Source organism: Heteronotia binoei, chromosome 1 (genome assembly GCF_032191835.1).
Source record: "Heteronotia binoei isolate CCM8104 ecotype False Entrance Well chromosome 1, APGP_CSIRO_Hbin_v1, whole genome shotgun sequence".
Classification (NCBI taxonomy): Eukaryota; Metazoa; Chordata; class Lepidosauria; order Squamata; family Gekkonidae; genus Heteronotia; species Heteronotia binoei.
The window spans coordinates 888,212-944,065 of NC_083223.1; the positions used below are offsets into that span (position 1 = coordinate 888,212).

Below are 55,854 nucleotides of genomic sequence, written 5' to 3' on the forward strand. Positions count from 1 at the left end.
AGCACTTATAAGGGCAAATCTCTACAGGCCTATGGTTCACATGCAAATCTATCGAGCAACACAAAATTCGGTTGTAGTAGTCACTGCTGAATTAACATTCCAAAAGGGTTGAGATATTTCACACACACACACCCCGCCCTGTATGGCAAACACATCAACATATTCTTACAACACTTGGATTTCAAATTGGAAGATGCCCACTCAGCAGCCGGACTTCTTGAGCCAGGGTTTGACCATCTCCAAAGCAGGACGATTGTAACGAAGACCAAGGCTACACCGGGGGAAATCAGAACAGCTGAACATGAAGAAATGTCCATATTGCTATTTAACACAAATCTGTAACTTTTTTGGGGGGGCGTGAGGATGCATGTCATGCTGGAAACAGTGATAAACAACTGAATCTCAAGAGCTTTGAGCCATGGGAGGGTGCTTCCAGGTGTGGAATTCTCGCAGGAGCTCCTTTGCATATTAGGCCACACCCTCCTGATGTAGCCAATCCTCCAGGAGCTTACAAAAAAGAGCCTCATCAGCTCTTGGAGGATTGGCTACATCAGGGGTGTGTGGCCTAATATGCAAAGGAGCTCCTGCTAGAATTCCACCTCTTTATGCTCTTATTACTTTTTTGCAGAAACGTCATTATCTTCTGCGCCATCTGACCCATTAATCATGTTTTTGCAGTCCACAATAGACAGTGAACATAGGATTGTGGAAACCTGGCATGTCTGGAGGATTTTAGTTTCCCGGGGCAATGCGCATGGTCGATCCTAAAGGGAGTGGCATAGAGTGGTGGCACATCTGCAGAATCACCCAAGTGCTGCCACTGACAGCAATATTGAGGGCGACCGCATACCAGCAGAGGTGGGAGCCAGGCCTGGCTTCAGGTTGCAGGGCCTTGAGCTGGGGTGGGATTCTAGCAGGAGCTCCTTTGCATATTAGGCCACACACCCCGATGTAGCCCATCCTCCAAGAGCTTACCAGGCTCTGTTTTGTAAGCTCTTAGAGGTTTGGCGACCTCAGAGGGTTGTGGCCTAATATGCAAAGGAGCTCCTGCTAGAATCCCACCCCTGGCCTTGGGGAAGATGCCCTCTTCCTCCCCTCCCCACCACTAAGCAAGGCTAAAAAGGGCACAAAAGGATTCTGCTCTGCTCCCTTAAGGGCACTTCTCCCTGCATGAAACGGCAGAAGCCACTTACAACCACACAGCTGCCCATTCTTGGTGTGAATATATAGACTGTGGTAGTTAGCAGGCTGTTGGCATCAGGTTTTTAAGCAGAGGCTGGATGGCCATCTGACAGCAATGAAGGTCCTGTGAATTTAGGGGGAGGGGTTTGTGAGTTTCCTGCATTGTGCAGGGGGTTGGACTAGATGACCCTAGAGGTCCCTTCCAACTCTATGATTGCCTCACCAAGTCAACTGTTGCCGCAATCCCTGGTGGAGGCTACTGCCAAAACTAGATGGCAACCATGCGCTCCTTTCTGCTCCTTCCGTTGCAGCTGATTTCTGTGGCCCTTCTTGCAAGCCAATGGCCACCCAAGAACTGCAATCAGAACGTGATCAGCCTCTCACTAGGACTCCGCCCTTCATGTTTTGCAAGGTCTAAAGCTCTTTGGAACAATACTGAAATGCTTAAATGTTATTTTAGGGAGAGTGAAAGCATGCCTTGCAATTCAAACTTTTGCAAAATGAAGATGTACGCTCGACTGGGGAGGTGGGGGGGAAAGGACCCCGTCAGCAGTCTGAGCCGCTGAAGGGGTTTCTCAAGTCCCTTTCTCTTCAAAAGACATACAAAAGTAGGAAAAGGTCTCACTCAAACGCTCGCTAAGTTTACACCCATGACCTCTACTAGCACGACCGTTAGGACATCAAAGTACTGTAAATTATCAAAAGTAATGTACAGAAAAATTACAAATTCGTTTCAAAATACATCACACTGCTACAACTGAGATAAAAAGGTGCTGCTTCTTTTTTTTCTTGTCAGAAAAAGTGTACATCTGAAGTAGAAATGCCGTTTCACAGATTCTAAATAACATCCAGGTGTTCTGTCTGTTGTGCTACGAGCCAGTCCCCATTTCCAAGTAGGGTCACGTCCTTCTGCTGAGGCTAAGACACCACCAGACTGTGGAGAAGGCCTCCCACATCAGAGTATCGGCTGCAACGTCCAGGCTGCAAGTGAAGAAACCCCTTCGTCATTCTAGGCTGGCCTCTTTCCTAGTGTTGGGCTCGAGTGGTCGATCACCTCTGCTGTTCTGCTCATGAGTGCCTTCTGCTCAGCATCCAGTTTCCTGTGGATTTCTGTGCCACAGAGAGAGCAAGAGAGAGTGAGAGACAGAGACCTCAGCGGTGCCTGTACTGCCTCATGAGGGGCACGATGCAGGAGGGAGGGCTGGCCAGTTTTAGGAAGGGGTGCCTCAACAGTTCTTGAGCCGTTCCTCTCTGAGAAGGTTCTCTCACCAGCATCACATCAAGAAAGCCACGGAGGACTGAGGAAACCTGGGGAAAGGCAAGGACAATCCAGTAAAATGACATCAGACCCTGAAATCGTTTGACAACGATGATGCTTGAAGAAGAAGAAGAAGATATTGGATTTATATCCCGCCCTCCACTCCAAAGAGTCTCAGAGCAGCTCACAATCTCCTTTACCTCCCCCCACCACAACAGACACCCTGTGAGGTAGAAGAAGATATTGGATTTATATCCCGCCCTCCACTCCAAAGAGTCTCAGAGCAGCTCACAATCTCCTTTACCTCCCCCCACCACAACAGACACCCTGTGAGGTAGAAGAAGATATTGGATTTATATCCCGCCCTCCACTCCAAAGAGTCTCAGAGCAGCTCACAATCTCCTTTACCTCCCCCCACCACAACAGACACCCTGTGAGGTAGATGAAGATATTGGATTTATATCCCGCCCTCCACTCCAAAGAGTCTCAGAGCAGCTCACAATCTCCTTTACCTCCCCCCACCACAACAGACACCCTGTGAGGTAGATGAAGATATTGGATTTATATCCCGCCCTCCACTCCAAAGAGTCTCAGACCAGCTCACAATCTCCTTTACCTCCCCCCACCACAACAGACACCCTGTGAGGTAGATGAAAACATTGGATTTATATCCCGCCCTCCACTCCGAAGAGTCTCAGAGCGGCTCACAATCTCCTTTCCCTTCTTCCCCCACAACAGACACCCTGTGAGGTGGGTGGGGCTGGAGAGGGCTCTCCCAGCAGCTGCCCTTTCAAGGAGAACTCATGCGAAAGCCATGGCTGACCCAAGGCCATTCCAGCAGCTGCAAGTGGAGGAGTGGGGAATCAAACCCTGTGAGGTGGGTGGGGCTGAGAGAGTTCTCCCAGAAGCTGCCCTTTCAAGGACAAGTCCTGCAATAGCTATGGCTGACCCAAGGCCATTCCAGCAGCTGCAAGCAGAGGAGTGGGGAATCAAACCCGGTTCTCCCAGATAAGCGTCTGCACACTTCACCACTACACCAAACTGGCTCTCAAGAAGACGCTTCCTGTCACCTCTCACTGAACATGATTTCCCATGCAACCCTTCTCTGCAAGGAGGCGGTATTTGAAGAAGGGCAGATATGTGTGCGGGTGTGCACCTACACTGAGAAGTCAGTTCATCCATTGTGTCTGGGATAGCGATTTGTGTTGTTTAGAGGTATGGGTTTTATGCATGTATCCGCACAGCTGTGTGCCGATGTATCACTAGGAAAAATGTGAGTGTAGAAACTGGCACCACACTAGACCTTTAATCCTGGTTTAGCCCTGTCCCCAAAAAACTGACATTCTACACTAGAACCATAGAATCAGCTTTAGGACTCTATGATTTTATTTATTTATTTTCAGTTTATAGCCCACCCTTTCCCAAATGGGCTCTGAGCAGGTAACAGCAGGTTAAAATCAGATATATAAATAATAAAACAATATACAATTTAAGAACAATGTAGCAGTCTAAAAATAAACTCCAGTTGTAGAGCATGTGCTTGGTAAGCAGAAGGTCCCAGATTCAACCCCCGGCATCTCCAACTAAAAAAGTGTCCAGGCAAATAGGCATGAAAAACCTCACCTGGAGACCCTGGAGAGCCGCTGCCAGTCTGAATGGACAATACTGACTTTGATGGACCGAGGGTCTGATTCAGTAGAAGGCAGCTTCACATGTTCATATATATGGGACGGATGGTGGCTCAGTGGCAAAGCATCTGATTGGTAAGCAGAAGGTCCCAGGTTCAATCCCTGGCATCTCCAAAAAAGGGTCCAGGCAAAGAGGTGTGAAAAACCTCAGCTTGAGACCCTGGAGAGCCGCTGCCAGTCTGAGTAGACAAGACTGACTTTGATGGACCCACGGTCTGATTTGGTATAAGGCAGCTTCATATGTCCATATATGTCCTTTGGTGGTATGCTTCTATGATTTCAGCGTAAATGCCAGCTTGGGGACAGGACTAAACCAGGATTAAAAGTCTAGTGTGGAATTGGTCTGAGAGAGAGCCTTATCCTAGCTTGTGACTGAAACAGAGAGAGACCCCATATTTAGGATCTATTTGCTCAGGAATACGCTGGAGATGCTGAGGGAGTGCAGGCCACAGAAACATGGGCAGTCTCACCTTGTGCAGATCCTTCACTCTTGGCGGCAAGTTGTCTCGGATCCTGCGCATTGCCTGGAGAGGTGGCTCATTGAAATACGGTGGCTCTCCGTCGATCATTTCCATGACCATGATTCCAAGGGACCAGATATCCACCTGCAAAGACAGCCAGTGAGCACAGAAGTGAAAGAGCTGGAGAGCTCAGCCTTTTACAGACACTTAACCACAAGAGCCTTTGGTCCTTTTGGAAGAACATAAGAGAAGCCAAGTTGGATCAGGCCAATGGCCCATCCAGTCCAACACTCTGTGTCACACAGTGGCCAAAAAAACCCTCCAGGTGCCACCAGGAGGTCCATCAGTGGGGCCAGAACTCCTGAAGCCCTCCTCCCTCTTGCCCCACAAGCACCAAGAAGATGGAGCATCCCTGCCCCAGACAGAGAGTTCCAACAATATGCTGTGGCTAATAGCCACTGATGGACCTCTGCTCCATATGTTGATCCAATCCCCTCTTGAAGCCGCCTATGCTTGTAGCCAGCAACACCTCCTGTGGCAGTGAATTCCATGTGTTAATCACCCTTTGGATGAAGAAGGACTCCCTTTTATCAATTCTAACCTGACTGCTCAGCAATTTCATTGAATCTCAACAAGTTCTCGTGGAGAAGGGAGAAATGTACTTCCTTCTCTACCCTCTATCCCATGCATAATCTTGTCAACCTCTATCATGTCACCCCTCAGTCGACGTTTCTCCAAGCTAAAGAGCCCCAAGCATTTTAACCTTTCTTCATAGGGAAAGTGTTCCAACCCTTTAATCATTCTAGTTGCCCTTTTCTGCACTTTTTTCAATGTTATAATATCCTTTTTGAGGTGCAGTGACCAGAATTGCACACAGTATTCCAAATGAGACCGCACCATCGATTTATACAGGGGCATTATGATACTGGCTGATATGTTTTCGTTCCCTTCCTAATAATTCCCAGCATAGCGTTGGCCTTTTTTGTTGCATTATTGTTGCATTTTTATTGCATTTATTGCATTTTGTAAGCATTATTGCTGCTTGTAGCAAGTTCCCAGTTCTTTCTTACTTCTGTCCCATAAGGCAGCCTAGAGATAACTTCCGGGGCCATCCAGTACGGGGTTCCAACAAGCGATTTCCTCTTGGGAACATCTTTTGAAACTTGGGCACAGAACCCAAAGTCGGATAGTTTTATCTGAAAAACAAACTGTGCATCAGAAAAACAACAGGCTTGGAGTAGCTTTCATACCTACATAGTGAGCAGAGATTTATAATTCTACTCATTGCAATATCGATAACTCTCTCTGTAAAATCCTGCAAGGTTATTCTTGGTGATATTTTTGTGAAACATTTGCCCTGTCCTCCAGGGCGGTCTGAGTGGCATCTATGGTGTCCTCATGACCAGAGCTTTTTCTGTAGCAGGAACACCTTTGCATATTAGGCCACACACCCCTGATATAGCCAATCCTCTTGGAACTTACAGTAGGCCCTGTTGTAAGAGCCCTGTAAGCTCTTGGAGGATTGGCTACATCAGGGGTGTGTGGCCTAATATGCAAAGGAGTTCCTGCTACCAAAACAGCCCTGCTCACAACCGCCCTGTGAGACAGTTTACGCTGAGAGTCCACCCAGGAAACATCATGGCTGAAGGAACACTTGAACTTTCGTCTCCCCAGTCCCAGCATAACCTAAGAACATAAGAGAAGCCATGTTGGATCAGGCCAGTGGCCCATCCAGTCCAACACTCTGTGTCACATAAGAACATAAGAGAAGCCCTGTTGGATCAGGCCAGTGGCCAATCCAGTCCAACATTCTGTGTCACATAAGAACATAAGAGAAGCCATGTTGGATCAGACCAATGGCCCATCCAGTCCAACACTCTGTCACATAAGAACATAAGAGAAGCCATGTTGGATCAGGCCAGTGGCCCATTCAGTCCAACACTCTGTGTCACATAAGAACATAAGAGAAGCCATGTTGGATCAGGGCAGTGGCCCATCCAGTCCAACACTCTGTGTCACATAAGAATATAAGAGAAGCCATGTTGGATCAGGCCAGTGGCCCCTCCAGTCCAACACTCTGTGTCACATAAGAACATAAGAGAAGCCATGTTGGATCAGGGCAGTGGCCCATCCAGTCCAACACTCTGTGTCACATAAGAACATAAGAGAAGCCATCTTGGATCAGGCCAATGGCCCATCCAGTCCAACACTCTGTGTCAAATAAGAACATAAGAGAAGCCATGTTGGATCAGGGCAGTGGCCCATCCAGTCCAACACTCTGTGTCACATAAGAACATAAGAGAAGCCATGTTGGATCAGGGCAGTGGCCCATCCAGTCCAACACTCTGTGTCACATAAGAACATAAGGGAAGCCATCTTGGATCAGGCCAATGGCCCATCCAGTCCAACACTCTGTGTCAAATAAGAACATAAGAGAAGCCATGTTGGATCAGGGCAGTGGCCCATCCAGTCCAACACTCTGTGTCACAGAAGAACATAAGAGAAGCCATGTTGGATCAGGGCAGTGGCCCCTCCAGTCCAGCACTCTGTGTCAAATAAGAACATAAGAACATAAGAGAAGCCATGTTGGATCAGGCCAACAGCCCATCAAGTCCAACACTCTGTGTCACACAGTGGCAAAAAATTTTATATACACACATACACTGTGGCTAATAGCCACCGATGGACCTGTGCTCCATATTTCTATCTAAACCCCTCTTGAAGGTGGCCATACTTGTGGCCGCCACCACCTCCTGTGGCAGTGAATTCCACATGTTAATCACCCTTTGGGTGAAGAAGTACTTCCTTTTATCCGTTTTAACCTGTCTGCTCAGCAATTTCATCGAATGCCCACGAGTTCTTGTATTGTGAGAAAGGGAGAAAAGTACTTCTTTCTCTACTTTCTCCATCCCATGCATTATCTTGTAAACCTCTATCATGTCACCCCGCAGTCGACGTTTCTCCAAGCTAAAGAGTCCCAAGCGTTTCAACCTTTCTTCATAGGGAAAGTGCTCCAGCCCTTTAATCATTCTAGTTGCCCTTCTCTGGACTTTCTCCAATGCTATAATATCCTTTTTGAGGTGCGGCGACCAGAACTGCACACAGTACTCCAAATGAGACCGCACCATCGATTTATACAGGGGCATTATGATACTGGCTGATTTGTTTTCAATTCCCTTCCTAATAATTCCCAGCATGGCGTTGGCCTTTTTTATTGCAAATGCACACTGTCTTGACATTTTCAGTGAGTTATCTACCACGACCCCAAGATCTCTCTCTTGGTCAGTCTCTGCCAGTTCACACCCCATCAACTTGTATTTGTAGCTGGGATTCTTGGCCCCAATGTGCATTACTTTGCACTTGGCCACATTGAACCGCATCTGCCACGTTGACGCCCACTCACCCAGCCTCAACAGATCCCTTTGGAGTTCCTCACAATCCTCTCTGGTTCTCACCACCCTGAACAATTTAGTGTCATCCGCAAACTTGGCCACTTCACTGCTCACTCCCAACTCTAAATCATTTATGAACAAGTTAAAGAGCATGGGACCCAGTACCGAGCCCTGCGGCACCCCACTGCTTACCGTCCTCCACTGCGAAGACTGCCCATTTATACTCACTCTCTGCTTCCTATTACTCAGCCAGTTTTTGATCCACAAGAGGACCTGTCCTTTTACTCCATGACTCTCAAGCTTTCTAAGGAGCCTTTGATGAGGAACTTTATCAAAAGCTTTCTGGAAGTCAAGGTAAACAACATCTATTGGGTCTCCTTTGTCCACATGTTTGTTCACCCCCTCAAAGAAATGTAACAGGTTAGTGAGGCAAGATCTTCCCTTGCAGAACCCATTCTGAGTCTTCCTCAATAACCCGTGTTCATCAATGTGCCTACTCATTCTGTCCTTGATAATAGTTTCTACCAACTTTCCCGGTATTGAAGTCAGACTGACGTCAACATAAGAGAAGCCATCTTGGATCAGGCCAATGACTCATCCAGTCCAACACTCTGTGTCACATAAGAACATAAGAGAAGCCATGTTGGATCAGGCCAATGCCCATCCAGTCCAACACTCTGTGTCACATAAGAACATAAGAGAAGCCCTGTTGGATCAGGCCAACGGCCCCTCCAGTCCAACACTCTGTGTCACATAAGAACATAAGAGAAGCCATGTTGGATCAGGCCAATGGCCCATCCAGTCCAACACTCTGTGTCACATAAGAACATAAGAGAAGCCCTGTTGGATCAGCCCAATGGCCCATCCAGTCCAACACTCTGTCACATAAGAAGATAAGAGAAGCCCTGTTGGATCAGGCCAATGGCCCATCAAGTCCAACACTCTGTATCACATAAGAAGATAAGAGAAGCCTGTTGGATCAGGCCAATGGCCCATCCAGTCCAACACTCTGTGTCACATAAGGAGATAAGAGAAGCCCTGTTGGATCAGGCCAATGACTCATCCAGTCCAACACTCTGTGTCACATAAGAACATAAGAGAAGCCATGTTGGATCAGGGCAGTGGCCCATCCAGTCCAACACTCTGTGTCACATAAGAACATAAGAGAAGCCATGTTGGATCAGGCCAATGACTCATCCAGTCTAACACTCTGTGTCACATAAGAACATAAGAGAAGGCATGTTGGATCAGGGCAGTGGCCCATCCAGTCCAACACTCTGTGTCACACAGTGGCCAACCTCCCCCCCAGGTGCCATCAGGTGGTCCACCAGGGGGGCCACAACATGAACCATTATGTCACACCATAGAATTGTACCATTCCAAATTGGTCACAGAGAAGAAGAATGTTTATGCTTCTCCGGCTGATGGACTAGGCAGAAAAAGTGGGTTTTAGTTCCAGTCTGTCTCTATTTTGATCCCACCCCTTTTTCAGGCCAGGTAAAGGCCAGTGTTAATTCAGCAGGTGTTCCATCGCTGGCTGATACTGCCCACCAATGAAAGTGATTCCTTTTCAAGCCCTACATAAACCAATGGGCCAAAGGTCACAACATTCTTCCTAGACGGGGCTCTTACGTTGTTCCCTCTACCCTGAATTGCAGTGGATAAAATAAGGGCTCAGTTCAAACATAACAACATGATTTAAACTCAACTAACTATCGATAGAGTGTGTGGCTGAGTCCACACTAACCTTGTTCCACACCAGGCTTCCGTTTCTCTCTGGAGCAAGTTAGCGATTTCGCACCAGCTGCCCCGTGCCACCATTTTGTGGGGGAAACCCACGATTTGCTGCATCGCATTGTAAACCTGAAAAACAGGTTTACGCTGTGGTGTGGCAAATCGTGGGTTTCCCCTGCACAAAATGATGGCACGGAGCAGCTGGTGTGAAACGGAGAGAAACCTGGCGTGGAGTAAGGTTAGTGTGGAATCAGTCTCTGTCTAAACGCAGGCCATTTCATTTCACTAGGATTCATCAAACCAGGATCTCCAACCATGGTTTGGTTTATTAACAGACGAAGTCTGAAGATGGTTTTTCAACCATCAGACACAGAAAAAAAGGTTCAGAAACAGAACAGATGCTTATGTGGGGGCACAAAGGGAATACTGATTCACCCCCCCAGGAGGTGAGAATCCCCCTCTGCCAGGCCTCGCCCCCACTGATCAGCTAGCCAATAGAGAGGACTTACAGTAAAAAAAAAAAAGGGACTGTAGCATGATCCGGAAGTGACTTAGGGCCCGTGGGGAGATGGTCTGGTTTTGAGGCAAAAACTCTATGGTAGAATTGGCTTCTGCCCCAAAGCTTTGGCTCAGATAACTGGGCTCTGCCCTACATGTCTACATAACTTCTGGGACATGTTAGAAGTCATGTGGGCCCTTTGCTGAAACACTGGATGTGGCCACAAAGGTGGGGAAGAGGAGGGGAAAGGAAAGGAAAGGTCCCCTGTGCAAGCACCAGTCGTTTCTGACTCTGGGGTGACGTTGCTTTCACAATGTTTCCATGGCAGACTTTTACCGGGTGGTTTGCCATTGCCTTCCCCAGTCCTCTACACTTTCCCCCCAGCAAGCTGGGGACTCATTTTACCAACCTCGGAAGGATGGAAGGCTGAGAACCTGGAGCCGGATACCTGAACCAGCTTCCGCCGGGATCGAACTCAGGTCGTGAGCAGAGGGCTGCGACTGCAGTACTGCAGCTTTACCACTCTGCGCCACGGGGCTCTTGATAGAGGAGAGGAACTGACTTCAAAAATGGTAGTTTAAGTGGCTCAAGGATTGCACAGCACATCTGATTTTGGGCCCAGCTGTTCTCACCGTCAGTGAAAAAACACACAAGGCAGACTTTGTGCTTTTTGTTCTTGGCTCTCAGGTACTCTGACTACAACAGCTACTGCGTGGGTAGACGACGTGGTGAATAACTGCGCGCTTTAAGCATATTAAGGAAACATTCTCTTTATCTGCAGCAAAATCAGTTCTGCAGAAGGCGGCTGCACATCGTGACAGCTGAGGGGCTGATGGTGGAGCACCGGCTTGGAGTTTAATGTCAGAAATGGATGCTGCAACCTCTTCGACAGACAGCCCATTTGTCATGTCAGGCCCACAGTTTGGGATCTGGAAGGAGAAGCTGCAGGAAGAGCTAGGAAGGACGCATCACAAATTACCGCATTGTGGAGACCAGGGATTTTATTATCGGCCTTGTCAATCTTGCTTTGGCACGGGTGCAGGGGTACTTTTAATCAAGGGCTTCTCACTCCCTTCTCCCACCACTCAACTCCAACATCAGGGGAACAAAAAATTAGGAAGAATAGCTGCTATTTATAAAACCAAGACAGCCTCAGCCAAGGCTTATTTTGGGGGGTGAAAGAATAGACAGCGCGATGCCTGTCTGGTGCCAGAACCACTTGCGGGGGGGGGGGGGGGGGGAGAATGCGAGAGGCTTCTGTGTATCTCATTTCCCTCCAACAAACGAGATCCGTGTCTCAGAAAAGGGAAACTAATTTGATTATGCAGCCTCTCCGCGACAAAGGTGTGCGTGGCGCATAACAAGCACAAGAGGCTTAAGGAGACTTTGCGCGTGCATCTGCAACGCAGAGACCAGATCACAGCTTTTTAGCGGCATGACTATTGAACACTCATTGGGCTAGGATCCTCTGTTCAGATATATTCAGCTGTATATCAACAAAGGTTTTTTAAAGCTCCATAGCATCTTAGACTGGGTCAGAATATTTCTACAGAAATGTTAACAAGTGTGAGTGTAGGCAGAGAAAAAAGAATCTGAGCAGACAGGTTAAAACGGATAAAAGGAAGTACTTCTTCACCCAAAGGGTGATTAACATGTGGAATTCACTGCCACAGGAGGTGGTGGCGGCCACAAGTATTGTCACCTTCAAGAGGGGTTTAGATAAAAATATGGAGCAGAGGTCCATCAGTGGCTATTAGCCACAGTGTGTGTGTGTGTGTGTGTGTGTATAAAAACATTTTGGCCACTGTGTGACACAGAGTGTTGGACTGGATGGGCCATTGGCCTGATCCAACAGGGCTTCTCTTATGTTCTTATGTGACACAGAGTGTTGGACTGGATGGGCCATTGGTCTGCTCCAACATGGCTTCTCTTATGTGACCCAGAGTGTTGGACTGGATGGGCCATTGGCCTGATCCAACATGGCTTCTCTTATGTTCTTATGTGACACAGAGTGTTGGACTGGAGCGGCCAGTGGCCTGATCCAACATGGCTTCTCTTATGTGACACAGAGTGTTGGACTGGATGGGCCATTGGCCTGATCCAACATGGCTTCTCTTATGTTCTTATGTTCTTAATCTGGAAAAGGAGGGAGGATGGGGGAGCATCATGATATCATTAAGTTGGGATAATACTCTAGCATTTGTCTGCGACTCTAGAGCATTTTTCCCAAACTCTATGGTTCTTTTCTAGGATTTGCCCCAAACTCTTTGCCAAAGGCTTCTCATCTTTACAGAGGACCAGGGGGCAATGTTCCCTCTAAGCTGTGAGCAAAAATTCTACTTTGTGAGCTACTGGCATGCAAGTTGTGAGCTACTGTGCTCTGGGGTCCTCCTTCCTGAGCTAGGACAAAAATGTGTGATCTGGAGGCTAAAAATCTGTGAGCTAGCTCACGCTAACTCGGCCTAGAGGGAACACTGCCGGGAGGTTGTGTGGACCCTTATTGCATCCTGGCCTAGGTCTTCTAGGATTCCTTTCCACACAGCTCGTTAGACCCGTGTTCATATCCCTCCTAGCACAGTCCCTTTCTGTCCCCACCACCACCACCAGCAGAAGAAGCAATGGATACTCACCCGCCCATCACTTGTAAGGAGTATAGAGTCGCTCTTTATATCCCGGTGGATGACCCCTTGGTTGTGCAAGTAGGAGAGGGCTCTTAAGACAGACAGGCAAACGGTGGCAATCTGCTCTTCATTCATTCTGGAATGGGGAGGGAGGGAGAGAGAGACAGAGACAGAGAGAGAAAATGTGAAAATTTCTTCCAAAGTACCAGAGCCAGTTTGGTGTAGTGGTTAAGTGTGTGGACTCTTATCTGGGAGAACCGGGTTTGATTCCTCACTCCTCCACTTGCAGCTGCTGGAAAGGCCTTGGGTCAGCCATAGCTCTTGCAGAGTTGTCCTTGAAAGGGCAGCTGCTGTGAGAGCCCTCTCCAGCCCCACCCACCTCACAGGGTGTCTGTTTTGGTGGAGGATGGGAAAGGAGATTGTAAGTCGCTCTGAGACTCTTCGGAGTGGAGGGTGGGATATAAATCCAATATCTTCATCTACCTCACAGGGTGTCTGTTGTGGGGGAGGAAGGGAAAGGAGATTGTGAGCCGCTCTGAGACTCTTCAGAGTGGAGGGCGGGATATAAATCCAATATCTTCATCTACCTCTCAGGGTGTCTGTTGTGGGGGAGGAAGGGAAAGGAGATTGTGAGCCGCTCTGAGACTCTTTGGAGTGGAGGGCGGGATATAAATCCAATATCTTCATCTACCTCACAGGGTGTCTGTTGTGGGGGAGGAAGGTAAAGGAGATTGTGAGCCGCTCTGAGACTCTTTGGAGTGGAGGGCGGGATATAAATCCAATATCTTCATCTACCGCACAGGGTGTCTGTTGTGGGGGAGGAAGGTAAAGGAGATTGTGAGCCGCTCTGAGACTCTTCGGAGTGGAGGGCGGGATATAAATCCAATAACTTCATCTACCTCACAGGGTGTCTGTTGTGGGGGAGGAAGGGAAAGGAGATTGTGAGCCGCTCTGAGACTCTTTGGAGTGGAGGGCAGGATATACATCCAATATCTTAATCTACCTCACAGGGTGTCTGTTGTGGGGGAGGAAGGGAAAGGAGATTGTGAGCCGCTCTGAGACTCTTTGGAGTGGAGGGCGGGATATAAATCCAATATCTTCATCTACCTCACAGGGTGTCTGTTGTGGGGGAGGAAGGGAAAGGAGATTGTGAGCCGCTCTGAGACTCTTTGGAGTGGAGGGCGGGATATAAATCCAATATCTTCATCTACCTCACAGGGTGTCTGTTGTGGGGGAGGAAGGGAAAGGAGATTGTGAGCCGCTCTGAGACTCTTTGGAGTGGAGGGCGGGATATAAATCCAATATCTTCATCTACCTCACAGGGTGTCTGTTGTGGTGGGGGGAGGTAAAGGAGATTGTGAGCCGCTCTGAGACTCTTCGGAGTGGAGGGTGGGATATAAATCCAATATCTTCTTCTTCTTCAGTTGAGAACCCGGACCTACATAGCTCAGGTTGGCCCACTCTCATCAGATCTCAGAAGCTAATTTGAGTCTACCCTGTTTAGTAGTTGGAAGGGAGATTACCAAGGAAGACCCCAGTCAGTATTTTTAGTTTTGTTCCACTCAATGGCAGCCATGTCATGGATTCCAAGCATCCAAGGATCCTGAAGTGAAGGAGGGTCCACTCTAGTTGGATGGGAGACCACCAAGAAAGCCCAGGGTCACTACACAGAGAGGCAGGAAATGGCAAACCACCTCTCTTGCCTGGAAAATTCTATAACGGGACACCATAAGTTTAAAGAGCAGGGCTTTTTTGTAGCAGGAGCTCTTCTGCATATTAGGCCACACACCCCTGATGTAGCCAATCCTCCAAGAGCTTCCAGGGCTCTTCATGCAGGGCCTACTGTAAACTCCAGGAGGACTGGCTGCATCAGGGGTGTGTGGCCTGCTTTCTGCTCCCCACGGTTTCTCATGAAGATCACAAAGCAGGGGTTTAAATGGCTCAGAGCCATTAAGCCCCTGCCTTCTGCTCTCCATGAACTGCCTCAAACTGCATCAAAATCTGCAAAAGTTTGTGGCGGTTCTTCAGTTTGCAAACATTGCTTTGCAAACCATGAACTGGCCACAATTTGTGATGAACTCTATTTGTGAGCTGGTTCGTGCCCGTCCCAAAGGAGAGCCTCTTGTGGTTCTTGAAGCGGGCGCATTCAGTGATCCAGTGGACCACTCGACGGTCTTAGAGATTCTGGGGCCCCAGGGAAAACAGGAGGCTGGGTCCCCAGCATCACTGGGTGAGGGGATAGAGTGTGGTGTGGTTCCATGTCCTGTTCACTGCCACCCCCTCCAGATAACTGCCCAGTGCTCTGAGCCCCTTGCTGTCCTTGCCTACTGAAGGAGGCTTCCAAACAGGGCATCTCATCTTTGGGACGCCTCCTCTTGAGGCAAAGACCGATCCTGAGCCCCCTTCCCGGGGCCATCCAACAGACTGTGATCAGTGTTCTCCCTCCCCCGTGCCTCACACTATTTATGCAAATGTCACAAGCCCTGGAATCAAATCTTAGCGGGAGGGTCACAGAAATGTTCAAAAGAAGATTAAGGAGTTATTCTAATGCATCCAACCATAATGGCAGCACTTGAAAAAGAGTTTTCTGGAAGCATCTGTTTGCAATTAAGTTCCTGTCAAAATATTTGGCACAGTGACTAACATTTCAGAAAATAGTGCTTAATGAAGGCTTGGAGAATCTTTGTGGCCTGTGGGTGAGAAAACAAAAATAGCTGCAGTTCTACATGAGGAAAGTGGCTGGACAAATGAGATGATGGGCCACCGTTCCAGGGTCAGTAAGTGTGCCAAATGCAGCATGCACACTTCCAGTTGATGCAGAACTCTTCCTCGAGCCAGATGCTGAAGACTGGAGCAAGGCAGAATTCCAGGATGGGAGTTTTAGGGGCCTCACAAGAAGTGTGCAGTTCTGGTCGCCGCACCTCAAAAAGGATATTATAGCATTGGAGGAAGTCCAGAAAAGGGCAACTAGAATGATTAAAGGGCTGGAGCACCTTCCCTATGAAGAAAGGTTGAAATGCTTGGGGCTCTTTAGCTTGGAGAAACATCGACTGCGGGGTGACTTGATAGAGGTTTACAAGATAATGCATGGGATGGAGAAAGCAGAGAAAGAAGTACTTTTCTCCCTTTCTCACAATACAAGAACTCATGGGCATTCGATGAAATTGTTGAGCAGACAGGTTAAAACGGATAAAAGGAAGTACTTCTTCACCCAAAGGGTGATTAACATGTGGAATTCACTGCCACAGGAGGTGGTGGCGGCCACAAGCATAGCCACCTTCAAGAGGGGTTTACATAAAAATATGGAGCAGAGGTCCATCAGTGGCTATTAGCCACAGTGTGTGTGTATATATAAATTTTTTTGCCACTGTGTGACACAGAGTGTTGGACTGGATGGGCCATTGGCCTGACCCAACATGGCTTCTCTTATGTTCTTATGTGACACAGAGTGTTGGACTGGAGGGGCCACTGGCCTGATCCAACATGGCTTCTCTTATGTGACACAGAGTGTTGGACTGGAGGGGCCACTGGCCTGATCCAACATGGCTTCTCTTATGTTCTTAAGTTTCCCACTGGTTTTCAGTGGGGTGACCCAACTAGCTTGTTCCTCTGGACAAAAGCCACATGAGCATGGACTAGACGGCCTGTACAACTCCTTCCAACTCTGTGATTCTATGTTTCTAGGCAGGGGCTGGAACAACCTGCGAAGTCAGCGCTTCAGGCAGTCCTTTGCAAAGGCTTGCTTTGGTGGTTTAGCATCTAGCTGGACTGTTTTAAATCCAAGCAATGAAGTAAGGAGAGGCGCAAACCTGATTTTTTTGCAGTTCGGTTCATGGCTGAACCATGAAACTTACATGAACAGATACACCGATTCCCGAACTGAACCCATTCGAACAGGTTTGCGAGCCATTTAAAGTTTAAATGTGGAGAGCAGAAGGCAGGGGTTTAATGGCTCCAAACCAAACAACTGAGTGGGTCAGAAATGGGTCTTCTTCCTTCTCTGATGACAGTAGAATTCACAGCCACCTCACAACGTTCATGGCCAGGAGAAGAGACCCAGATGAATGGAAGTCCTTCTTCACTCAAAGAGCTTGTGGAATTCACTAGCATAGCACAAAGACTAGTTCAGACGGCTTTAAAAGGCAACTAGACCAAATAGCTGAGGACTAGTCACACTGTCTACAAGGCATACAGTCTCCATATAATAGGGCAGGAGGGCAAGAACAGAGAGAAGTCCAGTGTCTGTACTGGGGGTATGCAAACAAACCCTTGGTGTTTTTTGGGGTCTGGGTATATTGAACCTGGAGAATATCAGTGTTTTCCAATATTCCTCAATCCCAATGCCAGTATGGCATTTGGATTTGGGGAATATTCGGGAAACCCAATTTTTTTCAGCTCCGTTATACCCTGTGGAGACCATTACAGTCAATGGTCCCTGCAGGTTATAATGGGGAATCGAACTGCAAGACGAGTGAGCCCAGGATTGGCTGAGGTGGCAGGAGCTGAGAATTCCATGCTGCCTTGGCTGAGGCTCAGTTTAAACCAAGCTGGGAGAGGAGTCCCATATATGCCCAGGAGGTCGATACGTTCGGCCTCCCAACATCTGTTGGCCGTCCCCGACCCAAGAGATGCCCGCCTTGCCTCAACTAGGACCAGGGCTTTTTCAGTCCTGACCCCGACCAGTGGAATCAGCTCCCTATTGAGATCCGGGCCCTACCTGGCTTATTAGCCTTTCGTAGGGCCTGTAAAACAGAGCTGTTCCGCCAGGCTTTTAGCTGAGGCTGCAGGAGTCCATTCTTGATCTGGTTGGTCTCCCCTGTTGGCACTGGGTCAGCCATAGCTCTGGCAGAGGTTGTCCTGTGAGAGCCCTCTCAGCCCCACCCACCCCACAGGGTGTCTGTTGTGGGGGAGGAAGGGAAAGGAGATTGTGAGCCACTCTGAGATTCTTCGGAGTGGAGGGCGGGATATAAATCCAGTATCTTCTTCTTCAGCTATACTGGTAGCCGAACAGATAATCTGATCTGTATTCGGTTTAAATAATAACTGAACAATAATGGTAAGGTATTTTCCAGGCTTGGTTTATGCCGAATACACACCCCTATTCTGTACCCACTTGGTACCTTCCCATCCCACCTTGATTCCAAGCAGCTCAGCCCAGAGTACGTGATTCTCCCTCCCCTATTTTATCCTCCCAACTTCCCTGTGAGGCAGGGAAGTCCAAGATAAAGTCAGTGGTCCAGGGTCACCAAGTGAGCTTCAAGGAAGTAGAGGGATTGGAATCTGATTCCAGTCCAAGACTCTAACCACAAGGGGTGGAATTTTAGCAGGAGCTCCTTTGCATATTAGGCCACACACTCTTGATGTAGCCAATCTTCCAAGAGCTTATAAAAAAGAGCCCTGTAAGCTCCAGGAGGATTGGCTACAGCAGGGGTGTGTGGCCTAATATGCAAAGGAGCTCCGGCTAGAATTCCACCCCTGCTAACCACTACACCACACTGGATCCCAAGGAGACCTGCTTGTAGCTGGTTGGCCACTGAGAGACTTGAGTAGATGCCCTGTCGATCTGATCCTTGAGTAGATGCCCTGTCTGATAACTGCTCTTATGTTCTTAGGTGCATCCACTTTTAGAGAAACAATCAGAATCTTCTTGGTAAATCCATAGGGTTGCCATAGAAACAGCTGAAGGCATTAACAGGCATTATACTCTCCTACCCTTATTCTTCCCCTGATGCTGATAATGACAGAGAAACAGCCTAGCCACTGCCTGTTCCTTTCCTTTGACATCATCTTGGAATTCTCCTAGGTGCCTTTTGATGCATGCAGGATGCTCTCCGACATGCGCACCAAAGAAGTTCAGTCTTGATCATCTCCCCCCAGGAATATGAACTCTTCAAACACTGCAGGTGGCTGAGTTCTTGGTGGGCCGTTAGAAGAAGCCGCCTGCAGAAACCGGCCCCTGCGGGATCCTTGATGGAGCTTACCTGGTATGAGTCACGATATCAGTCAAGGCGCCGCCTTCCAGAAACTCCATGACCACCCACAGCTCGTCTCCCACCAGGTAACTGTTGTACATGTCGACCACGTTTTCGTGATGGTAATCCCGCATTATAACGACCTAGGAGAAGAAAAGAGTCTGTAACGGGTGGGGATGTTTTAAGATGTGTCTTCGTCTTCTCTCCAAAGAAGCATTTTCCAAACGAGAAAGCCTTTGGCTTTACTAATGAATAAACACATCTTTGACATCAGGAAAACCGGCGTTTGAACGAGAAGTGTTGTGAGATCCTGGTTTGCAGCTGGGCTGTTAATGGCACCCAACCTAAGTAGACTTAAGCCCTTCTAAGCCCACTGACATCAATGGATCTAGAAGGGTTTAAGTTTGCTTAGGATGGCACTGTTTGCCATCCTGATCTTATCTTATGCATGGCACTGCTTGCAACCTCATTCCCTGCGGTGTAGGCCCCCTCCCTGAAGGGCAACTAGAATGATTAAGGGTTGAAATACTTTCCCTATGAAGAAAGGTTAAAACCCTTGGGACTTTTTAGCTTGGAGAAATGTTGACTGAGGAGTGACATGATAGAGGTTGACAAGATTCTGCATGGGATGGAGAAGGTAGAGAAAGAAGTACTTTTCTCCCTTTTTCACAATACGAGAACTCATGGGCACTCAATGAAATTGCTGAGCAGTTGGGTTAGAACGGATAAAAGGAAGTACTTCTTCACCCAAAGGGTGATTAACACATGAAATTCAGGAGGTGGCGGTGGCTACAAGTATAGCCAGCTTCAAGAGGGGATTGGATAAACATCTGGAGCAAAGGTCCACCAGTGGCTACTAGCCACAGCGTATTATTGGAACTCTTTGTCTGGGGCAGGAATGCTCTGTATTCTTGGTGCTTGGAGGAGCAGTGGGAGGGCTTCTAGTGTCCTGGCCCCACTGATGGACCTCCTGATGGCGCCTGGTTTTTTGGCCACCGTGTGACACAGAGGGTTGGACTGGATGGGCCATTGGCCTGATCCATTGGCCTGATGGCTGTTCTTCTGTTCTTATGTCTGGGGCAGTGACGCTCTGTCGTGCTGGTGCTTGGGGGCCACAGTGTGAGGACTTCTAGTGTCCTGGTTCCACTGATAGACCTCCTGATGGCATCTGGGTTTTTATGGCCACGGTGTGACACAGAGTGTTGGACTGGAGAGGCCACTGGCCTGATCCAACAAAGCTTCTCTTATGTTCTTATGTGACAGAGTGCTGGACTGTATGGGCCATTGGCCTGATCCAACAGGGCTTCTCTTATGTTTTTAAAGGACTTGAAAAAGTCACGAGGAAACTGTAATTGTTGTAAAGAAGTTTGGGAATCGATTGGCAGCAGTGAGGGCAGCTGGCACTCTCAAGGTTTTCCCTTCTGTACAGCCACTGAAGTCTCTTTGTGCTGGCTTGTCAAATGCAGCTGGCCTGCAGGAGGGCTGAGTGGGGGAGGGAGTGACTCTTTTGAGCCTTGCTTGTGGCCACATCTGGAATTTAGAGAACAGGAAATAGGTTCCCAAACAAAATGGCTGCCATATAACACCAGCAGCTGGCTCATTCTTGGCTGACTCACCGGTGGCAAAGTCAGGGATTTCCCCGATGCAGCAGGAGCCGAGCAGGATCCACCCACCTCCCTCATACCTTAGGCTGCCACCCTGGACTCAGCTCGAACTCCTGGGGCAGGACCCTGAGATGCAGGCAGCTGCAGCGGCCAGACACAGGCTTCCCCACCTTCCTCGGGGATCTCAGAGCTTTGGGCACCAGTGGATATCATCCCCTGGCGGTGGTACAACAGGGAAAAAACCCTCCCCAGCAGTGGAGCAGCAAAGCACGAAAGCACCTCTCCAGGAAAGCCATGTGTTGCTCTCTGATTGAGGGCCTCCAAGTGGATGGAAAACTAGAATTTGGTATATATTCAAGACATCCTGGAACTCTTCGGCCAAGAGGCATTTTGATACCTCTCCTTGGAGACTCTGGGCCTGTGCCTGCAATCTCAGGCCCTTTGTCGCAACACTGACTAGTAGGGTTGCCAGCTCTGGGTTGGGAAATACCTGGAGATTTTTGGGGTGGAGCCTGAGAAGGTCAGAGTAGAAATGTAAGTATAAAATATGGCTATATGGTAAGCATAAAACACACCAGAAACATAAGTATAAAAGATCTGTTCCAGAACAGAAAGGTTGTGTGTGAATATTAAACATAAAATAAGACTCCCTCTCTTTGTGGACCATAGGCTTATCAGTCCTCAGGCCCAGTTTTTCAGGGTCCTCCAAACCGTAAGTCAGCAGGGTGGCAATGGGAAGCCCCACCCCAACAGCTACCTTGTGCCTTCAAACCTTGGCAGGTTTAGAAAAGGCTTGCAACTGTTTGAAGTTTCTGAATGTGTGTATGCCTTTAAATCTCAGCAGGAAAGCTGCAGGGGTGCAGGGCAAGCAGACAGAGCCACATTGCTTTCAGTCCCTCTGTTTGGAGGAAAACTCCACTCCCTAGGCTGTTCTTTCATTTTTCTATTAGTCTGAAGAAATTGATTGGAATACAGAAGATGGTTACATTCAGCAATGTGAATAAATTGCCCCAGTGAGATAGCAAAAGTATGGCTTGCAAAACCGGGTTTATTTTGTCTGCTCTTTCTGTGTGTGTGTGTGTTCACTTTCATTTAGCGGAAGTTTAGCTGCTGGGTATGAGGAAACGAAGACTGTATTCAGGGGAACTGCACTGCTGTATTTTTATTTATTTATTTTAGGGAATGGGAAAGGCTCCCGGCTCCACCCCCAAAGTCTCCCAGCTCCACCCTCAAAGTGCCCAAATATTTTCTGAGTTGGACCTGGTGACCCTACTGGACCATCAGGAAGGCTAAGCTGGGACAAAAACCAGAGAGTATGGAGACTGCAAAGAGGAGGGGAACGGGGTGAGAATGAATGGAAATCTGGCAGGATCAAACCCATTCTGCCTTAGGCATTCTCCAGATTTCCCAGAAGTCCCCACGTCTGCAAAGTGCCTTACCTCATTGAAGAGCAGTTCCCGCCGTTGCTGTTTCCGGAGGTCCATCTTCTTCACGGCCACCTGCTTCCCCGTGTGCTTCTCTGTGGCGATGCAGACAATCCCCGTGGAGCCTTCTCCGATTTTAATGAAGTTGTCCAGGTACTCCCGAGGGTCCCCGGGGGTCACAACGAGCTGCAGAGCCGCCCGGAACTGCTCGTGGGACACCCTGGAGGGCTGCTGGTCCGAGGACGAGCCCCAGCTGGGCGGGGGGTAAGTGCTGGAAGAGATGCTCAGGGTGCTGGGGTAGGAAGCCGTGGAAATGTAATGGGAGCTGGGCTGCTGCGAAGGCTGTTGGTGGAAGTGAGAGAACTTGTGATAGACTGCAGGGTACTGGTAGCTGCTGCCGGAATAGCCGGCCTTGCTTTGACCTTGAGGCACCTTTGTGGGTCCTCGGGGGTAAGTGTCCGATCCGGACAAGGGTGGGCTCACAACCATCTGGGCGCGGTCATAATCCAGCTGTGAAGAGAGGCAGGGAGACAGGTCAGCTTCGTTTCACGCACACGGGATAGGAGCAGCTGGAAGGGGCAAGGAGATGGAGACTTCTGACTCCACTGGTGCTTTAAGTTGGACTCACCAAACGGGGCAGGACCGGCTCACCAAACAAGGAATCTCTCAAGAGTCTCCTGCTGATTCCCAAATGTGTTCCAGCCGGCACAAAGCAGTCCTCTCAGTCCGACCTGCCCTCTCCACCCCGCCCTCAACCACAAGTAGTTGGGTGAATGAAATAACTCTGCAGTCAGGGAGAGCAGTGCCTCTGGATAAAAGCACCAGAAGCGTTCCGGGGAGGGGACCGAATCCCCTGACTGCACACAAATGTACCTACATACATACGTGCTGCCAATTGACTTACAGAGGGGCTTTCAAGGCAACTGAGAAGCAGCGGAGGTTTCCTACTGCCTTCCTCTGCAGAGTTTTTCTTGCCGCTCCCCCACCCAAGCACTGATCCTGCTTAGATTCTGAGACCTGGTGAGATCTGGCTATACTGTGCTGCCTCCCCTCCCACAAAAAGGCATTTCAGGAAGGCTCAGTGATAAGTCTCTTGCAGCACAGTTCCCAGGTTCAAGAGCTTGGCCAGGTAATACCTTCACACTATCCCTTCAAATGCCATTAGGACTGGAGCGGCGATGTGTGTACTATTAGGCTGCTCCAGTATCATTGCCTTCAGTAGGCTTTAAGGGCATGGGGTTGTGGCTGAATCCTTTCCCCTTGTTACAACCTAAATGGCAGCATAAACAGGTATTTCCTGAAAAACGACAGCCATAATTTCCCAACCTGCCCGTTGAACTGAATGGGATCAGTTGCTCTCTCTCTCAAAAATTACAACTGATATTTACCTTCCATTTGCAATGCAATCCTAACCACAACACCCTTCATTCTGACTCCTTTGAAATCAGCGTACTTGCAAGAAAGCAAGTCTGCTCTGCCAAGCAGCCTAGGTTTTCTTAGCACTTGAGATTTTCAGGCAAGAGAGGATCCCAGTGGAATTGACTTCTGGAGAAAGCAAGGAAAGAGCTACCAGCTCCGGTCTCTTTCAGAACCTGTCCTTCATACCATTACTTTAGTGCTTATTTCTTGATTTTTATTTATATCCTCCCAAAGCAGTTTATCACTAGGGATGGGCACAAACTGGCTCGCAAACGAAATTTTGTCATGAATTTTGGCGGGTTCATGGTTTGCAAAGTGCTGTTCCCAAACTGAAGAGCTGCCACGGACTTCCACAAATTTTAAGGCCATTTGCAAAGAGCAGAAAGCAGGGGTTTAAATGGCTCAGAGCCATTTAAACCCCTGCTTTCTGCTCCCCACCACTCTGGCTTAAATGGCTCAAAAAATGGAGGGGAGCAGAAAGCAGGGATCACAAACTGATATGAATTGGTTTGGTTTACAAACCAATGCGCTGGTTCATGGTTCGGTTCATGGTACTGCAAAAACACTCCTGGGGCCCATCCCTACTTATCTTGCCATCCTCTCCCTCCTCCCCCTTATTTTGTCAACAACCACCCTGTGAGGTAGGTTAGGCTGAGAGACCATGACACACCTACGGTTACATGGTGATTTGAACCCTGAGCCCTAGACCACCATGCCATGCTGGCAAATGCCACACCTGACTTTCATATGTGCATCTTGAAGAAAGGCTGCTTGAAACAGAATGCTGGATGGAATGGATCTTGGATCCTGCAAGATTGTTCTAAAAGCTAGGGTCCAAGCATAATAAATAATTACATCTACCATCGAGTCCAGTTGAATGCGAACTGTGCACCATGCAAAGAGTGTGTGAAACAGAGATATACAGGGCTTTTTTTGTAGCAGGAACTCCTTTGCATATTAGGCCACAACCCCCCGATGTAGCCAATCCTGCTGGAGCTGACAAGGTTTTTTTTTTTTGTAAGTTCTTGGAGGATTGGCTTCATCAGGGGCGTGTGGCTTAATATGCAAAGGAGTTCCTGCTACAAAAAAGTTCTGGGAATATATTTTCAGGGCACAACATGCTTTTCCCCATGGGATGAGTGTACAGCATTGTTTCTTGATGGGCATGGATGCTTGATCTACTGATATTCTGGAGTCTGTGAAGAAATGCAGCTTAGGCTTAACACACTGAAACCTGTTTTGGCATTGGAGTGATGCAATCACATCTGTTGTAAAACACGTGACTGGTTTTCTGGCCTTGGCTGGACTCAAGATTTTATATTTGTCTTCAGCAGTCCAGAAACAGCTTCCCCTATAACCCAGTCTTAAGTGTAGTGAAAGTAGAATATATACAAGTGGCTGGAGAATCATTACCTTAAGGCTGGGGTTGGACTGTGTGGGGATCCTTGTAGTATCTTTTTTTTTAAAAGCAGCAGCAAATACTGCAGAAGATACACCAGTGGAGATGACTGAGAAATGTGCAATGGAGCTTCATCACATTTTGAATACTTCTCAGTGCAAAACCTCCCTGCAGACTGTGCTGTGCCGATTGTCCATGTCCAGGATATGATGGACATCAGGGCCTTGGGGACATGTCAGTCGCAGAGTTGCAATCCAAAGGGATCAAGCCTATTCTACCACCTCAGGACTCTGCTACGTCAAGCACACAGCGGGCCTAAGTCTTATCTTATCTACACTCTGTGAAGCGGAGTGTTGGACTCGATGGGACATTAGCCTGATACAACGTGACTCCTCTTATGTCCTTATGTGTGGAGCAGTGATGCTCTGTCTTTTTGGTGCTTGGGGGCAGCAGTGGAGAGGATTCTGGAGTTCTGGCCCTGCTGGTGGACCTCCTGATGGTCCCTGAATTTTGGCCACTGTGTGACACGGAGCGTTCGACTGGATGGGCCATTGCCCTGATCCAACAGGGCTTCTCTTAGGTTCTTATGTGTGATCCAGAGTGTTGGACTGGATGGGCCATTGGCCTGATCCAACATGGCTTCTCTTATGTTTTTATGTCTGGGGCAGTGATGCTCTGTCTTCTTGGTGTTTGGGGGGCAGCAGTGGGAGGCTTCTGGAGTTCTGACCCCACTGGTGAACCTCCTGATGGCTCCTGGGTTTTGTCCACTGTGTGAAGTGGAGTGTTGGACTGGATGGGCCATTGGCATGATCCAACATGGCTTCTATGATGTTCTTATGTCTGGGGCAGTGATGCTGTGTTTTTTTGGTGCTTGGGGGTCAAGAGTGGGAGGGCTTCTGGAGCTCTGGCCCTGCTGGTGGACTTCCTTGTGGCCCCTGGGTTCGGGACATTGTGTGACCCACAACATTGGACTGGATGAGCTACTGGCCTCATCCAACATGGCTTCTCTTATGTTCTTATGTAATGAGGTGACAGCATTGCAAGATGGTAGAACAGGGTTGTCAACTGTTGTGTGACCTCCTTCTGGTTTTTACCATAGAGATGAGTGATTTCCTCAGTGTTGTGATGTTCCTTCCATGCTGAGAGTAACACTGCAGTCTTCCACCTTGACTTTTTGCTTTCAGTGGAGCAAAGGGGCCAGTCGGGCCGGGTTACCAACCTCCAGGTTCCATCTGGAGATCTCTCACTATTTCAGTTGATCTCCGGATGAGCAGAATCAGTTCTGCTGAAGAAAATAGCTTCTGAAGTTCTTTCTCTCTCCAAATCCCACAGCCCCCAGGCTCCACCCCCAAAAGCTCCAGGTATTTCCTAGTCCAGAGCTGGCTACCCTCCAGTGGGTAATGGAGGCCATGGACAGAAATTTGCCTGCTACTCTGAGCACAATATGGTTGCCAACCTCCAGGTGAAGCTCCCCTCCAAAGCATCATAAGAGCATAAGAGAAGCCCTGTTGGATCAGGCCAATGGTCCCTCCAGTCCAACACTTTGTGTCACACAGTGGCCAAAAAACCCAGACGCCATCAGGAGGTCCACCAGTGGGGCCAGGACACTAGAAGCCCTCCCTCCATTGTCCCCCATGAACACCAAAAAGACAGAGCATCACAGCCCCAGACAGAAGAACAAAAGAGAAGCCATGTTGGATCAGGCCAATGCCCCTCCAGTCCACCACTTTGTGTCACACAGTGGCCAAAAAAATCAGGTGCCATCAGGAGGTCCACCAGTGGGGCCAGGACACTAGAAGCCCTCCCACTGTTGTCCCCCATGAACACCTAGAAGACAGAGCATCACTACCCCAGACAGAGAGTTCCATCTATGCCCTGTGGCTAATAGCCACTAATGGACCTCTGCTCCATTTATATCCAATCCCCTCTTGAAGCTGGCTATGCCTGTAGCTGCCACCACCTCCTGTGCAGTGAATTCCATGTGTTAATCACCCTTTGGGTGAAGAAATACTTCCATTTATCCATTCTAACCCAACTTCTAACCCAACTACTTCCGCAGGGCCTGCAAAACCACCCTCTTTAAACTTGCATACTCGGACTGCTAAAGAAAGCTGTTAATTAAGGATCCGCCAACGCGGCTCTAAAGACCTATACCGCTGTGTATAAACTGGCAGAACTAGCGTCAAACACTATCAGCACTGTCAGACCAAGTTATTTAACTGTATTGATTGGTTTTTAATGTTGTTAAATTTAATGTTTTTATATTGTTACATTTAAAGGTTTTATTTATTATTGTATGTTTTTATGAAATGTTGTTAGCCGCCCTGAGCCTGCCGAGGTGGGGAGGGCGGGATACAAATAAAATTTATTATTATTATTATTACTACTAAGCAATTTAACTCATCCATTTTCTCCAGAGTAAATCAACCTCTACAGTCTGGAGATGAGCTGTAATTCCGGGGGATCCTCAGGTCCCACCTGGGGGTTGGCATCCCTAACACAGGTGCAGGCAATTGCAAACCACCTCTGTCCTTCTCTCACCTTGAAAACTCTATGTCAGGGGTGGCCAACGGTAGCTCTCCAGACGTTTTTTGGCTACAACTCCCATCAGCTCCAGCCATTGGCCATGCTGGCTGGGGCTGATGGGAGTTGCAGGCAAAAATCATCTGGAGAGCTACCGTTGGCCACCCCTGCCCTATGGAGTGGCCAGAAATCAGTTTCAATTTCTATGCACATGTGTGCACACACACATCATCTGGGCTTCATTAATTAACAGAGGACTGAATTACAGATTTAAATGTGCCCGCTGTGATTAATCTCCAGGATTGATGACAAGTGAAACAAACAAAAAGCTCCTTCTTGGCTTGGACTGAAGGGCTTGGCAAGCCTTCCTCTGTGGGCCACATCTGATGCACAGAACAGATTTAAAATAGCTTTTCTTGCAAGTTTAAGCCACCCAGACCTTTTTCCTTGAAGGAAAAGTTCTCCAGTTTGCATGATCCATTTATGACTGAAGCTGCCTTACAGTCCATGGCAGTTAAGAACGTAAGAACAAAAGAGAAGCCATGTTGGATCAGGCCAATGGCCCATCCAGTCCAACACTCTGTGTCACACAGTGGCCAAAACACACACACACACACTGTGGCTAATAGCCACTGATGGACCTCTGCTCCATATTTTTATCTAACCCCCTCTTGAAGCTGGCTATGTTTGCAGCACCACCATCTCCTGTGGCAGTGAATTCCACATGTTAATCACCCTTTGGGTGAAGAAGTACTTCCTTTTATCCGTTTTAACCTGACTGATCAGCAATTTCATTGAATGTCCATGAGTTCTTGTATTGTGAGAAAGGGAGAAAAGTACTTCTTTCTCTACTTTCTCCATCTCATGTATTATCTTGTAAACCTCTATCATGTCACCCTGCAGTCAACATTTCTCCAAGCTAAAGAGCCCCAAGCGTTTTAACCTTTCTTCATAGGGAAAGCGTTCCAAACCTTTAATCATTCTTGTTCTTTGATACGTTTTTGGACCAGATTTATTGCACCCCTGATGGATCTTGAACTTATTTATTCTTGGAAGACATTTTTAACTCTGGCACATTATTAGCAATAAGTAAGGTTGCCAGATCTGGGCTGGGAATAGAGATGCCAGCAGCCTCCAGGTGGGACTCAGGGGATCCCCCAGATTTACAGCTCATCTCCAGACGACGAAGATCAGTTCCCCTGGATAAGAAAAGGGATGCTTCGGATGGTGCACTGAGGTCCCAGTCCCCCCAGGCTCCATCCCCAAATCTCCAGAAGTTTCCCAACTTGTATCTGGCAACCCCAGCCCCATTCCCATCAGTGGCTGGGGGTGAGGAACTGGGCAACCCTAGTTGGGAAATACCTGGAAATTTTGGGAGGGCCCCAAGGAAGGAGGTGTTTGGGGAGGGAGGGACTTCAGCAGGACATAATGTTACAGAGTTCACCCTCCAACAATTTCCTCCAGATCTTGGTCATCTGGACGTTAACTGCAATAGCAGGAGATGTCCAGATGGTGTTTTCAAATACAATTTAAAAGTATGATGTTGTTTCACACTGATGTGGGGAGTCAGATTACTGATTCGTCTAGCCCAGGGGTGTCGAACTCACTTGTTATGAGGGCTGGATCTGACATAAATCTGACGGCGGCTCAGTGGTAGAGCATCTGCTTGGGAAGCAGAAGGTCCCAGGTTCAATCCCTGGCATCTCCAAAAAGGGGTCCAGGCAAATAGGTGTGAAAAACCTCAGCTTGAGACCATGGAGAGCCGCTGCCAGTCTGAGAAGACAATACTGACTTTGATGGACCAAGGGTCTGATTCAGTATAAGGCAGCTTCATATGTTCATAAATGAGACCTTGTTAGGCCGGGCCATTTGTGTCGTAAAATGTAACACCAGGTAGCAGAGATAGAAACTTTATAAAGGACACAGACAAACACAACTAAAGATGTTTTAACAAAAAACTTAAACCAAAACATGCTTAAAACATTCACACTTGTGGGTCTTAAAGGTGCTTTCTTTGTATCTCTCCCATGGGATGTAGGAGCTCGGGCTCTTTCTTTTCTTCCCCAGGGGACAGGAGGGGAAGGAGCCTTAGCCAATAGAAGGAAGAGAGTAGCTCTGCTCAGTAGCTCTGCTGTGCGATCGAGAGAGCCTGGCAAAGCAAGCTCTCTCCCTCCCTTCATCCTCAAGAGAAGAGCCTCAGCCAATGGAGAAAATGGTTGCCCTCTGAAATAATAATGGCTTTGCATTTACACTGTGGCAGATTCTGGCTCTTCCACTCAACATTCTGTAAGAAGGGATGACAAAGTGCGGACTCTCTGCTTGACAAACACAGGCGGTCTCTCCCTGAGCCACTCCTCTCCCATTACAAGAACCTGTATCCCTTATCCTCAAAAGGCTACCGTGCTTGAGGTTTCAAAATGTAAAGATATGCACAGTGAATGTTTCTCTAACTGCCTTCACATTTTTTAATGAAGTTGTGCAAGGATGTATGTTGATACTCTCCTCACAAACATGCGTGTGACTTGACCAAACGAAACCTACAGAATCCAGGAGAAAAAATAAATAAGCACATAGAAGATCCTTCCGAGATCTCGCCTCAGGGAGAATTTCTAACACGAGCATATAAAATAGGATCTCAGCCCTCTGCAGAACTTGGAGTGGGCTTCATTTTGCAAAGATAAACGCAGCAGTTTGCCATTTGCTGAATGGCTTCCAAGTTGACAAGCTAATTTCAAAAATTAGATTGGCTTTGATCTACCCTCAGAATAAGTCGTGGAGGAAAGAACAAAAGCAGTCCTTTAAAGATGGCTTCAATAATGAAGTTTTATACTCATACTGCGGTGATTTTGATCTGACTCATTTTTAGGTGATTCAGATCGAAGCTCCTGCCCCCTCCCGTATCTATTTCCATACATGCATGTGTGTGTGTGTGTGTGTATTCTACCACAAACACCTTGCCTGGCTTTCAAACCATTCGTTCCTGACATTCTCAGCTGTTCCTCTGAGTCTTTATAACCACAAATCCAATTTTGTGTAGGTGCAGGATTTTAAAGAAAACGTACACCATTTCCGCAAAGCAATAATTCTCCTCCGCTTCGAACAAAGCAACAAAGAGTTTGGGAGAAGATGTGTCGCATCTCTGAGGTGGGTGGGGGCGTCAGACACAAGCTCATGATGTCGCACAATTACAAATAATTATAGCCGCGAATTCATTTAATCCATCACTTTCAGCGGAGGAGCACAGGGGTGGACGGAGCATAAAGCTCTACACGGCTCTCTCTGGGCTGCTACTCTCCCAGCTGGCTGTCAGGCGGAAAGACCCTGATCCATGTTAGTTAAATGCACATTAATCTGAACTTGGCAGTGTAATCAAGGGCCCAACTGAACTGTGAAATTGAATTCTGCAGTGGAACAGCGTTTGGCCATTTTATGTGACGACTGCAGGGAGAGAGAAACCTCCTGACGCAGCAGCCGCCATTTGTCACCGCACAGCGAGGCGGGGGCGTTCCTGACTGAGAAGAATCTGAGGGCTGCACCCTCTTCCCTTTGGCATGCCTGCCTGTCCTTTAAGTTCCCAGAGAGCTGGAACGCACAGGAGGTTTTGCTTGCTCCCAGAAGGACCTGCTGAATCTTGGAGCTGCTTTCCTTTCTTCTAAAGGCTCTGAAAACGCTGACTCAACGCCGCACAGAGGCTTAAGACTCTACCTGACTTTGATCCAAACAAAAGCAGAGACAATGAGGGTGCGGGCGGAATGAAACCTGCCAGGCAGAGTGCATGGAACCTCCCACAAGAGAGCCCGGATCTGGCTGCCAGGGGCGTTCTTGCCACTGTGCAGAAATTGCAACATGGCTGGCCTCTCTGGGGACAAAGGGAGCCACACCATGGGGCTGCCCACAGGACCGGTAGGGGGCTCTATTTACTCGGGAGGCCTCCCCAGTTATGCAGCCTCCCCAAAAAACCAATCGAAAAAGGAACTTGTAAATCAAAGAAAAGATTTTAAAAAACCCAAAACCCTTTTCATTACAAACTGCTGAGAGCTCCCTACGTGCTGGAAGGGAAGATGGAGAGGGGATGAGGATCATTTTAAAGGGGAGGGGGCTGGCCTGTTTAACACCCTGAGAATTTTGAGGGTCCGGAGCAATACTCCTTCTCTAGTTGTGGAGTCTCGTGAGCAAAAATTCTGCTTTGTGAGCTACTGGGATGAAAGTGAGCTACTGCATAAATTGTGTGGTCTGGGGCCATTTTTCCTGAGCTAAGACAAAAATGTGTGAGCCGGAGGCAAAAAAAACCCTTGTGAGCTAGCCCACAATAATTCAGCTTAGACGGCATGCTGGTCCCGAGGGGGGAGATTTTAGTGAATGGCATTTCTAAATCTTCTCCTTCCACATGCCTTTTATGGCTTTCCAGTTCGTCAATGGCATAATTAACATGGAAAGCTGTCAGGAAATGAAAAGGAGGCAGGCAGAGTTCTGCTCCTTTGCCTCTGCTCAGATTCAGCCTCCAATGCACCAGGAGCGCTAGAGAGGGGCCTCCTATTTACCCGCTAGCCCAACTTCCTGCTCCTGAGAGACTGAGGAAGAGGGTTGAAAAATTGGCCTCCAAACTCTCGCTGTTTCCTTTGAGTTTGGAGTTTCCCAGAGTCTGGCGGTAACACTAATGAAGTTGTGGTTTATTCCTTTGTGCACCCTTTTCGAAGCCACCACGCGAGCTGCCTGTTAGACAGAGGTTATTTTATTTATTTATTTAGTAGGTAAAAAGGTCGAGACAGAGACTGCACTGGAAAGCCTTCCTATCACACGACCTCCACCTCCACACGGTTTAGAAGACTGGCCTCCACAGCGAGAGTTGCCAGCTCCAGGTTGGGAAACACCTGGAGATTTTGGAGGTGCAGCCTGAACAGGATGGCATTTAGGGAGGGGAAGGACTTCATTGGCAGGTAATGCCACAGAGTCCACCTTCCAAAGTGACCATTTTCTCCAGGTGAACTGAACTCTGTTGCCTGGAGATCAGCTGTAACACCTGTGAGGTGGGTGGGACTGAGAGGGCTCTCACAGCAGCTGCCCTTTCAAGGACAACCTCTGCCAGAGCTATGGCTGACCCAAGGCCATTCCAGCAGCTGCAAGTGGAGGAGTGGGGAATCCAACCCGGTTCTCCCAGATAAGAGAGCTCTGGCTGACCCAAGGCCATTCCAGCAGCTGCAAGTGGAGGAGGGGGGAATCAAACCCGGTTCTCCCAGATAAGAGAGCTCTGGCTGACCCAAGGCCATTCCAGCAGCTGCAAGTGGAGGAGTGGGGAATCCAACCCGGTTCTCCCAGATAAGAGAGCTATGGCTGACCCAAGGCCATTCCAGCAGCTGCAAGTGGAGGAGGGGGGAATCAAACCCGGTTCTCCCAGATAAGAGAGCTCTGGCTGACCCAAGGCCATTCCAGCAGCTGCAAGTGGAGGAGTGGGAAATCAAACCCGGTTCTCCCAGATAAGAGAGCTATGGCTAACCCAAGGCCATTCCAGCAGCTGCAAGTGGAGGAGTGGGGAATCAAACCCGATTCTTCCAGATAAGAGTCCGCACACTTAACCACTATGGCTGACCCAAGGCCATTCCAGCAGCTGCAAGTGGAGGAGTGGGGAATCAAACCCGGTTCCCCCAGATAAGAGTCCGCCCATTTCACCTCGACACCAAACTGGCTCTCTAAGAAGAAGATACTGAATTTATACCCTGCCCTTCATTCTGAATCTGAGAGCAGCTCACAATCTCCTTTATCTTCTCCCTCCACGACAGATGCCCTGTGAGGTGGGTGGGCTGAGAGGGCTCTCACAGCAGCTGCCCTTTCAAGGATAACTCCTACGAGAGTAGTGGCTGACCCAAGGCCATTCCAGCAGGTGCAAGTGGAGGAGTGGGGAATCAAACCCAGTTCTCCCAGAGAAGAGTCTCCGCACTTAACCACTACACCAAACTGCTTAATAAACTCACATGAACCTCTACTGAACCCGTCCCCCAAGGTCACTATTGTCTACTCAGACCGGCAGCAGCTCTACAGAGTCTTTCCCATCACCTCCTGCCTGGTCCTTTTGATTGGAGACACCAGGGAGTGAACCTGGGACCTTCTGCATGCCAAGCAGATGCTCTACCACTGGGCCACAGCCCCTGCCTTACTCACCAATAAACTATCTAGAAGGATCCAGCAAAAACTCAGAGGTCTACGAGAAAACAAATACTATCTCTGTTCAGCTTGATTTGGGGCCCAATGAGGTTGCTTCCACATGGAACTCCTGGACTCCCAGGCTACACTGGGTTTTTTGATGGGGGGGCTTCTGGACAACACCATCATAAAATCCTCCCCATTCCAGAGTTTCCCTGATGACAAGGAAGGCACCTCTTCTGCTCCTGCCCAGCATTCTGCCTTCCCCCACACCGCCAGCGGGTAGGAAATAATTGAGAATTGATCTGCAGATATCTGGGGCTCTGGGGGGGCTATGTTTTGAGGTAGATGCACCAAATTTTCTGTATAGCATCCAGAGCCTCTCCCCAAACCCCACCCCAAATTTAAAAAAGATTGGACCAAGAAGTCCAATTTTATGAGCCCCCCAAAAAGGTTATCCTACCCTTCATTATTTCCTATGGTAGGAAAGCAGTCCCTTTAAATGTGATGGCCAGAACTCCCTTTGGAGTTCAATTATGCTTGCCACACCCTTGCTCCTGACTCCACCCCCAAAGTCCCCAGATATTTCTTGAATTGGACTTGGCAACTCTGAGTGTAAAGCAGAAAGCAGTCTGTCTGTCCCAGGTCACATGGGGATGTAAAATGCTGCAACAGTGCCAGAAAGCAACTGCTGAAAAAGCATCATGGAAGAACAGATACGTCCCCCATCCCCTCCTCTAGTCAGCCTTTTCGCTACTGCATATAACGTCTTTTCATATAGGACGGCTTTTGGCAAGCATCTAAAAGGGAAGACGCAGAACTTCTTTAAAAACCCTGTCCATATTCCGTTACGTCTTCTCTGGGCAGCTCAGACTTTAGACACAAGTTGATTGCCTTTCAGTGTTAGTGACTGGAAATTTATTTGAATGAATATACCATATATATATATATATATATTTTTGCACGTTCAGACTACAAGACACAGGTTTAACAAAGAACAGAAACAAAACACACTTTTATCAACGGTAATCAGGCATGCATTTTGCACGTACGGATGACGCAAGATGACCAGTGCATTGCTCGCTTGAAGAGCTACCTACATTCTTACAATATTGGGGCATTCTATCTGAGCACAGATATCCGCAGCATCACAAAGTTGGATCAACGTGCACTAGGCAGGGTTAGGGTTTTGTTCTATCGCCGTGTGCATTTCGTTCCCATTCATCTCCCAAAGGGAATTCTTTTAATGAGTGGAAAACAATAAAGGGGGAGAGATTCCCTGGTCTCGTTCACCAGAGCAGATCAACTTTTGACAAGAAATCCATCAAACGCACAGCAGTGAAACGGGGCAGGCTGTTGCGGAGGGCGAGGCATCCACAATAAATGACTCGTAGTTTTAATGCCAGCAAAACAGGAACAGCTATCCGCCCCCAGTGGGCTGCACAACAGACCGTTGCTAAGAAGTAGGCCATTCTCTTAAAAAAAATTGTTTCCCATGGGCAAGGAGAGTAAAAAGAAATGCCCCCCCCCACTCCAAACTCACCCATTTTGTTGGACTTTAATAGTGCAGTCCTACACAGTTACATCCTTCCATTCTGCAGTGGAAAAGGGGAGGTATAAAAGGACTCATGTACATAAGCTCTGTTCCTGTTCCCACCCTGAAATAGATTCTCTGGAGCATATATTTTTTAATTATAATTTTCATATGGCGAGCTGAAGGGAAATTATTAGCCTGCTGTTGGAAAGGTTCCCTGGCATATCAAATAAACTCAAATTAGATTATCTTCTGTCAGATAGGAACCACCAAACAACAAGACAGGTGGCTAGGTTCTGTTCCCAGGTTTATAAATAATGCAAAAAGCGAGACAAATAGGCCAAACTGTAAATCTTTTAACAAATTTTTAAAGTGACTTTTAAAAATGGTTTAAAGGGTAAAATAATAATCTTTTAAATTCTTTTTTTTTTTACTGTTATAACCCTCAAGTCTTTGTGGGACTTTTTATAAGGTACTCTTAAGGTTGTTCTAGATGACTAAAATGTTCTGTTCAAGGACTGTAATAATAAACGGAACTGAACTGAACATTCTTCCATTTCATGGGTTTGTTAGGAGAATAAAATGGAAGAGAGGAAGATGATGGAAGCTGTTTGGGCCTCTTCTGAGACTGAAGAAAGTAAATAAAACCGTACATCCACTTAAGCCAGTAGCCGCAGAACAATCTAACTCTGCTTAGGGTTGCGTTATAAAAGGTGTTCCATGCAAGACCTGTAGGAAAAAGGGAAGGGCAGTTGATTCTCATGCAAAGGAGGGTCTCAATCCTAGAAACTCAGTCTGCACTGAGTAGATGGACAGTTAGACCCCAAAATATACTCGACATCCCACGGTGGAGAACTCGTCTATGCAGCTCAATAAATTAGAAGGGCCATTGGCTATCCCGCAGCTGATTCATGCAACTCATTTTGTGCCTTGAAATGAGGACGGATGGCTGGTTATGGTTCAGCCTGTGATGAAACGGTCACGGATTGGTGCCCCTGTGTTTCATTATGGGCTGAACTGGAATGCAGAGCAGATTCAGGGCAGACAAAAGGAAGCGCTTCCTCGTGCAGAGATGGGGCGCTGGCTTTCAACGGGAAAGAGAGAAGACCCCCAGGGAGGAGAAGAGGTCTGTCACAGGGGCTAGATCCAGCCATGTTGGTCTGAAGCAGTAGAACAAAGTAGGAGTCCAGGAGAACCTTAAGAACCAACAAACTTTTGTTCAGAATGCAAGCTTTCGTGTGTGCATGCACACTTCTTCAGACAATGGAATGGGGCACAGTGAGCAGAACTACATATAGCCGGTGGGCAGGGGTGAGGAATGCAAAGTGAGACATTCTCTCATTACATATGCTTAACCCATTTTCACTAAATTTTAATATATTCTTTTTTTTTTATAATGGCAAACTTTAAGATGTTTATAATTTATAGAATGATGTTTTTATATTATATTGCTCACAGACCATTTGGTCACAAGCAAATGGCAACGAAATAGGAAATTAATCAATAATATAGATTTTACAAAATAAACATTTAGAATGATGTTTATGATGTATGTTAGGTGTTAAAAAGTAAACCAGGCGGACAAGGACATCACTAGGAAATACAAGTCTTTTTGTTTTACCTAGACTTGCAGCAAGAGCAATTAACAGGCTACTTTTGTTACCTGTTATTGGTTTCCCATGCAAATGCTATCCAGACCAAACGGTCTTTCAATTTGTTCATTACACTATTTTGCCATTGGATCCTAACTTTTTTTTTGTATCACTTTACATTCTTCACCACTACCCACCAGCTATATGCAGCTCTGCTCACTGTGCCTCGTTCCATTGCCTGAAGAAGTGTGCATGCAGACGAAAACTTACCTTCTGAATGAAACTTTGTTGGTCCTAAGGGTGCTACTGAACTCCTACTTTGTTCTATCACAGGGGCTGTTAGTAAGGGGAGTTAAATAGTTCACAGGCAGTCTAGCTAGGGAAATCAAGTCCGTCTGCTAGTCCCATGACTGAGGAGAGAGATATCCTGTCTGTGTGGGCTTTCCAGAGGTATGTTACTGATCACAGCTGGAAAAAGACGCTGTGCCAACCTAAGCAGTGTTCCACTCTACTAAACCCACTGACTTCAATGAACTTAGAAGAGTGGAATTCTACCGAGGATGGTACTATTCAGTCTAATCCCACACAATCTTGTCTAGAACCTACTTGCCTTATCCAAAGTTTAAAGATTATGCAGGTCAAGTGAACAGGTCCTTTCTCTAGAGTAATCTTATTAAGTTCATTGGGATTGCAGTGGGGGCAGAGGTACAAAGACTGCAGCTTCTTAGACCAATTTGTTTGCACAGCAAAGGACTCAGCTTCTAACATTATATGAAGCTCACTGATACAATTACACGGGGCTTTATTTGTTGAAAAAGCCCAGCAGGAGCTCATTTGCATATTAGGCCAAACCCCCTTGACATCACCATTGTTTCACACAGGGCTTTTTTTGTAGAACGCCCAGCAGGAGCTCTTTTGCATATTAGGTCATGCCCCCTGATGTCAAGCCAGCTGTTACATAATAAATAAGCAATATGAAATCATTAAAAATAGGGAAGGCCCAACATGGTAAGGTTGTTACCGGAGTAAGTTTTTGGATTGGGGTGCGTGTGTACCAATCCAGAAAAGGAAATAAAAATGAGAGGGGCAAAGTTCCTGAATACTTTTCTAATTGAACATAGAAAACACTGCAGTCTTTACTCATGCGTACTTCTGTGTTTTTCCGACACAGAGCATTCTTAGCTTTCTCACAAAAGGCTGTTTTTAGGAGACTGAAAGATATCCAGTATTTTAAAAGAAAGCAACCCAAATGTGAGAGATGATGTTAAAAGAAGATGGGATTTATTACTGTGCAGTCAAATCCTGCTCGTGAAAGAAAAGAAAGTCTTTTGAAACGCAGGGTTCTGCTTGCAGGGAAAGGTCATTTCAAAATCTACAAGTGCAGAGGTGGGATTCTAGCAGGAGCTCCTTTGCATATTAGGCCACACCCCCCTGATGCAGCCAATCCTCCTGGAGCTTGCAAGGCTCTTTTTTGTAAGCTCTTGGAGGATTGGCTACATTAGGGGTGTGTGGCCTAATATGCAAAGGAGCTCCTGCTAGAATCCCACCCCCTGACTAAATGTGTCACTCTCCTGCACAAAAAACTTAGAAGCTGCACATTCAGCCCTTCTTATAGGGATGCCAACTCCAGATTGGGATATTCCTGGAGATCTGGGAAGGGGGAGTCTGGGGAGGGTGGGGTTTAGGGAGGGGAGAGGCCTCAGTAGAATATTATGCCACAGAGTCCGCCCTCCAAAGCAGCCATTTTCTTCAGGGAAACTGACCTCCGTCGCCTGGAGATCCGTTGAAATGTCTACAGCTCTGACATCCCCATGCCTTGATTCTTACATTGGGGCATTCTAATCTTCCTTGACTCTGCTCCACATCCCCAGGTGCTGGTGACAGTCAGCAAGTCCAGAATGCCTTCATGTCAGAACACGGGGAAATTCTTCGTAAGTGCAGAGAGAGGAAAGTGAAACGCTTGGTGACTGGTTTTGAAGACAACGGTGTGCTTTTCATGTGGTGCCTAGGAATATCTCAATAATCAGACTGGCCTAGATCCTGAAGCCACTCTTGTAAATTCAGTTATCCCTACCCTACCATCCTTCAAATGCTACCTGTTTTCATTTTCCAGGGGGGGTTGTAGGATGTAGATTCAGATTTGCACTTGAGCATGGACAGAGGGCCAAATAGAATTGCACTAATCCTGATCATAGAACTCATTTGCACTAACTTGCCTTAAAGTATATAGTGCCTTTTCCTCTCTTTTCTAGGCCTGAAGTCGTCTGAGGAACAAAGTACAATGGCTTCCATTAGAAGTCTTTGCTAAGCATACTAGATATGAAAGAATCTTCTTTAGCAAAAGCCTGTTATTATCATTTGTTCTGTAAACATCCTTTGGTGGAGAGTAAGCAATCTTTTCTACCTCTGGGAGCATCCGGGAGCCTATCTCCTGGAGAAGGTCAGAGCAGAAGCTCTGCTCTTACTCATGCTGGAATTGGGCCAGGGGGCCTACATTGGAGAACATCAGGGAAGTAGGGAAAACCACACCTATGAGACTTGGGGGTGGGGGTGGGTCTTGATTAGAGTGATATCAATTCATCTCTCGCTTCTACGTTGGGATATGGGACTTATTTGACCAATGAATGTAATCAGAACGTCAAAGGCGAAGACCGGTGTAGCCAATCCTGTATACAGGAGGGTATAAGATGTTGTGACTATGGTGAAGGATTTCAAAGGAGAATGGAGGAAGAGGGTGAAGAAATTGTTTTCTCCTTCCCACATTAATGTGAAAAAAAAAACCCAATAAAAGATCTGCACATTCTCTTTTTGCACCTCTGTAGTGGAGTCCTTTGTTTTGGCGAAAAAGGGACTCTGCCTAAATGCAACAGGGGTGGGGGTGGGAAATAAGCCGATGGGGGAGGATGAAGTTTGACAATCATTAGGGACTGGCACATAAATGAGCATCCTATTGAAAACAGCAAACAGAAAAAAAAACACCTGCATCTGGATCCACATGAGGACAGACATCCAAACGTCAATTCCACTGGAGTAGCCTGAACGCACCCACAATCAAATGTGCCGTATGCAAGGACACCGAAGGCATGCTGCAGAGAGCCATGGAACTGCAGCATGCAACATTTAAATCTTGTGTGTGTGTGTGTGAATGCCACCTTCCCCCCCCTAGTTATGTCTACTTTGACCTTACAATGATCATCCAAAGAGATGCCTTTACATGATTTCAGTACTAAATGAGAAAAGTCCAAATACTGGGTTGGATCCAGAAACCCGTCAGCTCAGCAGGAAGCAATGGTGATCGTGACTCTTCCCTGCTTTCCCATCTCTCTGGCAGCCATTCCAACCCCAGGAAAATGGATTCCCATGCCTTGCGAATCAGTGAGCCCCACTGAAGGAAGATGGAGGAGGGAGTGATTCCGTTTCCCTCCCTGGCCTCGCTGTAGCCCATTCACCCCCATAGCTATTACTCCGCATGGGTTCCAAGATCCTAGAAATCAACTTTCCCAGAATCAGAAGGGACTGCTGGTAGGTGGAGAAAGCAGAGAAGGCCCACGGTCCTTGTGTGAGACAATCAATGGATCCAACCCAGTCAGCAAGACAAGAAGAGCGGTACTGCATTTGAGTTTGAAAATGATGAGATGCTGCTATTCACACTCAGGTCAAGCTTCCTTCTCTTCCACTTTCCAGCTCTCTGGGACAGATCAACAACCGAAGCAACCATTTACTTAAGTCCTGATATACCGGGATTATACTGGATGGCAAAACAGGTTTTGAACTCCAGATAGTGAACGGACCACAGTGTCGAAAAGGTCGATCTATAAACGTTTACCTTTGGAACGCCTGTTGCGGTTTCTGATAAGCGAGGGTAGGTATATGAGCTATAGGAATGCCCTTGCTGACTGGACTTAAAAGCACTCGCTCCGTAGGGCATGATTGGCTCTTGGAGGCCAGAGCCTGACTGTGACCTCTGTCTCATGGCTGGCTGAGGGCTGGCTGGGTTTACATAGGACGACTTCGGTCTTTTGTCATAGTCATCCTTTCCCCATTCACTGTCACTGTATTCTAGTCTCTCCCTCGAACACTGGCTGTGAATGGAAGTTCTAGAGGGAGTGTAGTGAAAAGGCTCTTTGTAATCCAGAGAACACCCACTCGCCGTCCTCTGGTATTCCAACTGCAGGCCACCATAGTCACCCAACTTGCTTTTTGTGTCCATGTGGGCATGATAATCCGGTAGGAACCTTGAGATATCAGATTTCAGAGGCTTCGCTTCTGAAAAATACAGATCGCTGGGTTTCATTTTCATGACGTTTCCGTTCTGTTTTGCAGCATAGCTGCCTCTGGAGTATTTGTCTAATTCTTCCCTGTGAATGCTCTTGTCCCTGTATTTTTCAGTAAGAAAGTCCGCGGCGGTCTCTGACTCGCTCGAGTACTGGGAAAACGTGATGTAGCCGTTTTCTCGCTGGTGACTTTCGACATGGTTCGAGTGACCCAGGTGAGGAGTGGGCGGGCTCTCTTTCCGGAGGGAATTGGAACGGGTCACAGAGATATTGTCAAATTCTTCTAGCAAGCCATTGATTGAAGTGTCCTTGCAAGGTTTATTTCCTCTAACGATGGTCTGGGAACAGAAGATAGCTTTTGATTAAAGACTGTCACAGATTTAATGTCATATGGATAAAAATTATTGAGCAGAGCAATTTGAATGATACAGCAAGGAACATCCCGACAGCCCACTGGGTCCCATCTAATGCATCACTGTGGAACAGAAATGCCATTTTCCTTAAAGATACATTATCGCATACGCTTGCAAACTCTATAGACAACAGCAGACAATTACAATAAATGGCCATTTGATGGTAGTCTGTGCAACGCTGACAACTAGTCTGTTGCCCTTTAGCGGAATAAAATGACTCCCCAGTTTGGGTTCACTTATATGTTATGGAGAGAGGGGCTGAATGGAAAATGGCATGCTTATTGCTGAGCACTTTAATCTTCCATGGAAAGTCCACGTTAAGGTAATATTATCTGGGCAACGTGAGACACAAAGAAGACAGACAAATCCATGCCTCCCACTCTATACACAATTTCTCAGTCTAAACTGTAATACTTTTCTTAGAGTCATAGACCTGGAAGGGGTCACAGAGGCCAACTAGTCCTACCCCCTGTTGACTCAACCTAGAGCAGGGGTGTTGAACATGCGGCCCGAGGGCCAAATCAGGCCCCCGGAGGGCTCCTATCAGGCCCCTGAGCAACTGGCTGCATCTGCTTCCTTCTCCCTCTCTTGCTTCCTTCTGCATCACAGCTTGCTTTGCCAGGCTTGCTCAGCTGAATGAGAGCTACAGAGCAAAGCCTCAGTTATCTCCATTGGCTGACCAGCACATGAAGCAACTTAAGTACAAAAGCTCTCAAGGCCCGGCCACTTCTTGTTTTCCCCTGCTCCGTAGGCTCAAAGCATTGACCGTGAGATTTCTGCAATGAATGTCAAAGGTAGGTTTGCAACTCGCAGACACACACCTAAACAGCACCTGAGCAGCATACTCAAGACTGCTACAGCACAGCCATTGTCTCCAGATTTGGATGCAATAATTCAGAGCAAGAAGTGTCACTTATCAGAAACTGTTAAGTAAATAAAATATTGCAAGACTGTTAATCTTTTAAGCATATTTTATTTTAAGTTTTGTTTTAAAAAATCTTTAATTGTGCTTGTCTGTGTCCTTTATGTGGACACAGACAAGCACAATTAAATTGTGCTTGTCTGTGGAGAGCCAGTTTGGTGTAGTGGTTAAGTGTGCGGACTCTTATCTGGGAGAGCCGGGTTTGATTCCCCACTCCTCCACTTGCAGCTGCTGGAATGGCCTTGGGTCAGCCATAGCTCTCTTATCTGGGAGAACCGGGTTTGATTCCTCACTCCTCCACTTGCAGCTGCTGGAATGGCCTTGGGTCAGCCATAGCTCTCTTATCTGGGAGAACAGGGTTTGATTCCCCACTCCTCCACTTGCACCTGCTGGAATGGCCTTGGGTCAGCCATAGCTCTGGCAGAGGTTGTCCTTGAAAGGGCAGCTGCTGTGAGAGCCCTCTCCAGCCCCACCCACCTCACAGGGTGTCTGTTGTGGGGGAGGAAGGTAAAGGAGATTGTGAGCCACTTTGAGACTCTTCGGAGTGGAGGGCGGGATATAAATCCAATATCTTCTTCTTTATAAAGTTCAAATCTCTGCTAGCGGGCATTACATTTTATCACACATGTGGCCCGGCCCGACAAGGTCTCATTTATGTCAGATCCAACCCTCATAACAAATGAGTTTGACACCCCTGGCCTCGAGCATCCCTGACAAGGGTTCATTTAGCCGCTGCTTCAAGACTGCCAGTGAGGGGGAGCTCACCACCTCCGGAGGCAACACACTCCACTGCTGACCTACTCTTACTGTAAGAAAAGAAAGAAAGGCTGAGAACAGATGGGCATTCTGGGGCGGTTTGGAGGCGTCCTGAATCAGGACAGCTCAAAAAGTGCCGTCCCGGAGCCTCAGAAGCCGCCGCTATGTTTTTTCCCCCTAATGTGTTGTGCACTCCTGCGCTCAGGTGCACAAGTGCTCCCACCGGGCTGCAAAGCAAAAAAAAAAAAAAAAAAAGCCGGAAGAGGTTTGGGGTGATTTGGCACTTCCAGACTGCCAAGCCGCTTCCTGTGTGCCCTTCCCCTTCCGTTGATGTTAAGACGCCTGGCGGCTGGCCCCAAAATTTGCTACCGTTTCCAAAGTGGTAGCTTTCTGAGCCAGGTGGAGTGGCCTGGAGGACGGGGTGAGTGTGGTAAGGGACGGTGGCTCAGTGGTAGAGCATCTGCTTGGGAAGCAGAAGGTCCCAGGTTCAATCCCTGGCATCTCCAAAAAGGGTCCAGGCAAGTAGGCGTGAAAAACCTCAGCTTGAGACCCTGGAGAGCCGCTGCCAGTCTGAGAAGACAAGACTGACTTTGATGGACCCAGGGGGGTCTGATTCAGTATAAGGCAGCTTCATATGTTCATATGTGTGGGATGGCACACGGAAGTGACACAGGCACGTCAGTGATGTCAGGGGCAAGGCCCCGGATTTTGGGCAAAACTCTGTGGCTTGAAGCTAATCCTACCATAGAATTTTGCCTTCAAACCAGAGCATTGCCCCCGACATGCCTACATCACTTCCGCGTGACACAGACATTTTGTGTTTATTTCCTGCATTTTGCCTGTTGGTGGGGATGGGTAATTCCCCCCAGCCATGGGATGTGCTGTGGTAGGGCAGAGTGCTGGAAACCAGGGGATCCCCGGCCACTGGTGGTGGTGGTGGTGGGGGGAACCTGGTAACCATATTTTCTCCTCAGAACTGCTACTCTGTGAAACAGGCTCCGCTGAGAGACGGCAAAGCTTCCATGGCCAAGTGAGGATCAGGCAGTGGGTCACTCAGGTTCTGGCCCCACCCTGTAACTCAGAGGTCCCCAACCTGGGTCCGGTGGGTGCTTCCTTGGAGGGTTTTGAGGAGAATGTCCAGGCCAAGGGGGGCTTTGGTCCAGCAAGGCTTCTGACTCACCACTGGAGATCTGATTGGACATGCAAGTATTTAAAAGTATTGCTTTGGCAGCAGCTGCCCCCACAGCACTGAGACCTTCACTGTGTCAGATTTGGCAGCCATTTTGTGGCTGCCTTCATCTGCAGCACCCATTTTGTGGCAGCCATTTTGTGGCTGTGTTCAATGTGCTGTGTCAGAACTACAAAAGTGCCCACAGGCTCAAAAGGTAAGGTTGCCAATCCCCAGGTAGGGGCAGGGAGTCCCCTGGATTGGAGGCCCTCCCCCTGCTTTGGGGTTATCAGAAAGCTTGACTGTGCAAATTTTTGTTTTAAAAACCCGATCACCTTGGCATCAGCAGCCACCACAGCACAAGGAACACCACGGGGTGACTGAAGGTGGCAGCCATTTTGTGACTGACCACGGTGTGACTGAAGGTGGTAGCCATTTTGTGACTGACCACGGTGTGACTGAAGGTGGCAGCCATTTTGTGACGGGCTCAGCCTCCAGCGACAGCCAATTGGTGGCCATAGCCACCTTTCTCTGACAGAATTTCATAGGTGGTTCCAGGCTCAAAAAGTTTGGGGACCCCTGTATTAGAGAAACTCGTGGCATTTGGGACGCCATTTGATTTGGGAAATCCATCGATCTTGAACTGACATGGTTGGGTGGGGCAGATTTTGCAACCAGCAAATGAATAATAAAGGGGGAGCACAGAATGATCACAGCTGCCATGGTTACAGCACATTGTCCATTTAGTAACGTAGGGGCACTGATATGCACTAGTTTCAGTTCCAATAGAGAGCTTACTCAGAGCAGTCGCGTCAACCACTCTAAGAAAATAACAGCATAGGAGAAGCCATGTTGGATCAGGCCAATGGCCCATCCAGTCCAACACTCTCTGTCACATGGAGGACAAAACCCAGGTTCCATCAGGAGGTCCATCAGCAGGACCAGAACTCCAGAGGTGCTCTCACTGTGGCCCCCCAAGCACCAAGAAGACAGAGCGTCACTGCTCCAGACATAAGAACATAAGAGAAACCATGTTGGATCAGGCCAGTAGCGCATCCAGTCAAAAACTCTGTCATACAGTGGCCAAAACCCAGGCACCATCAGGAGGTTTACTAGCAGGGCCAGAACTCCAGAAGCCCTCCCACTGTTGCCCCCTGTCCCACTGTTGCCCCCCCAAGCACTAAGAAGACAGAGCATCACTGCTCCAGACATAACAGAAGCTATGTTTGATCAGGACAATGGCCCATCCAGTTCACACAGTAACAAAAACGCAGGCATCATCAGGAGGTCCACCAGCAGGGCCAGAATTCCAGAATCCTCCCAACTGCCCGCAAGCACCAAGAAAACAGAGCATCACTGCCCCACACATAAGAACACAAGAGAAGTCAATAGCCCATCCAGTCCAACACTTCGCTTCACACAGTGGACAAAACCCAGGGGCCATCAGGAGGTTCACCAGTGGGGTCAGAACTCCAGAAGCCTCCTCACTGCTGCCCCCCAAACACCAAGAAGACAGAGCATCACTGCCTCAGACATAAGAACATAAGAGAAGCCATGCTGGATCAGGCCAATAGCCCATCCAGACGAAAACTCTGTGCCACACAGTGGCCAAAACCCAGGGACCATCAGGAGATCCACCAGCAAGACCAGAACCCCAGAAGACCTCCCGTTGCTGCCACCCAATCACCAAGAAGACAGAGCCTCACTGCCCCAGACATAAGAACATAAGAGAAGCCATCTTGGATCAGGCTTGAAGCAGCGTATGCAGACTGCTTCCTCTTGGGTTTGGAGCCATTCAAGTGACATTAATGTGATTCATTATGGTTTTGTTTTGTTGTTGTTATTGTTTTGCAGGGAACGGTTTTCTGTCATCCATATTTAATTGTTGCACCAAAAGCCAGCATGACTGACAATGAAATGGTTTATTGAATGGTTTATTGAAGCACCCCAAAGATTTCCCCTTCCCCTGTGCAAACGAACTGCTCTGATACAAGCACTAATTTAATTTTCGCCCTGAGTTCGGGCTCCAGGGCTGAAGAGATTGTTCTCCGCCTCCTCGGTTCGGAGGACTCCCAGATTGTTTGGCGTTTGGAGTCTGTTTTCCTGTATGAACAGAGGGCACCATTGGTGGGCGCAACACCGCTCCTCTGAGAAAATTAGAGGGGTTTGTTGCCTCCGGAAGACTGCTGTGCTTGAAACCCCCCTGCCTCCTGCAGAGGAATTATGCAGGCACGCTTATTTTCTGGCTCAGGTTACTGTTAAAAATCTACCTGCTAAGATTGGGGAGGGGGGGAAAGGATTTGAGGGAACACAGGAGTGGCTTAGGTTCCAAATCAAGCTTGGTATTGATAAAGCATGTTTCCTTTCACATTCCAAGTTTTTGCGGTTTTAATTGTTGGCCAATGAACAGTTAGAAAGACTGATTTTTTTCCTCCTGTATTGAGAAAACAAGGCTTTTGTGCGTATGACTCAGAGACAGCCTGAATCAGAGACTCAGAGTGGCTTACAATCTCCCATATCTTCTCCCCCCACAACAGATACCCTGTGAGGTGGGTGGGGCTGAGAAGGCTCTCACAGCAGCTGCCCTTTCAAGGACAACCTCTGCCAGAGCTCTGGCTGCCCCAAGGCCATTCCAGCAGGTGCAAGTGGAGGAATGGGGGGATCAAACCCGGTTCTCCCAGATAAGAGTCCACGCACTTAACCACTACACCAAACTGGCTCTCTGAAGGGGTACAGATATCCTTTTCTCCTTCCCAGGGGCCTGAGCTCACTAGAAACAGAAAGGCCTGCTCAGAATTGGTGCAATGAAACTAGCATTTGTCAAAGTAAACCGGGATTAATGTCTGTGAACCAAATCCTGGGTCCACAAGCTAAGTATAAACCCCGTTCATACGTTACAGTGAAGGCACGGATAATCTGCCTGTATCTGCGTCCATCTGTAAGAAAGAGCCAACGTGTGTTCACTTTATGAAGAAAAAGATCTCGGGATTAGTGCCTGGATAAAAGCAGGGTCTGTATTCCATGTTTGGCTGTACATGCCTTGAGTGTAACATTAATACGCATGTAAGGGGGGGGAAACAAACAAGTTGTCCACTGTATGCAGACTCCAAGGTGCAAAGAGGGCTGCCACTGAAATAAACAGCAGTTTGATGTGCTATTTCAACCAAGCTAGCAAATTGGCTAGAGGCACAGATACACTTTGGGGGAAGGGGGAATCATACATGATTCCAAACACTGAAGGGTGGAGGGGGGGCAGGAGATCATGCATCTCCTGTATAACATCCCCCCCCCTGCAACACACACATAGTGAAAATCACAACTTACAGTGCCCTCAACTTCAGCAACTGATCGCCTACCCCGGACGAGTGTTCTGCTGCATATGTTAAGGCAAGCAGAGCACAGCTCCGAAAAAAAATCAGTTTTACAACAGGGAGCTGCAGCGGGCTGTGGTGTAGCTGCAACGGTGCGTTGAAACCAAAGCAAGCCAATCTACTTGACTTAAAGGCCCGCTTCTTCCCAGGCTCACATATCTTCGGCTTCCCCATCGCTTTGGAAGATCATTCTGGCTCCTGGTGACAACGGCCATCTTTCATGTCATGGTGTTGGTGCTCTGTGCTCTGGCGATAAGCCATAATGAATCTGCCGGCCAAGACAGCTGCCATGTTGCCTTACCAAGAGGTGATGAGACTCAGATCCCATCCCCCAAATCGCTGTATTAACTCTGACGATAATGAAGTGGGTAATTAACCGCCCAGCCCCCTGCAAGACCGCGCATCTGGCAAATAATTCGGGTACTTTCTATCTTTGTTCAGAATCCACGCAGTCCACCCCCATTAAAATTTAAGAGAATATCAGGAAGAGGGCTCTAGAAAGCTAGACAATAGCAGGGGCAGATGCCCGTCGGTGAAACGGATTTATTTAAATGGCCAGATCGAACAACAGCAGGGCACCCTGCTCAAGAATTCATGTATTTTAATATACGTCTCTTGATGAAAAGGAAGGCACATTCCTTTAAAGATCAATGGAGTATAATGCACTACTATCAGATTCAGTGGGAGCTCACAGGAGCACAGCTCCTGAACCTTTCTGAGAGTTCCATCTCCTCCTGAGAGTTCCATCTCTTCCTTCTGAGAGTTCCACCTCCTTGTCCATTGAATAGTAGGTGCAGCTGCATAACAAAACCCTGGATGAGCTCCACCACTTATTTTTCTACAAAACAACCCCTGACTACTACCTATTGCAAGTACAAGCAACCATGACTGGCTGTTCACGTGGACTGGATAAGCATATGGAGCAGAGGTCCATCAGTGGCTATTAGCCACAGCTTATCATTGGAACTCTCTGTCTGAGGCAGTGATGCTTTGTATTCTTAGTGCTTGGGGGGCACAGTGGGAGGGCTTCTAGTGTCCTGGCCCCACTGATGGACCTCCTGATGGCACCTGGTTTTTTGGCCACTGTGTGACACAGAGTGTTGGGCTGGTTGGGCCATTGGCCTGATCCAACATGGCTTCTCTTATGTTCTCATATGGAGCAGAGGTCCATCAGTGGCTATTAGCCACAGCGTATTGTTGGAACTCTCTGTCTGGGCAGTGATGCTCTGTATTCTTGGTGCTTGGCGGGGGGGGGGGCACAGTGGGAGGGCTTCTAGTGTCCTGGTCCCACTGGTGGACCTCCCAATGGTGCCTGGGGTTTTTGGCCACTGGATTGGATGGGCCACTGGCCTGATCCAACATGGCTTCTCTTATGTTCTCATATGGAGCAGAGGTCCATCAGTGGCTATTAGCCACAGCGTATTGTTGGAACTCTCTGTCTGGGCAGTGATGCTCTGTATTCTTGGTGCTTGGCGGGGGGGGCACAGTGGGAGGGCTTCTAGTGTCCTGGCCCCACTGGTGGACCTCCCAATGGTGCCTGGGGTTTTTGGCCACTGTGTGACACAGAGTGTTGGACTGGATGGGCCACTGGCCTGATCCAGCATGGTTTCTCTTATGTTCTTATGTGACACAGAGTGTTGGGCTGGATGGGCCATTGGCCTGATCCAGCATGGCTTCTCTTATGTTCTTATGTGACACAGAGTGTTGGGCTGGATGGGCCACTGGCCTGATCCAGCATGGCTTCTCTTATGTTCTTATGTGACACAGAATGTTGGACTGGATGGGCCATTGGCCTGATCCAACATGGCTTCTATTATGTTCTTATGTGACACAGAGTGTTGGACTGGATGGGCCATTGGACTGATCCAACATGGCTTCTCTTATGTTCTTATGTGACACAGAGGGTTGGACTGCAGGGGCCACTGGCCTGATCCAGCATGGCTTCTCTTATGTTCTTATTTCAGGCAACCCTGGTAAGAAGTCCACTTCTCAAGAATCTCAAATATGAATTTACTAGGATTTTACTAATCACCTGCTTTTCTTCCTTCGAGCTCAAAGTGACACCCACAGGGTTCGGGTGGGGGTGGGGGGCTTTCCCAGAGACAGTCTAATATTTAAGGAAAGTGGTCCCCTTTTCTGGGTTATTTTTCACATGGGAATTTTGGTTCAAATGAGCAATGCATGCTGGTTTGGTTATTTGATTACTGTAAGAGCCCTGTAAGCTCTTGAAGGATTGGTTACATCAGGGAGGCATGGCCTAATATGCAGAGAAGCTCCTGCTACAAAAAAGCCCTGTAATGTAGGTATGTATGAATGAATGAATAAATGAAAAACAAATGATGACATGTTACTTGCAGTCGGCAGTGGTCCTTTCCAAGACTGTGTCCCGGTGTGTGTTTGGGCTGTGCAAGGAACACATCTAGAGCATTAGCTGTGAGCGTGTGCGGATTGGCAATGAAGCACAGAGAGCAAACCGAGAGGCGTACAGGCACCATCTGTCCCCGAATGGGAAACTGCCTTCCCTTGTGTCCCCTGATGTCATTTGAGTTCTACCAATGATGCCTTCTTATGTAACTCTCTGCCTTGCAGGCCAAACCACGTGGATGGATGAGCGCAGCTAGGCGTACACAACACACAACATGGGCTATCTGGCGACAACTGAGCGAGGGGAGAAAAGAAAGTGGGAAGTGAGCCGTTTTGGAAACAGAATCATAGAATCATAGAGTTGGAAGGGACCTCTAGAGTCATCTAGTCCAACCCCCCACACAATGCAGGAAACTCACAAACACCCCCTAAATTCACAGGATCCTCATTGCTGTCAAATGTTCATCCAGCCTCTGTTTAAAAACCTCCAAGGAAGGAGAGCCCACCACCTCCCGAGAAAGCCTATTCCACTGAGGAACCGCTCTAATGGTCAGGAAGTTCTTTCTAATGTTGAGCCGGAAACTCTTTTGATTTAATTTCAATCCCTTGGTTCTGGTCCGACCTTCCAGGGCCACAGAAAACAATTCCACACCATTTTCTAGATGACAGCCCTTCAAGGACTTGATGGTGATCCTATCACCTCTCAGCCGCCTCCTCTCCAGGCTAAACATCCCCAGCTCCTTCAATCTTTCGTCATAGGACTTGGTCTCCAGACCCCTCCCCATCTTTGTCGCCCTCCTCTGGGCCCTTTCCAGCTTGTCTATATCCTTCTTAAAATGTGGTGCCCAAAACTGAACACAAGACTCCAGGTGAGGTCTTACCAGAGCAGAGTAAAGTGAGACCCTGATAATTTAACAGAAAGGACTAAATGAATAGTCTTCACTGTGGGTATCTCCCAAGCAGACCCATATCAGGAATACCTTAAATTTCTAACAAAATGGTCACCCATAATAGAGAAGTTAGACCAAACTATACAGAGTACAAGCTCCTTTAGAAATCATAAACATTTTGCATTTATACAATTTTATTTAAAGTGATAGGTTACCTATACTTAACTATGTTATAGATTTTGCTGATAGTTTTTAAAGTTTCTCTTTTTAAATTTTAAATTGTTTAATTTCTATAATATTGTAGTTGTTCTCTATATGTTTTAATCTAACTGTGTAACTGGCATATCAATTTTTAAAAAAAAAAACAATTAAAAAAAAAAGAAACACAACAAGGGAAAATCATTCTGGGTTACCCACCTCTAGTCCCGGGGGGGGGGGGGGAACTGACTATAAATAATGTGAATAAAAACAAACAAGTGAATGAATAAATAAAATGTTACTTGTAAGCCTCTCTCACCAGGATTTACAGAGGAACGGCACAGAAACATATAGATCAGCACATAATAATAAAAAAAAGACTTAATTGCTACCCAGGTTAGAAAGAACACACTTTGTTTTAATCCTGAGCAGCCTTCAAGATGGTGCTAAGCAGGGGTGGAATTCTAGCAGGAGCTCCTTTGCATATTAGGCCACACCCTGCTGATGTAGCCAATCCTCCAAGAGCTTAGAAGGCTCTTTTGTGTAAACTCTTGGAGGATTGGCTACATCAGGGGTGTGTGGCCTAATATGCAAAGGAGCTCCTGCTAGAATTCCACCTTTGGTGCTAAGGGGTAGGATGGGGGGGGGGCTTCTGAGCACCTGTCCTCTGTGATGTCATAAAACAGGGTGTGATGCTCTCTGTGAGTGAAGCCGTTCGGCTGGGCCAGTCTGGACAGATGGATGGTCTTGGATCTGGAAGGTGGCCATGGGCAAGTTACCCTCTCACAGCCTCAGTTGGACCACCTGAAGGCTAGGGGGCAACAGCCAGCCCGTTCAGAGGCTTTGGTGACAGTGAGCTTGAGAAACAGCTGAAGTTCAAGGTTCAATCGCTCTGAGGCAAAAACAGGCTAGTGGAAAAGATCAAGATGGGCCACTGTGCCAGTCTGCCTTTAGCAGCAGAAAAGAGCAGGAGTCATAAGAACAGAAGAGAAGCCCTGTTGGATCAGGCCAGTGGCCCATCCAGTCCAACACTCTGTGTCACATAAGAACATAAGAGAAGCCCTGTTGGATCAGGCCAATGGCCCCTCCAGTCCAACACTCTGTGTCACATAAGAACATAAGAGAAGCCATGTTGGATCAGGCCAGTGGCCCATTCAGTCCAACATTCTGTGTCACATAAGAACATAAGAGAAGCCATGTTGGATCAGGCCAGTGGCCCATCCAGTCCAACACTCTGTGTAACATAAGAACAAAAGAGAAGCCATGTTGGATCAGGCCAATGGCCCATCCAGTCCAACACTCTGTTTCACATAAGAACATAAGAGAAGCCATGTTGGATCAGGCCAATGGCCCATCCAGTCCAACACTCTGTGTCACATAAGAACAAAAGAGAACCCATGTTGGATCAGGCCAGTGGCCCATCCAGTCCAACACTCTGTTTCACATAAGAACATAAGAGAAGCCTTGTTGGATCAGGCCAATGGCCCATCCAGTCCAACACTCTGTGTCACATAAGAACAAAAGAGATGCCATTTTGGATCAGGCCAATGGCCCATCCAGTCCAACACTCTGTTTCACATAAGAACATAAGAGAAGCCATGTTGGATCAGGCCAATGGCCCATCCAGTCCAACACACTGTGTCACACAGTGGCCAAAAACCCAGGTGCCATCTGTCAAGTCTGAGTATAACTCTGGCTCAACCAGAGAGCATGCTGGGTAGAACCAAAGTAGAACCAAATGCTGCCAGTGCCTCTCCACTAATCCCCATTCCTTAGAAGCTCTCCCTGCTTTGAAATGGTGATGTGTGAAAAGTCTTATCTGAACCTTCTCAGCCCAGGCCTGTGGGAGTCGTAGGAGCCTAGTACAACATCAAGGCCACTATGCCTAATCAACATGAGAATGTACTGGTAACATCTATGTGTGAATGTCCCCTGCACAATTTCCCTGCCCGTAGGAATGCCTTTGAAGTGATCTTTACATGCAATGTATTTACTGTATGGTTTTAGTTTCTTCAAACCCTGGCTCAGGCCACAAGTATCCAGTATCAATAAACTAGCTTCTTTGTATCTACATCGACTCGTTATTGAATCTGCAGACTTGACACCATCAGGAGGTCCATCAGTGGAGCCAGGACACCAGAAGCTCTCCCACTGTGCCCCACGCAAGCACCAAGAATACAGAGCATCACTGCCCCAGACATAAGAACTTAAAAGAAGCCATGTTGGATCAGGCCAGTGGCCCATCCAGTCCAACACACTGTGTCACACAGTGGCCAAAACCCAGATCCCATTGCCTAAGAACATAAAAAAGTCACCATGGATCAGGCCAGTGGCCCATCCAATCCAACACTGTCACACAGTGGCTAAACAAACCCAAGGGCTATCAGGAGGTCCACCAGTGAGTCCAGGAGAACCTTCAAGACTAACCAAATTTGTGGCATCAGGGGAGGAGATTTTGGAGTCCCTGTTCACTTCTTCAGACAGATCAAGATGGGTAGGAATATTAGTCTGTCTGTAGTAGCAGAAAAGAGCCAGAGTCTCCAGTATCACCTGAAGGACTCACAAAATTTGTAACAGGGGAGGATCTTTCGGGAGTCACTGCTTACTCCTTCAGATACTAGGATATGATCATTGACTCACAAAAACTCATACCCAGCCAGAAAGTCGGGCCAGAGAGGGGGGAAGAAGAAGATGATATTGGATTTATGTCCCGCCCTATACTCTGAATCTCAGAGTCTCAGAGCGGTCACAATCTCCTCTACCTTCCCCCACAACAGACACCCTGTGAGGTAGGTGGGGCCGAGAGAGCTCTTGCAGCAGCTGCCCTTTCACGGACAATTCCTGTGAAAGCTATGGCTGACCCAAGGCCATGCTAGCAGGTGCAAGTGGAGGAGTGGGGAATCAAACCTGGTTCTCCCAGATAAGATTCTGCACACTTAACCACTACACCAAACTGGCTCTCCAAGAGCTATGGCTGACCCAAGGCCATTCCAGCAGCTGCAAGTGGATGAGTGGGGAATCAAACCTGGTTCTCCCAGATAAGAGTCCACACACTTAACTGCTACACCAAACTGGCTCTCCAGAAGAAGAAGAAGAGGCAGAAGAGGAAGAAGAAGAAGTAGAGGAGGAGGAGGTTGGACTTATACCTCTCCCTTCACTACCTGAAGGAGTCTCAGAGCAGTCACAATCTCCTTTCCCTTCTCCTCCCCACAACAGACACCCTGTGAGTTATCTGGAGCTGAGAGAGCTCTGGCAGAAACTGCTCTTGAGATAACTTGTGTTTGTCTTAAGGTCACATCAGCAGCTGCATGTGGAGGAGGAGTGGGGAATCAAACCCAGAGTCTGTGCACTTAACCACTACACCAAACTGGCTCTCTAGTCTGGCAGCCTGTTGCACACAGTAGCCAACAACAGGGCAGAGAGGCCTTCCCTTGAGGTTGCCATCTGGCTCTGGAATCCAGAGGATTAGTGCTTCTGAACATGGAGGTTCCCTTTAGCCTCCATGGCTAGTAGCCACTGACAGACTCATCCTCAGATCTGTCCAATCAGCTTTTAAAGCCATCGAAGCTTGTGGGCAAAACTAAATCCACTAAGGAAGAACATCCTGTTGTCCATCCACAGGTTCTCCCAAGTACCAGTACTACAGAAGAGGAAGGAAAAGCTCCCTGAACCCATTTGCTCCACTCCCGTGCATAATTTTATGAACTTCTCTCACACCTGTCCTCAACTGCCTTTTTCCTAAAGCGAAGAGTCCGAAGTTCTTAGCCTTTCTGTGCATCAGTTTCCCTGCCAATCTTTTCCTGTTCTCTGCTGCCATCTGGAGCCGGGTATCCACAGTTTGCAAGAAGCAAGAATGATGGCATGTTGCAAATCCGGTCCCCGCAGATGCAAGCGCTTGTAGGAAGGCCAAGGACTGAGCTCAAAGGAAATGCTTGGGAAATCTCAGAAACCTGTCACAATTCTGTATTTTGTAACTGAGAGACTGACCCTTAGATCTGACTTTTAAAAAATGCAGGGTTATGAATGTTTTGACTGGGAGCACTATGATGGTTTACCTAGAATTCAGCCACACTGTATCCCGTAGGACTTCATCCCAGGAACTTGTGTGTTGGATTTAGATTTGCTTATGAGGGGGAGGGAACCGCTATCTTCTAAAGGGGAGAATCAGATTGGCTGGAATCGGAACCAAAGACCTAGTTCTGCACGCCCAAAGAACTTTGGTTATGGCTGATTCCACACTAGACCTTGCTCCGCACCCAGCTTCTGTTTCTCCGCAGAGCAAGCTGGCGATTCCGCACCGGTTGCTTTGCGCCGCCATTTTGTTTTTTCAGGTTCACACTGCGGCGCGGCAAATCGCAGTCTAGTGTGGAATCAGCCTACGTTTCTCTCGCATGAATCCATGAAGAATACATGAATACCTGCCCTGAGCCTACTTTGGTGGGAGGGGAGGCATAGAAATCCCATCAATAAAACCAGAGAGAGTCAGGTGAGCAGATATGTTGGTCTGAAGCAGCAGAACAGTCTGAGTCCAGTCAGGTGCCTTGAAGACCAACCAAGATGAATTGGGGGTAGAAGCTCCTCTCTGCATCCATTCAGGTTCGGCACTAGGGTTTTCTGTGCCCCAGGCCAAAACCTGCTCCCCCCCCCCTCCCACGAGTATATTCGCAAGCGCTTTGCGTGCGCACCTCAATGACATCCCAGTGACGTCATGCCACACACACACATCCCTTCGCTGAGGTCTCCCCAGCCTCGGGAGGCTTCGGTGAAGTTCCGAATGCGGCATGCACGCTCAGAGTCCGGCTCCGAGTGCATGTGTTGCCATGCCCCCCTCAACTTTGGGAGGCCTCGGCAAAGTTCCAGAGGCAGGAGGTTTGGGAGAGGGGGCGCCTCACAGTGCTCCTAGGGCAGGCCGTGCCCTAGGCTGCCACCTACTTGGCCTACTCCCACGCACCAGCATGCATTGCAAATATCTATCTGATGATGGTGCAAGCACACAAAAGCACATACCCAGAATAAAACTTTATGAATTCCTTGGTTTAGGGAAGGCAGTACTGTCTC

The 55,854-nt window shown here is 47.9% G+C and overlaps 1 protein-coding gene across 1 annotated transcript; it reads right to left on the reverse strand.

The window, feature by feature from the left end:
• Positions 1 to 2,317: 2,317 nt before the first annotated feature.
• On the reverse strand, positions 2,318 to 44,448 carry PAK5 (p21 (RAC1) activated kinase 5). The gene is made up of 9 exons (XM_060257301.1): positions 44,309 to 44,448; positions 43,029 to 43,032; positions 40,267 to 41,052; positions 21,851 to 22,345; positions 18,817 to 18,950; positions 12,845 to 12,971; positions 5,660 to 5,785; positions 4,599 to 4,733; positions 2,318 to 2,490 (listed from the first exon to the last, which is right to left on the reverse strand). Exons 1-9 carry the CDS (start codon positions 44,446 to 44,448, stop codon positions 2,335 to 2,337), a joined length of 2,103 nt encoding a protein of 700 aa, XP_060113284.1. The 3' UTR covers positions 2,318 to 2,334.
• Between the last annotated feature and the right edge of the window lie 11,406 nt (positions 44,449 to 55,854).

Bases quoted from the DNA above. Each gene is read 5' to 3' on its own strand.
- PAK5 (XM_060257301.1), bottom strand. From the start codon at position 44,448: ATGGCTGCCACCTTCAGTCACACCGTGGTCAGTCACAAAATGGCTACC. The intron at 18,951-21,850 runs GTAAGGCACTTT...TTCTTCTCCTAG, and splicing joins GGGAACTGCTCTTCAATGAG to GTCGTTATAATGCGGGATTA. The intron at 12,972-18,816 runs GTAAGCTCCATC...TCCCCATTCCAG, and splicing joins GATATCGTGACTCATACCAG to AATGAATGAAGAGCAGATTG.